Here is a 72,089-nt window from a genome sequence, read left to right as displayed (position 1 = left end):
CCTGGCGGTCCTCCTGCTGTCCCTCCCCGAGGCAGAGCAGCAACCTTGGATTCCTAGGCAGCCCCAGCCTTCGCACAACCCCGCCCTCCTCCAGTGTCTGCCTCGCATGCAGCGTCCCAGCAGACTCGAGTGTGATGAGAGTCCTGCAGGGCTGACCATGCCCCCAGCAAGGGCCTCCTTGAGGGCATTGCTGTGGTCCTATCCTCTCCCTGGAGGAAATCCTCTGACTCCAGCTCTGCCAGGAGAGGGCTGGGTGTTCACTGAAGCCGTTCATGATAGCCAGGACATATAACCTCACTGTCCATCGACAGATGGATGGATAAAGAACCCATGGTACATATAATGAGGGAATATTATTCAGCCATAAAAAGAATGAAAGTATGCGATTTGCAGCAACATGGACCTAGATATTATCACACTGAGTGAAATAAGTCAAACACAGAAAGACAAATATTATATCACTTATATGTGGAGCCTGAAAGAATGACACAAAGGAACTTACATACAAAACAGAAATAGATCCGCAGACATGGATACAAACTTATGGTTAGAAAGGGGAAGAGGGAGAGGGACAAATTAGGAGTTTGGGATTAAGATACACACATTATTATATATAAAATAGGTAGTCAAGAAGCACATACTGTGTAGCATAAGAGACCCTACTCAATACTTTACAATAACCTTTATGGGAAAAAAAATCTGCAAATATATACATATGAACCATTTCACTGTACACCTGAAGCTAACACAACAGAGTAAAACGGCTGTGTGTGCTGAGTCACTGCAGCCGTGTCCAGCTCTTCGCAACCCCGTGGACTGTAGCCGCCAGGCTCCTCTGTGCATGGCCTTCTGCAGGCAAGAATACTGAAGTGAAATTCTCCTCCAGCGGAATCTTCCTGACCCAGGGCCTGAAACTGTGTGTCCTCTGTTTCCTGCACTGGCGGGCGGGTTCTTTGCCACTAGTGCTGCCTGGAACGTGACTCTGTAAAACAACCATACCCCAATATAAAGTAACAACTCAGTGTAAAACGCCAAACAGATGAGGCTTCTAAGGGGGAGGCAGCACACTTGGGGAGAAGTGCCCTGCGGCCGTGTGGGTGTGGACAGACAGCGGAGGGCGCGTGCAGGACGACTGCTCACCCTCAAGCACAGAGACCCAGGCACTCAATACATCGAAGGCCCACAGCTTTGCTTAAGTGCCCATGTGACCACCGAATGACCCCGAGGGGCAGATGGCCCTCCGTATCCCCTCCGTATCCCCTCCATGTGTCTCCAGACAAGTATGGGGTCCACACCTTGGGAGCCTAGAAATCAATTCATAGTTTTCAGAACTTTATCAATTAGTCAGTTTATTTTTGTTTTCAATTTTATTGAAGCCTTATGCTGTTGTTTGAACACTGAAAACAAAACCCATTTCAGCACCTAAAATAATCCTAAGATGGAAATCGTTTTTTTTCTTCATGGTTGGAAAGCTTCAGGTTGGCCATGGTGATTTTTAAACCCTGATACAAATCAAGGGAGGAAACACCCAAGTCTGCTGTTAAAAACAAGACAACAGGCCCCAAAGGGAGTTGCGTAAGCTGAGCCCTAAACAGAGACAATTTAATTACAGTTTTGTCTCTCCCAGAAATGGAAGCTTAAAGCAGGCCTCTCCTGATCAGCGCTGGTTAGGGAATCCGCCTGGTGGAGCCTGACATCCCCTAAAGGAAAGTAACCTGGCAACAATCCACTTGCTTTCTCTTTCTTTTTCCCCCAGAATAACATCTTTGTTTCCATTTCTTCCACCTATGAAAGTGTTTCATTCTGTACAGCTGCTCAGAGCTCCTGCCTTCCTGCTCAGTTGGAGGCTTCCTGATTCAAATCAATTTTTCTCAAACTTTCAACAATTTTAAGATGCTCCAGTTCATCTTTTAACACTGCCAAATGCCAAGAACATGTCCGCATGCAACTGAGGGACAGAAATGAGCAGGAGCAACACTGTCCAAAGTCTGACCGTGTGGGAGAACCTGTCCTCCTTTGCAAAGAGCACCTTGGGCTGGACACTTCCAGCCCTGCAGTGTCTCTGACCCTGTGAATTTGATTGTGGGATTGACAAGTAGCTGGAACATTCTGGAAGGCTGAAGTCGGCACTTCTAAGTGGCATCAGAAAAGAAAGGAGATTCTGGAGTGTGTGGGTGAAGGTGAAGGTCACGGTCAATCACAGGAGGGTGGGGGCTGAGCTCATGTGGAACAAATGAAGCAATGGTAGGAGCTGCACCACCCCTCATGGGAAACTCCTAGCCCACTTCAGCCTTCTTTTGTTTAGAATCTCCTCCTTTTAGAATGGTCGTGCTTTTCTCCTTCTTGTCCTCAGTCTGCACGCCCTCAGGGGTCCCCAGCGTGATTTCAGCCTGTGTAGGAAGCACACTGCAATTTAGGTAACTGGTCTCTCATCCCAGATCTCGTTCTCTTTGCCAAGTGTTATGCAGACTTCACAGATGACATCTCGTGACCCTCTGTCTTCTCCCCAGGACCATCTAGAGACAAGGTTTGACTCCAGGGTTGGGGACACATAGATGCTAGTGGTGGAGCTCGGCTTTGGGAGGAAGATCTCAGTGCCCTGATGGACAGGAAGCCTGTGCCAAAGGCTGGTGTTGACCATAATTGCATTCAACTCTCTCTGAGTCACAGAGAAATGAAACTGCATGGAACAATTAAATATGGGGATGGCAGAACAATGCGCCTGGCTAATGAGCAGGGGATGACTTATGTTCTGTGTCGTGTATTCATTTATCCTGTCCCAGAGTCGTGCAGCCCAGCGCCCACGGGAACGCACTATTTAATTTACCATCCACAGACACCTGGCGGGGTGATAATTTTTGCTGTTTGCTTGGCTTTATTTTTTTGTAAGTCATTAGATTTTGAATGTCTTTTCATACTTAACTTCCTTTCGACTCAAAATAATACATTTCATCAGATTTCCCAAGTGAAAGTCCTTCAAAATATTTTTTGAATTTGTGATAAAGTTGATATAATATGAAATTCACTTTTAACAAACTTGAAGGTAAGCATTATAGCACATTCAAAGTGCTGTGCCGTCAGCACCCTACCTAGTGCCGCGTTTTCATCACCTCAAACGGCAATCGCTGAGATATTTCCACTGCAATTCATTTGCTTATTCTAGACATCTCACATAAGCAAAATTATATGTAACATGTGCCCTTCTGTGTATGGTTTCTTTCATTTAGCATAATATTTTCAAACTCTTCCATGTTGGAGTGTATGTTAGTACTTCATTCCTTTTCATGGCCAAAATTATATGGGTTTACTGAGTTTGTTTATCCATCCATCAGTTAGTTGATGAATTCTTGAGTTTGTTTCCACTTTTTGGCTTTGTGGTAAGCAAAAGCAAGTTTTTTTTTTTTTTAAGACTTTTTTCTTTGTTGTTTTTGCTACAGATTTTAAAAAAAATACATCACTCATTCTTATTCTAGGTTCATACTGGACTCCACTTTCTCTATAGCCTGGTGTCTGGAGTTAAAGAGTGGCCTTCATTTTCCTTTCCGACAGTCAGGACTAGATAAGACTTCCAGAAGGTCACAGGCTTCTGTGATGTCCTGCAAGACTTTAGGCCTCTGGAAAGTAGGATGTAGGTAAGAATGTCAGCCTTTGGGATTCCCGCTGAAAAATGGACACTCGCGACTCTGCTGCAGGTTACTCTCCGCAGTGCGACCCCTCCTCCCACCCCCTACCATTCACACATTCTGGAGCCCGCCCTGCTTCACATCCCTGTGTAATTACAGCCTTGAACACTGAAGACAGTGCCTCAGCAGTAGATGAAGACAGCAACCGGGCATCACCCACACACATCCCTGTTTGCACACTCGAGTATTTGCGGGAAAGAAGGCAGACCCCAGGATCTGACTGTGAACCAGCTCCTGTCTCAGAGGTGGCAGAGGATGGCTCTGATTTTTTACGTATCTTTCAGTTAGTCATGGCTTCTCAGCCTCTGCTCTGCCAGCTTTGTGGCCCAGATTGTTGTCCGAGGGTCCATGCACTGAAGGATGATCAGCTGCGTCCCGGCCTCTGCCCATTAGATGCAAAGAGCACCGGGCTGCCTCTGCCATCGTGATCATCGGAAGCGTCTCCAGACGTTGCTAAATGTTCCCGGGGAGGCAAGATCATTCTGCTTGAGAACCACTGGGTCAGAGCAAATAAACAGACTCATTATTCCCAAGACCTCCAGGCCTTTTTCTTGGAGGGAAGGAAGGGACAGAGAGGGGTGCAGGAAATTACAGGCAAAGGGAAGGGTTATCTGGAGAGAGGAAGCCAAGCCAGGGCAGATTGTTTGGATTCCAAGGGCCGTCTTATCAGGGGACACTTTTTAACGGAGCTCCTGATCACAGACTCGGGGATCATTGCTCCCAAATCGCCCCTCTGTCACTGCTCATTACAACAGCTCCCATTTGAAATCTGTTTCTGTTTTCTGCCCTCTCTGAAGAGACTAGTGAATGAGGTCACAAAGATTAATGGCTACTAAAAGCTACTCTGTTCTGATATTTCTCCAAGGAAAATGAATCGCCATGTTTTGTGAATGCAATCCCCTAAAATACAGATACTAGAAGTGGTTGGTTGTGGCCAATCTGTTGGTTCTTTAAGGAAGTCCTCAGAGTTGGACATGACTGAGAGACTTTCACTTTCACTTTGGATTAACTTTCATGTCCTTGACTCAAAATGTCTTTGGAGGATAAATAAGGGATACCAGCAAACTCTTTTAACCCATAGGATTAGAAAGTGCCATCAAAGTCCTGGATGTGTGAGTCACCTCTGCCTCGTTTTCTGTGTTGAGTCAGCATGGTTCTCCTCTGTAAAGCTGCGTTTTTCACGTGTCCCTTGGAAGTTTCCTCATCACTGGTTGAGTTTGTCATGTTCCTTCTGAGTCTGGGCTTCTGTGGCTTAAACCAGCTCACTCTAAACTCTTCCCATCCCCCAGCTGCCATTTTCCTGACATCCGCAGGATAGCTGTGTCATTCACTTACAGAATGAAGACCTGCTCCTGTTCCGACCTTCTCTTTTTCCCTCTTTGCCCAGAGATTCTTTCCACATTGCTTCTTTCCATGTTTAAACATTGCCTCTACCCCAAGCCGTTCTACCTACTCCCTTCTGCTCTGCTTCCAATTTGGGTGCTTCCTTGTACTTTTGTCTTTTTAGCTCATGAGCCGACGGAAGTCAGAGACCTGCCACTACTGAGCTCTGAGCTCTGTGACTTTTGCTCAGACCACACTGATTCAGCTGACATGGAGGACGGACGCTACCTGACCCCAAGGCATCACGGGAGAATGTGAGATGACTGTTAAAGTGTTTTGTGAAGTGAAAGTACAAAACAGAGTCGATCTATATTTCTATGTACTTACCTTGCTCCCTGAGCTCATCACAGACCACTTCTCCTGTTACTCTGTCTAGGAAATCAGTCCTGAATATTCATTGGAAGGACTGATGCTGAAGCTGAAACTCCAATACTTTGGCCACCTGATGAGAAGAGCTGACTCATTTGAAAAGACCCTGATGCTGGGAAAGATTGAGGGCAGGAGGAGAAGGGGATGACAGAGGATGAGATGGTTGGATGACATCATCGACTCGATGGACATGAGTTTGAGTGAACTCTGGTAGTTGGCTATGGACAGGGAGGCCTGGCTTGCTGCGGTTCATGGGGTCAAAAAGAGTTGGACACAACTGAGAGACTGAACTGAACTGAACTGAGCACCTTTTCATTATCTTTCTTGCTTCTGGTGTCTTTTACATTTCTGCTTATTTCCAATTTCTCTTCTGTGTGACATTCTTTAAGGTGCATGGAAGTAAATGCAAACTCCAGAAACTCTGCACCCTGGAATGTCCCTGCTACTGACTGATGCCCCTGGTATTTATGGCTTGAACACAAAAGTGCCCATGTGACTGAAATGGATGGTCCTTCTTTGGCATGGAAAGCTTCCCTTCAGATACAGCTCACCTGGACACCTGGCAGGATGATCACACCAAGAAAATATAGTAAGCTGTCTGCCTCTGCCCTTATCTTTTTTGCTCTCATTTTCCTATACTCCTTTTCTAGGGGGATGGATGGGCTTCCCAGGTGGCTCAGTGGTAAAGAATCGGCCTGCCAATGCAGAAGACATGGGTTCCATCCCTGGTCCAGGAACATCTTTTGGAGAAGAAAACAGCAGCCCATTCTAGTATTCTTGCCTGGGAAATCCCATGGAGAGAGGAGCCTGGTGGGCTCCAGTCCACGGGGTTCTGCAAAGTTGGACACAACTTAGCAAGTGAACAGACAACAGGGAATGGATATGAGCAGAGAGAGATAGAGACAGGAAGGAAAGGAGAGACTCAATCCTGTGTGACCTGGAGTGGGCAGTGTCTGGCCTTGACATGGCCAAGTGGACTCCTGTGCCCACTCAGAATGGTGGCTCTGGCTTCCTGGAGCACCATGGAGAAACACTGGTTCGCTCAGGAGGCGTTTGCTTACTAATCAGTGATGTCTGAGCACGTGTTGAGCTGGGGGGTGGGGGCATGCGCGCTAGAATTCTAGTCTCCACACTCAAGCCAACCTTAGTTAATTTCCTCTTTGGAGTTGTTCATGATTCAATTACATAAGAAGCTTCCTGGGACATTTATTCTTTTGTCCCTTAATGCTTAAAAAGAATACTTTAAAGTGTTTCCAGTCAGTGAAAAGACCTCAGTTAGGAAACATTGTTGGCACCCTCTGAGTTGCAGCATGCATCTCAGAATCAGATATGTAAAGCTACGACATTTGCTGCCTTTCACATGCTGCCCAGCAGCGGTCCTGGTCGCTTTTCTTTTTCTCCCCGTGCTTGTCAGCAACCACAAATCGGAGTTCTTTGGCAAAGAAAGCTGTTTCCATCTCAGTAAAACTTCACAGCCTATGTGACTCTGATGCTGTGAAGCCACAGAGCGGGAATTTCCAGAATTGCTTTTCCTCGGAGTGTACAGAGGCAGGGCAGGCTCCTGTGTGCAATGAGGCTTTCTTCTCTGTCCTGCCGTCCCTGCCCTGTGGGCTTGCACGGTCTTGTTTACCAGCACAGTTCAGCTGAGGTGAGTCATTGTATCTATGCTGAATAGTTTTGACCATTCATTACCAATCTATTATCTCTCTTCTCAGGCTGTTACTGAGCGATGAGATCACTCAGTTGAGATAAAGGATGCCAACCATCATCTCAGCTGTATTGAGTGGAGTCGATAAGCAAGAGGCAATCAGGTCATTTCTTGCTGGATCATCACATGAGGAATGGGGTTTTCAGGCTTTTTCAAGGGAGCTCGTCTTTTCAATCTCTGGACCAAAGAAGGAAAAAGGGAGTGTTACACTTTCAAATTTGAAATTAGTTTAAAAACTGAGATGAAGGAGAGTTGATATTCAACAAAGTTGGAGAGGGAAGATGAGATCCCTGTCCTTGGGGTCTCTGGGGCCAAAAGAGAGTGGAATACAGAAACTGAGCTGGAATGGAATTTGGTAATCTCTACTCAAAGTTTGGGAATTTTGCATATCTTTGTACCCAGTGATTCCACTACTAGTATGTTCTGAGAAATAACAGGTTTTTTAGTAGGTTTAATAGTGAGTTTAGATGGTTTAATAGTAGGTTGTTTCATTCGTTGGGCTTCCCTGATGGCTCAGTGGTAAAGAATCCACCTGCTAATACAGGAGACCTGGGTTCAACCCCTGGGTTGGGAAGATCCCCTGGAGGAGGGCATGGCAACACACTCCAGTATTCTTACCTGGAGAATCCCCATGGACAAGGGGAGCCTGGCAAGCTACAGTCGATGGGGTCACCCAGAGTCAGACATGGCTGAGTGACTAGGGCAACTGAGACCATTTGATGTGGGAAAAAGTAGTCTCTTCAACAAGTTTTGCTGGGAGCCCTCAGCCCTGCAAAGTTGGGGCACTGGGGTGATCTTAAGCGAGGGAAAGGGTGTCAGAGCTGGTGTGATATAAGGAAGTGAACCATAAAACAGGGCTTGTGCCAATCCTCCCTGCCACACACGAGAGTTAGTGCAGATGTGCAGTTACTGCTGAATCTTAAAAAATAATGGCTGTAGAGTAACGACTTTCCAGTGGGGTTTCCTTGCCTGGAAGGCTCCACCACAACCCTCAGGTTCATGCTGGGGTATTTTAATAATTCATTTCTTTTTTAAAAAATTATTATTTGGCTGCTCCGGGTCTTAGTTGCGGCGTTCGGGATCTTGAATCTTGGTGTGGCATGTGGAGTCTTTTTAGTTGAGCCTGAGAACGCTTAGTTGAAGCATGTGGGATCTAGTTCCCTGACCAGGGATCAAACCCGGGCCTGCAGCATCGGGAGCTCGAAGTCTCAGTCACTGGACCGCAAGTGAAGTGCCCTTGCTGGCATTTCGAAGCCTCCTTAGTTAGGACCCCTGGAGCACTGACCCTCTCAGCTTTCATTAGGGTCTTAGTTATATATTGTTGTAGTTCAGTCGCTCAGTCGTGTCCGACTCTTGTGACCCCCACGGGCTGCAGCACGTCAAGCTTCCCTGTCCTTCACTATCTCCTGGAGTTTGCTCAAATGGATACTGAGTTTTGCTCAATGAATCCTCCTCTGTTGAAATAGAAGCTCCATGAGCTCAAGCTCAACAGACAAGTTGTTCACAGTTTCCCCCCAGTTTCTGGCTCAGCACAGAGGAGCAGTGGATGGGCATATTTGAATGAAGGAGGATGAGATGGAGCTAGCTGGGTAACCATTGCTAGGCAATAGGCTTCTGAGTCACTGATGCTCTTAGACCATTCCTCACAAAGAAGACCTGAGAATTTCAGCGGGTGGTGGGTCAGCGTGGTGCTGTGGGTGGGCAGGCAGGGCACCCGCAGCCCTTTCAGGGGCCACAGGCCCCTTTTCTGATGCTTCTAAGCTTTTGCCCGCCTCTCCTTTCCACTCTGGCCGTTTGTGCGTCCCTGCTTCCTCAGACCTGCTTTCTCAGTCCCTGCTTTCCCGGTGGACATCCCCCACACCAGCTGGGGTGCCTGTGCATGGCCAGGCAGGGTCCTTCACACACACAGAATGACAGGAAGGGATGCGATTCTGCCTTTTCCTTTGTTGCTTTGTATTGAGAAGTGGAGTATTTCCTGGCATCTCAGTAAACAAAGATGTTACAGTCATCATTGATTCCAGCCCTCCAGGGCAACCATGGAGGAGAATGATACCTATGATCTCAGAGCCATCAGGCTGCAGCCACCCGCCACACTGAGCCCCGAGGAACTCAGGATGTATAAAAACTCAGGATACTGGCCGAGGATTGCTGAGATGCACACGGAAGGAATGATTTCACTGAGCCCAGACCCTTGCATCGTCCCCGACCCAGAAAAACGCTAAATTCCATAACTTAATAAGATATCTGGTTTTCCTTAATCAACAGTAATCTTTTGATGTTCAGACTACCTGCCCCTTGTTACAAAACTTCTAGATAACCTGATTCCTCCCCACCGTCGCTTTGGAGCAGTTCTCCTAGGGTCACCTAAGATGTGACATCCCAGGCATGAGGTCTTAAAAGATCCCACTGAATAAAACATAACTCTCAACTTTCAGGTTATGACTATTTTTTAAGTTGACAGTATATAGTCGATATCAGGCAGAATATGGAAAATAACCCAAAGCGAAATCTTCAGTCTGAGCACTGTCCTTCCAAACACGAGGGCCGTGACTTAAATTTCCAGCCTCATGTGACCACATGGCTTCGCATGATGACTGAAGACTGAATCAGCATCTTTCATGAGACAGCCTGGGATTCTGAATTTGTGAACTTTCCCAGGAGATTTTCACGATGAGACCAGTCTAGGAAAAGTTTCCTTAAATGGACAGTGTAAGTAGCAAGCTGTTTTAGAACCTTAGAAGCTGCTGCTTCTGGAGGACTTCTGTGGTGGGTGAGGAACCTACTGAAGCACCCTCTTCTGTCTCAGCTTTCTCCAGATCCTTCCTTCCCGGGACCCCTTGGACTAAAGATTTTGTTTCCAGCCATGCCTCTTGCAGACTCTGCTGCACGCCCAAAGAAGCGGAGAAGCTGGAAGAACTCAGAACATCGCTTTCTTTGATTTTTTCTTTGGTGAACAAGTGGCATCAGGAAGGGGCGTCTGCAGGGTGTCGTTTCCGACACAGACATGGGCAAGCGTGCCGACCTGAGACCACCACCCTGGGAAGCCTGCTGACTGTCCAGCTCACTCTGCCCGATGGAAGCCTACCTACCCACAAGTCCCCTTTTCCAGGCAGAGAGAAACAGAGGTCTGGGGAGTCAGGCTGGGGCACTGTTCGTGCCTCCACATGTAGGATGCTCGGATGACGTGGAACCTTCAGAAAGGAAGGCTTCTGCTCAGTTGTGGATTAAGCATCTTATAGCCATTCATTCAAGGGTCCCTGGAATTTGTAGAGTTGAACTCAGTATCAGTCAAGTTAAAAAGCTGGAGACAGGATGGAAGTGGAGGTGAGGAGGGCACTTATTGTCATTTCCTAATGCCATCGCAGTGGACCGTGGCAGGATGCAGGATGAAATGAAGCTCCGGTCCAGCAGGAGATGGGGTTTCTTTGCACAATGGGGATGCTGCCGAGACGTACCTGCTTTGACTCTCTTGGGGGTCAGAAAGGCTCCCCAGTGCTGAACATCACTTTTTGGTCATCTGTGTTTTTATCGGAAGGTACTTGTTGGGTTGGTCATAGCTCAGTGAAACTGGGGTTGTTCCGTGCGTCAATCAGACACCCGGAGACACCTGGCCCAAGGAGGTAATCCAGAGACCTTGGGTTGAGGGAAGGAATGAGTTACTGTAATAAACAGGTCCCACGCAAAACAGCCATGGGGCCTCAGCCCACCCACCAAACATGGCCACTGCTGCCTCGGTTGTGGAATGGAGACCTCCCCAAAGACAAAGGCATGGAGGACGCCACACCTGATCTCTCCCTGCCCATCCTCTGTCTTTGGAGGTGCAGCCCGCACTCAGGAAGGCACTTTGGGGTGGCAGGCCTGAGACCCACTCCTGGAGGAGGAGTATTTGCAGGTGGAATTTTGGAAACCCATGTCGGCTTTGTTGATTTTCTCTGTGATCCACAAATCTGTTTTAAAAGAAATACTTTGGGTGGTCACGAATTCTTTCTACTCAGAAAGAGGAAAAATCATCAGTTAAGGACATTCTTTTAAAATCTTCCTGAACTCTGAGACATTTGATACAATGCACCAGTTCCTCTTTTCAGAAACTCCCCTGTGACCTTGACCCTGGAAGACCTGTTAGGCACAGATCTGTGAACTTAACCTCTGTGTCCCCGTCTCCAAAGTGTAGCCCCTGAGCTGATGTGATTTATTTCCTAAGCTGCCGAGATGTGCCCTTACCTTCATCCTGATCAGTCCATTTCAGATAAATGCTGCTCTTCTGTCATGAAGCCCACATGCTTACTATCCAGGTCACGACCTTCTCCCCAAATAAATGCCCACCCTGAACTTCCCGAGCTTTATACACTGAGTGATTATTCCATTTTAAGACATTTTTCTTTTCTTTCTTTGCCACTTCAATTAATCAACCACCAAGTTGTATGTACATGGGTGTGTGTTTTTAATTTCTAGGACCTCCCTATGAAGTAATGGACACACACGGTCTTTGGAGTCAGACCCAAGCACACGTCCTGGTGTGTTACCTGTGCATTTTCTGGCAAATTCCTTGACTTTGATAACTGTCTGCGTCCTCATCTCCGTGTGGGACTCGAGCACCTGTTACGGAGTTACTGTGGGGAGGAGGAGGTGAATACCACACCTGAAGGGCGTGCCTGCCGTGGACTCCTGGCCCCCTGCACACTGGGCATCCCTCCTGGCCCCCTGCACACTGGGCATCCCTCCTGGCCCCCTGCACACTGGGCATCCCTCCTGGCCCCCTGCACACTGGGCATCCCTCCTTGGCCCCCTGCACACTGGGCATCCCTCCTGGCCCCCTGCACACTGGGCATCCCTCCTTGGCTTCTCCCACTTCAGCACCTCAGCCCCTAGTGCTCACCAGCCATCCCTGTAAAGATGGCGGTGGGGGCAAGGGTGTCGTACATAGAAAACGCTATCGCTCTATGCCTTGCTCCACAGCCTCAGGGTTTCCAGGACCCTCTGGATCTGCACGCATCAGTGCTTCCAGTCTACCCCACATTTATCCATGACAGCGTGGGTCAGAGTTCCAAGTCTTCAGTCACTTTCTGCCTGCTCCATCCTCTCATACTTTACTATCCAGAGCTGCCTCTGTGAGGTCTTCTTACTTTCCACTCACATGGCCATGCTCCACACTTCCAAAACCCATCCCAACTCTTTACTCTGCTGGAGACTTCCCGGCACTCCTGCCAACCAGAGCTGCTGCTGCTCCTGCCATCCCACCACTTCTCCATGAGCCTCCAGGGCCCCTGCAGGGAAGGAAGAATGAATGAAGGATTGTAATTGTAAACAAAGATGGGCTGCTTTCTGTCAGGATTCTGGCTCTGTGGGAGCATCAGATGCTACTCTAAAAGTCAAACTGCACCTTTCTCTTTACTAATCCTTGAAGCAGGGTTCTGAGAGAAAAATATCAACCCCTTGCACCATACAGAATACTGGGGCCCCTGCAGGCTGGGCTGCGTGCTGGCTCCCAGGGTCTCTGACACCAAGTCAGGGGCTGGAGCTGCCTCAAGCCATCAGCGATGCAGCTGAGCATCCCTCGGGGCGGGTGTGTCCTCCTGTTGCCCCAAGCACACCCGGGAGGCCGTGGTGGAATTGCAGCCGGTGCTGAGAGACCCACTTTCTCGTCCTGAGTTCAGGTTGTGATTGCTGAGCTGCATCTGGGCCTTGTCTGTCTAGGTCTCATGATTTAAAAGCACACAATCTCGCTTATGTGACAAGGGGAGGAGGGGGTTAAGAGCACCGAGTCACGTGCAGGCACGTGAGTGCTCAGTCGTGTCCAGCTCTTTGCGACTCCGTGGACTGCAGCCCACCGGGCTCCTCTGTCCATGGTCTTTCTCAGGCAAGAAAACTGGAGTGGTTTGCCATTTCCTCCTCCAGGGGATCTTCCCCACCCAGGGATCAAACTCTAATCTCCTCTGTCTCTTGCATTGGCAGGTGAAGTCAGGATCTAGTGCCAAATGGCCAGTATCCAGGAGCCCTGGGGAAGTTCCTGGGAAACCCTCAGAGCCCCTCCAAACTCAGACGCTCAGAACACCTCCTGTGGCATTGGGTGGCCTTGCAAACTCTGTATTGATGCTCAGAAAGCTTAAGATCTGGGACTGAGATGAGGGAAAGGTTTTGTTACTGAGGGGTCACAGGTGGGGTCCCTGGGGGACAAAGCCCTCTAGGAGCCAAGGCTCCTTGTCTGACCCCAGAGAATATTCATGGTTTCTGCCTCTCAGGTTAGAGGAGGATTCAAGTGCACCCTCATGGGACACACAGGGCTATTCTTCTTGCTTTTAATCAGCTTCTAGGAAAAAAAGTCAACTCACAGAGTCTGTCCAGGACACAGAAATACACACTCGACACCTGGGCAGGAGTGGACACTGTGTCAAGTCCTCTGTGTCTCTGCTGAGACCCATTCTGCCAGTGCCCATCAGTAGCCCAGTTTTCATTAGGTGAATGAAAGGGCTGCATGGACTACTTTTTGTGGCAGAGTTCTGAGATCAGGGATGATTTGATTTCATGATTCTTCTCATTGATCTGTCCACCCCTCTCTCACCCACCTCCATTTTCATCCTTTCTCTAAAGTCACCTCCACCTGGATTTCCCCTGGAGCATCTGCTGTGGGAAACACTGGAAAGCCTGGTGCTGAAGCTGAAGCTCCATCCTTTGGCCACCTGATGTGAAGAACTGACTCATTGGAAAAGACCCCGATGCTGGGAAAGATTGAAGGGAGGGGGAGAAAGGGACAACAGAGGATGAGATGGTTGGATGGCATCACCTACTCAATCGGCATGAGTTTGGGCAAACTCCAGGAGATGGTGAAGGACAGGGAAGCTGGCATGCTACAGTCCATGGGGTTGCAAAGAGTCGGACACCACCAAGTGACTGAACAACAGTCTGCCTTGGGAGGCCCGGGCATTAGTGTCCCTGGAGCCACATATCCTGTTTCTCTCCTGGTGGACCTTAGCCATGTAGCATCACCCCACCCGTGGTTTGTCTGGGATGGAACAGGGGGCTCAGGAACAGGCCATGTTGCCAATTTACATCTGCAGTCCCACCTTCTTACTCCTTGATATTAACTAACTGCAGAATAATATAGGGAAAAGCCTGGATCAAAGAGGTGACCTCCAAGAAAAGAAATGGCTCTGCATAACATTAGGGGGCGTTTGGATTCCTGAAACTGACTTGCATGTAGAGCTTTGAGAGCCTTTTTCTGTGACAGTTTTGGAATGCTGGTCAGAGACCCAGAGCGCACACAAAATTCTGGGATTCACGCACAGGCACTGACTGTGTCCGACAGTGACTGTTCTGGAAATGGATTCGTTCTGAGCCTCCTCATTTCTTGCCCAAATGTACTTTGGTTCACTTTAGCTAAATAGGAAAAAAATGGCTTCCTCGGCTGGAATTCTGAATAGTGATTCATTTGGTGGAAGTGCTTTTAATTAAAAACAAACAAACAAAAAAACCCTGAGATGTCAGGACATATGAATCCCGGACAGTCGCCGAGCCCAGGGGGCCCTGCTGTCATGACAGCAGGCTTGAGAGCAAATTAAATTTACAGATCACCGGTGCCCCTTTCCAGGGGCGAGCTCTTAAAATCGGTTGGTTTATGCAAGTGATGAAAAAGTGTGGAATGCCATCCTTGGAAATGGTCATGCATATTTAAGAGTCATTAAGATGTCAGAAATGCATGGGGTGAACACCAGGAGGAAATGGTGCTCGCTTCGGGCAAGTCTTCTGCAGACAGCCTGACTGCCAGGATGCAGAAGGAACCAGGATGCAGAGAGGATAGCTGATGGGCAGACCGTTCCCTGTCAAGGTTAACTCGGTGTGGGGACGTCAGAGTAGCGTTGCGGTGACATTGACGCCGATGAGGATGAAGGGAGCTCATTTGTTTCCATGCTTGCAGCCCACCTGTCCTCCAGCAGAGGTGGGGAGACATCAAAGGGGGTGTCTGACACCAGATGGCAGGGCGGGGTGACACCAGGGCCCTGGAGAAGGGCTGAGAGGCCTCCATCCGTTCCTCCAAGCTCAGGCATGACAGCTCCGTGGCCCCGTGGGGGCTCCTCCCAGATCCTGTAGTCGCCTACACAATCACTCCAAGGCTGCCAAAGTGGACTCTGACCACTTCCTGTGTGTTCAGATATAACGCCCCTTTGAGATATCTTCATTGGCTGAGCGCCATGGGAGGTGGGGCCAGAGATGTTCCCACCCTGGTGCGTTCCTGGGTGGAGAGATTTCCCGAGAGGATGTCCGAGCAGGGAGATTTCGGGCCAGGAACGTGAAGGCCAAAGGCAGAAGCACTCCTGGCCCCTGGCCCTGAGCCCTGGTGGGCTAGGCGACAGGAGGGTGGCTGCACAGGGCCATCAGGGGACAGCTTCCGGCTGGGACAGCAGACGTCAGCTCCTCCTCTCCTTCACGCTCTCACTCTCCATCTCACGGAGCTTCCACCCGACTCTCAACATGGGTTTACAGAGAACATGATCCTGAGGGTCTCCTGTTGCCAGGGAGGTGGTTCTGGAGTAAAGACAAGACCGCTTTTGGGCTGGGTGGTGGACCGTGGAGAAAGGGGAGACTGGGCCAGATGCAGCCGTGGCTCTGCTGGCTGGCCTGATGGGGCTGGGAGGGGTCACTGCTGCTCTCCTCGATGGCAACCCTCCTAGCATCTATGGGGTTCCACGGTGGGCCCAGGTGGCCATGCTCAACTCTGGCTTTTTTGGTAGTGATGCCCCACCGCATACTCGGGAGGTGCTGGGTGGCAGGTGCACTGGGACCCCAGCTGCTGCCTGTCCTGGACACTTGAACTGCCCAAAGGGCTGGGAGCCGCCAGGTCTCCACTAGGCAGAGCTGAGCTTGAGCACTGCCAGAAGGGTGTCCCAGGGGCTCATGGTCATTGGAGTCATAGGCACAGTGGGGTGGACCGAGCTGGAGGGGTGGGCCTTAGTACAGGTGATGCCAGTGACCCCGGGGCCCGCCCCACCAGCAGCTCTGTGCCTGTACCAACTAGCACACGGCCCACCCTGCTCCCTCAGCCTGGGTTTCGATCCCCAGTCTCTGTGGACTGGGATGGGGGAGCACGTTGGGCAGTTCTCACCCCTGGATTCCCACCATCTTCCTGCTCTGAGCCCTTTCTGGCTAACCCTGCAGGGCAGCTTCAAGACAGGGTCACACGTCAGCCCTAGTGACCCAGTGAACTCACAGAAGGATTGCATCCTACCATCTTGGAGAACCCCACCTGGATGCAGGACAGAGAGGAGAAGCCAGGCTTAGGGGCTTAGGAATCTCTGGAAGGGCTGGAGCTGCTGGGTCAAAGCATCCAAGAGAAAGGCAGCTTAGACAACACAACTGCATAGTCTCACCGTCCAGAGGCTGGAAGTGCACAACCAAGGTGTTGGCAGGGCTGGATCCTCCTGAGGCCATGAAGAGAGTCTACTCCAGGCTTCTCCCGAGACGCTGGGGGCTTACTGACAGTCTTTGATGTTTCTTGGCTTGTAGAAGCATCGTCCTGCTCTCTGCCTTCGTGTTCACACGGTGTTCTCCCTGAATGGAAGTCTCCATGTCCCAAAGCCCTCTTTTTATAAGGACCTCAGTCATACTGGATTAAGGCCCTACCCTACTCTACTGCGACCCCTTCTGAATTTAACTCACCATGTCTACGAGGACTCTATTCCCCGTGAGGTCACATTCTGACCATGTCTACAAGGACTCTATTCCCCATGAGGTCACATTCTGACCACATCTACAAGGACTCTAAATTTGAGTAGCGCTTCATAGCTTTCAGACTGCTTTCAAATGCATTTGCAGCTTCCTTCCATGCCTCCAGTAACCCTGAAAATACACAGGTAATCACTGCCGTGGCCACATCTTTATAAGTTTTTGCAATCTTAAATCAAGATCCAAGGGTGCAGGGATACGGAAACTTCATCTATCACGTCTATGAGGCCACACTCTGACCACATCTACAAGGACTCTATTCCCCGTGAGGTCACACTCTGACCGTGTCTACAAGGACTCTTTCCCCAGAGAGTTCACACTCTGACCACATCTATGAGGACTCTATTCCCCGAGAGGTCACACTCCGACCACATCTGTGAGGACACACTCTGACCATGTCTACAAGGACTCTATTCCCTGTGAGGTCACACTCTGACCACATCTACAAGGACTCTATTCCCCGTGAGGTCACACTCTGACCATGTCTACAAGGACTCTTTCCCCAGAGAGTTCACACTCTGACCACATCTATGAGGACTCTATTCCCCATGAGGTCACACTCTGACCATGTCTACAAGGACTCTATTCCCCATGAGGGCACACTTTGACCACGTCTGTAAGAACTCTATTTCCTGTGGGGTCACACTCTGAGACTCTGGTGTGATGACATCAGTGAATTTGTAGGGACATGACTCAACCCATGGGGCTTCCTTGGTGGCTCATTGATGAAGAATCCACCTGCAGTGCATGAGACCCAGGAGATATAGGTTCAGTCCCTGGGTGGGAAAGATCCCCTGGAGGAGGAAATGGCAACCCACTCCAGGATTCTTGCCTGGAGATTTCCACGGACAGTGGAGCCTGGCGGGCTACAGTCCATGGGGCTGCAAAGAGTTGGACACGGCTGAGAGACTGGGCAGTGCACACGACTCAACCCATAACACGCCAAGGCTAGCTGGTAGGTCTGGTGTTTCTACTCTCAAGTGTACTGGTTGGACTGGCCTTGGCAGAGAGAGAAATGACATCAGGTTTAATTCCCATTAAGAGTAAAAGTGTGGTCCCAGGCTTCCTGGAGCTTCCTGAAAGTGAAATAGCTTCAGGTTTTAAGGAGCTGGTGGAGAACTCTGGGACTTCAAACTATTCTCCAAATAGAGTAGCAAGTTACTCTGAAAGGAGCTAAGTATGTCAGCAACTTCCTCAGTCAGGTCAAAGGGATGGCCAGTGCTGAGAACTGGAGTCCCCTGGTGGAATTCCTTGAAAAATCACTTTTAACTGATTTTTCTGTGTCTTTTAACTGTTCAGCCTGGGCATAGCCCAGCCTCACATGACAGATGCCCTGGGTGTGGGGAGGTGTCAGACAGAGTAGGAAGGAACAAGGGCTCATAACACTTCTATCAAAAGGAAAGGTTGAGAACTGACTGGGGAAATGAGATTTTCAGTAACTGTAGGGAATATTTTAAGTGGTAGCAATTTGATAAGTGTTTTCCTCATAGAACGTGGGAAATGCCAAAATCCTGGACTGGCAGACTTCACTTTAAATGAGCTTTAGTTGTATTTTCAACAAGGCATACAGATGCTAGGACAGAAAGTCAGAGAGCTGAGGGGCCCTGCGGAGGGCAGGGGGTCATTACCTAAAGAAGTTTGCTGGCATTGAGATGGAGCTCAAGACCCTCCCTGAAGCATCCTGCACCTTTGCTGTCCAGCAGGCCTTGGTTCCTTGTCTGCTTTCTCTCCTCTGTCCTACACCAGGTGGTCAGAGAGCCTCCAGTCATCTTAGTTAGCATTGCACACATCTGTAGCATACCTGGTTTTCGTTCCTTAAATCTCTACAGAAGATATCATATATGTGCTTCTAAATCAGATTCTCTACACATGCGTGAGCTCCCGCAGTGCAGTAGGCGACTTCCTGGAATGTGAGGATGTGGGCATGAATGTGACGGACTTAGATTTATTGGGACAAGTATAGCAGCATGATTTGTAGGCAGGTCAGTAGGACACAGGAGAGAGGAGAATGATGCCCATGGGTGAGCAGGGAGCTTGGCGGAATCAGGAAGAGTGGATGGGACTTCCCTGGTGATCCAGTGACTGAGACTCTGTGCTCCTGATGCAGAGGGCCCAGGCTCCATCCCTGATCAGGGAGCCAGATCCCACCTGCTGCAACTAAAGGTCTCTCCTTCCACAACAAGGATCAAAGATCCCAGACCTGGTGCAGCCAAATGAATACATGAATATTAGAACAAAAGAATGGTGAATGATGCTTAATTTGGGGTTTGATGGGGAGTAAAGGGAGGCAGAAAAAACATCTATTTCTGCTTTATTGACTATACCAAAGCCTTTGACTGTGTGGTTCAAAATAAACTGTGGAAAATTCTGAAAGAGATGGGAATACCAGACCACCTGACCTGCCTCTTGAGAAACCTATATGCAGGTCAGGAAGCAACAGTTAGAACTGGACATGGAACAACAGACTGATTCCAAATAGGAAAAGGAGTATGTCAAGGCTGTATATTGTCACCCTGCTTATTTAACTTATATGCAGAGTACATCATGAGAAATGCTGGGCTGGAAGAAGCACAAGCTGGAATCAAGATTGCCTGGAGAAATATCAATAACCTCAGATATGCAGATGACACCACCCTTATGGCAGAAAGTGAAGAGAAACTAAAGAGCCTCTTGATGAAAGTGGAAGAGGAGAGTGAAAAAGTTGGCTTAAAGCTCAACATTCAGAAAATGAAGATCATGGCATCTGGCCCATCACTTCATGGGAAATTGATGGAGAAACAGTGGAAACAGTGTCAGACTTTATTTTTGGGGGATCCAAAATCACTGTGGATGGTGATTGCGGCCATGAAATTAAAAGATGCTGACTCCTTAGAAGGAAAGTTATGACCAACCTAGGTAGCATATTAAAAAGCAGAGATATTACTTTGCCAAAAAATGTCTGTCTAGACAAGGCTATGGTTTTTCCAGTGGTCATGTATGGATGTGAGAGTTGGACTGTGAAGAAAGCTGAGGGCCAAAGAATTGATGCTTTTGAACTGTGGTGTTGGAGAAGACTCTTGCGAGTCTCTGGGACTGCAAGGAGATCAAACCAGTCCATCCTAAAGAAGATCAGTCCTGGGTGTTCATTGGAAGGACTGAGGCTGAAGCTGAAACTCCAATACTTTGGCCACCTCATGTGAAGAGTTGACTCATTGGAAAAGACCCTGATGCTGGGAGGGATTGGGGGCAAGAGGAAAAGGGGACGACAGAGGATGAGATGGCTGGATGGCATCACCAACACAATGGACATGGATTTGGGTGGACTCCGGGAGTTGGTGATGGACAGGGAGGCCTGGCGTGCTGCAGACCATGGGGTCGCAAAGAGTCGGACACAACTGAGTGACTGAACTGAACTGAACTGAAAGGGAGGCAGAGCATCCTATGGGCTCACTAGGGTTGCCTGGACGAGAGACGAGGGCATGAGTGCTTTGGACATTTATCCAGTGCATGCAGGTTAACTCAACCCCCAACAATGTTCCTAACTCAGCAAGATGAATACACCCATTCCGGTTCCAATGTACCCATCTGGGGCCAGAAATATAAGGAGTTACCCTTTGAGTTCTAATCATGTATCCTTGATGGGCTTCCCTGGTGGCTCAGTGGTAAAGAATCTGCCTACCATGCTGGAGGCCCAGGTTCGATCCCTGGGTCAGGAAGAGGCCCTGGAAAAGGGAATGGCAGTGCACTCCAGCATTCCTGCCTGGAGAATCCCATGGACAGAGGAGCCTGGTGGGCTACAGTCCATGGGGTCGCACAGAGTCAGATATGACTAAGCGACTAACACTTCCACACTCTTTCATCCTTGATAAAGGGGCATGTCAATGAATCCCTTCTTCAAAATGTTGCTCCATCTGATTGACCTTGAATATTGTTATTAATTTCCATTCAAGTCACATGTGGAACCTTTCATCTAGGCATCATGAGACCCTAGGCAGCCACACAGTGTCCCAGCCTCTGAGATGGGGTTGGTCCTTCCTGTGGCTCCAGCCTTCTTCTAAAAGCTCCCTTGGCTGGGCGGCTTGGGGAAGATGTGAACATACTCCCTTTGGGCACCCGGCTGGGTTTTTGTGGCATTTACTTGATGGGAGCTTGAGTTCATCTTTTAGCAAGACAGTCGGTGGGGGAGCGGCACCCAGGGCTTTGAGCGGCTGCCTCTCCCCTGCATCAACGCCCCCCTGATGAGGATGACTTTTTAGGCATCTTGAAGAGAAGATTAACAGCCAAGGTAATAAAAGCAACTGCATTCAATCATTTTCCTAATTAATGCATTCATCACAGCTCCCTGCTGCCTTTCGGACTGAATGTAATGGGCAAGAAGGAAGTGAGTGGGCATCTTCACCTAAAGGTTAATTAACCTGGATATTGTCTGGGGCTGACACTGGCCGGCGCTGGCGGGGGCATCCTGAGGATGGTGCCGAGCCCTCGTGGAGAGCAAGGTCATGTGAAGCGAGAACAGCGATGGTGGGCTGCTGCCTCTGAAAGCATGTTAAAGTGGGCATTGATTTAACTCAGTGCTGAGCACATTATCCTGCGAAGCTTCTAGTAAATGAGAAATGAGAGAAAAGAGTTGCTGAGCAGAACTGTAAATTGAAAAAGCGCTTCCGTGCTAGAACCTGAATAAAATTAGACTTAGTGTCAGTTTATGTATCGATCCAGACTTCTTTCTGAAATCTGCAGCTGCTCTGGGGCAAAGGGCTCTTCCAGCAAAGCTGTTGACAGATCTCGATGGTGTGGAGCCTCCCAGGGTGGTGCTGCTGACGGTCCAGGCTCAGATTTCAGGGGGCGCAGCACCCCAGCCCCACAGAAGCACCCTACGCTGCACTGCATAGGGTGTCCGCAGCAGTGCTGAGGTTCTCCTGGTTCACCTGAGAAGCCCAAGTAGAGAAGGAGCCTCGTGTCTCTGGGAGGAGCCTCACACTGGATGAAAACTGAGTTTATTTTGGTGCATGATAGGATTAGAGCAGAAATAGAAACATCTCCCCCACCAGCCAACAAAATTAAAAAACAGGATGGGGCGCACACACAGCCAAAGTCTTTAAAATAAGCATGTGCTTAAGTGCAGCAATCACCCTTATAAAAAAACATTATCCTAGAGACATAATCACAGATATGCATGAATATTTGGCCATAAAGATACTCATTATATGAGTTTTAGTAAAAAATTGGAGACAGCTATAATTTTAGGATTTTTACAGCAAAAACTGCCAAATGCATAGGTTTTCCACCCCAAGCAATTCTCCAGTTCTCTGTGGACAGCGACCTACAATTTACTGTGATTCTGGCGCTAAGCAGGCAGAGCTTGCAGACCTCGCAAGCGGAGGGCTCAGACCTGCATGGCTCCCCACTGCACACACCAGTCGCAGGTCCTGATTTGCCACCTGTGTTCTGGCTGTAAATCGGGGTTCTCCAACCCCCTTTTCAGGTTTGGTAACTTGCTATAAAGGCTCACAGAACTCAGAGAAAGTCTTTACTCACATTTATCAGTTTACTATAAAGGGCAGAACCGAAGATACAAATGAACAGCCAGATGAGGGGGTACACGAGGCGAGTCCCTGAGGATAGGAGCTTCGGTCTCTGCAGAGTTGGGGTGCACCTCCATGCATGTGAATTCACCAACCCAGAAGCTCTCTGAACCTCATCAGGTAGTGATTTTTGGGGGAGGTTTCATCACAAAGGCAGACTGATTATCAACTCAATCTCCAGCCCCTTTCTCCTTCCTAGAGGATGAGGGGAGGGGCAGTCAGGCTTCCAACCAAAGTTGCATCTTTCTGGTGACGAGCCTGCATCCTGAAGCTATCTGGGGTTCACTCAGGGTCATCACATTGGAACAAAAGATGCTCCTACCACTCATGAAGTGGCAAGGAGCTCTGTGACAGGAGCTGAAGGGAAAGTCCAAATACATATACCCCGATATGTCACAATATCAGTAGTCGAAGAATTGATACTTTGAAATTCTGATGCTGGAGAAGACTCTTGAGAGTGACTTGGACAGTAGGAGATCAAACCAGTCAGTCCTAAAGGAAATCCACCCTGAATATTCAATGGAAGGACTGATGCTGAAGCTCCAATCCTTAGGCCACCTGATGCTAAGAGCTGACTCATTGGAAAAGGCCTTGATGCTGGGGAAGATTGAAGGCAGGAGGAGAAGAGGGCGACAGAGGATGAGATGGCTGGATGGCATCACTGACTCGATGGACATGAGTTTGAGTAAGCTCTGGGAGATGGTGAAAAACAGGGAAGCCTGGCATGCTTCAGTCCATGGGGTCGCAAAGAGTTGGACATGACTGAGTGATTGAACAACAAGTGCTTATTACCTGTATAATCCTGGGCCAGTGGCCAATCTGTGCTTCATTTTACCCACTTGTGACTTGATAGTGTTGCTTTGAGCTTTAAATGAAATGATGCATGTGAAGTGCTGAGACCAATGCTTGCCCTGCATCATCATTGCTGTTGATATGACTGGTTAGACAGAGCATAACAGAGTGACTGAAGACTGGGTTATTAAGGTGATGCTGACTCTTTGCTGAATTAAAAAAATACAGTTTAAGTGAAAAGAATAACTTGATAAGCAAAACATGATACTGTTTTCAGACAAAGCTGTGCTATATATATTACACATATAAAGAGAACAACTGCTAACATTTTATTGTTTCATCTTCATATTTATTTAATAGTTTTATATATATATATAAATATATATATATATATATATATGTTTATATGGGGTTTCCCTGGTGGCTCAGATAGTAAAGAATCCACCTGTAATGCAGGAGATGCAGGTTTGATCCCTGGGTTGGGAAGATCCCCTGGAGAAGGAAATGACAACCCACTCCAGTATTCTTGCTGGAGAATTTCATGGACAAAGGAGCCTCAGTTCATAGGGTTGCAAAGAATGGACACAACTGAAGTGACTTAGTACCAGGGAATATATATATATTCATATATATATATTATGAAGACTAAATTGCTAGCCATGGTTCATATAGGAAATGGAAGTGATTTTAAATTTAGTCTGTGTGTTTACTATGAAAGAAAGTGAAAGTCTCTCAGTCGTGTCCAGCTCTTTGTGACTGCAGGCCAGAATACTGGAGTGGGTAGCCTTTCCCTTATCCAGGGGATCTTCCCAACCCGGGGATCGAACCCAGGTCTCCCACATTGCAGGCGAGTTCTTTACCAGCTGAGCCATTGGTTTCCAAATTTTCTATGGTAAAGCACATATTAATTTTCAATGAGACAATGTTGTTAAAAATAATATCTATTTAATTTAACTCAACATCAGATTCTGAAATTAAGAGTTCAGGATTGAGACTAAAATCCAATTACAGTGAGAGAATACCACGCACGTATTTATTTGTAAACACAGAGCCCAAGTTTTTTGCTGTTTGTGTCTAATGATGGAATCAGGTTGAAAGCAGGAGAGTAAGTGTGTGGGACAATGCAGGGACCAACCACTCAGAGAGCTAGGGCAGGAGTTGGTCTGTACGCCCCTAATCTGCTCAGTACTGAACGCATGTGTCCACGTTGCATGGTGGGTACCACTGGCTCCTAGGACTGAGTGATGGTCTGACAGTCCCAGGGGCCAGTGTGGCATTTCTGGGGGTTAGAGGTATGGCACAGTCTGCATGAGGAGTATGATGCCCCCTGATCCATGTAATGGGTAGTTTTTGTCCTTTGATGGTAATTTCTTAGTGGTTGAGAGAAGTCAAACAATATAGAAAGACATGAATAAAAGAAATAGACACTTAGCATCACTGTTGAAGCTCTAAAGCACTAATTCATAAAGCACAAAGGGAGTGACATATTAACTTTTTTTCTTAAAACAAAGTTCAGTTTGCAGTGTTTAAGGTGCTCAAAGATATTTCTTATTTAAAAACAAAGCAATGTCTGAACGGGATCTAAAGTTTAGAAACACTAGCGTTTTTCCTCTAAGCTGACCGCAGAGGACAGCCTTAATTTAGTGGGGTGGGTTACCCCTTTCTCTGCCATCTCACCCTTATGCTTAATCCATGCTCTGGTCAAATTACACAGCGTATTACTTTGCACATGTCCTGTGGGCTCCCATCTCTGAGATCTGACTCATTTTTCTTTTATGCCCTTCCATCTGCATGACTAAACACTTCTTGTTAATCAAGGTACCAAAAGAGACATTTTGGAAACGACATCTGACTTTTGCAAGTGAGTCTCACATCATCTTGCATGCCAAGTCCTCGGAAGCATCAAGACCTCTCTCATACCACTTGATTGCAACCAAGACAAGGAGATCCTCTTGTATACTCAGATCTAAGGTACTCAAGAGTAGAATCTGCCCCTAATTTACGTTTGCATTATTGGAGAGAGGGCTCTCCTCACCCAAGGATTTCCCCAATGAGCAGCGCTGAGAAATGATTAGGTTAACACTGAGGTCAGCAGGCTTGCTGGTTAAGTTAAGTCTCCCATGATCAGATACTGAATTACACAGAAACATAAAAGTACAACAAACAGTTTAAACATACATATTTGGAGAAGGTACTTTTGTTATGATGTAGGATGTATGTTTGGGCTGTGAGCAAAGAAGTTCCACTGATATCTTTTAATCATGCCTCTCTATGTTTAAAGGCTTCCCTGGCAGCTCAGACAGTAAATAATTTGCCTGCAATGCAGGAGACCTGGGTTCTATCCTTGGGACAGGAAGATCCCTTGGAGAAGGAAATGGTTACCCACTCCAGTATTCTTGGGCTCCCCAGGTGGCTCAGTGGTAAAGAATCCACCTGCCAAGCAGAAGATGCAAGAGACATGGGTTCAATCCCTGGATTGGGAAGATATCTGGCAAAGGGAATGGCTACCTACTCCAGTATTCTTGCCTAGAGAATCCCACGGACAGAGGAGCCTGGGGGTCTATAGTCCAGAGGGTCACATAGAGTCAGACACGATGGAGGATCTGACACTTTCACTTTTTACTTTGTCTGTGCTTGAAATAAGAGAACAATTGCAAAATGATTGGTAGCAGTGTTTTCTCTCTGAGAACAAGCTCCTTGTCATTCGGGTTAGGATTCCGAGGCTGGTCTCCACCTCTAACCCTGATGCTGACAGTACTCCCTGCTGATTGCGGCCAAGACCTGGGATTATCCCTTGGCTAGTACCTGATTTAACAAAGACAATATGAAAGTGCTGTTCTCGCTGTTGTCTGTTACCTGATACTCCCTTTAATGGTAAGAAGTGGGGGACTTGATGGCACTTAATTAGCATTTAAAAGAAGAAAATCTTGACACTGCGATTTAATGAACTTAGTGAAGCTATTGCTCTGAGCATTGTTACAAAAATGACATGAAGTGGAGTAGAAGTTTGCAGGGAATCTGAATATATTAAATCCATTAAACCCTTATTTAGCCGTGTCCATAGAGTCATAAGGACAAAACTGCTGATGACACAGATGACGAGGTCAAGCCCACAGCTGTGGGGCTGATGCTCGAGATGCCGCAGCTTCTTTATTTTGCTGTGTCTCATTTCTCTCATCTGCAAAAAGGAATATTAGCATCAACCTTAGCAGGTTGTTGTGATAATTCAGTGAAACAATAAATGGCCAGTACATAGCCCTGTGCCTGGCACATAGTATATACTGAAGGAATAAAGTGAAGGAATAATAAAAAGAAAATAATATAATGGTTGGGAGAGTCATTGGTGTTATCGTGTGAAGCTAAGGGGTGACACATTATCTGACAAGCAATGAATAGTCATTGTGGTTGCCAGCAAGGGGTGACTTGTTCAAAGCATGGTTTAATGATGATGAATTTTGTACTAATAGAAAAAGCTGAACTGGAGGGGGAAGAGGATAGAGACTGGATATAATTGCAAAAGTCCGTGTGTGAGGAGTGGCTATGGCAGTGCAAAATCCAAACAAAATGCAGGTAGGAGAGAAAAATAAGAGATGCGAAAGTTGTCTGGTGGAAAAATGAGAGGGAGTTATTAAGGTAACTCTTCTAATTAGATTCAAAAAGAGCAGAAGATAGAAATATCTGGAGGTAGAAGTAGTTGGGGAAGTGCTAAGTTCAACTTTCAGATCCTATTGAGTTACGCAGCATTGCTGCAGGTGAAAGTCTGGGGTGAGGACTAATGATTAGGAATGATTCCAAGGGAAGGTATTCAGATTTAAGTTTTGACTCAGTGGTTGAAGCCACATGAATGAATGAATGAACTCTTGGAGGAAAGAGGAAAGAGCAGAGGCTAAGAATTTCATGACAACAGGGAAGCAGAGAGGAACCCAGAGAGAACTGCCAGACAAGAGGCAGTACCCAGGAATGTCCTGGTTATGAAGAGAAGGTCAGAAGTGAAGACTCAGCACAGGCCACTGGGTAGGTCAGAAGAAGGACTGGGAGATGCAGTGACATTCTCAGTGCAGTTCTGGTTCTGGGGACACGAAGATGCAAATTCAGATGGTGCCACGCTGAGCAGAGAGACCGGGGAGGCCAGGAGCTGTCCAGGTGCTGATCTGGTCTCCGTCTGCGGAGGTTCATGGGCACTGGTGCGCCTGTTGTGGTGTGGTGATTAGTTCTTTCCTGTGGTTGAGCTCTGTGACTTTGAAGGGGATCCCAAGTGATCTTTTTAAAAAAATCATCTGTGGAATGATCCCTGGTGCTCTGCTAATATTCTGAAGTAGGAAAATAGGTTAGACTCCATTACCCTTTTGGAAAACTGAGCTTGGAACTAGCTTCCCCACCTGTGTGTGATACACTCGCATGAAATTTTGTCTTTGTTTAGAAAAGAAGACATTATGAATGTAAGGGTTTTTGTTTGTTTTAGAACAATAAGCCCACAGGAGCAAATGATACCTTCCTAGAATTTAGCTTCAGTCAAGAGATTGGTGACTGTGCTATATTGGGACCTGGTTTCTCTTTTTCCCCTGAATGGTGACTATTCTCTGTTCCCAGAGACAGAGGTCTCCCCTCCCAGACCCAGGAAACTCCCCCAGGCCTTCGCAGCAGTTGGGGTTCTGATGTTTTCTCCTGGCTTCTCATAATCTGTAGTTATTCTGAGGTGAAGTGCTTCTTTCTCTGAAAACTGGCTAATACTCTGGATTCGTAAGTGCATTTGCATGGGGGATGGGCTATAATTTATTCTCTCGACACTTTATAGTAATACTCTCATATTACTCTTATGTATGAAAAAGCTAAAGTGACATACATACTAGAATGAGTAGCAATACTTGTGATTATCTTCCTCCCAACAGAATTGGGATCGAGTACCATTCAGTAGTTGAGGGCTGTGATGCACTTGCACTCCCCAGGTCTAGTGGATTTGGGCGTGATTAGGAGGTACTGAGCCCAGGGCGTACAAGCGTGGGGTGGTTCAAAACAGTGCGGTCTTATTTAGAGTGCTTAATGTATGCAGCACAGTCACCAGCCTCCCACCTGATCTGGGTTGCTGAGATCAGTGGAGGAGGTTGCTGAAAAAAATGAAACTGAAAACAAATATCTCATATGGTATGGTAGGGTCTTATTCACACAGTAGGTGATCAGAAAAAACTTTCTACTTGAAAAAAAATCCAGATAAAAGGGAGAAGGATGAACTGGAGATAGCATCCGTGTCAGGCTAGAATGGTCATATAACAGAAACCATTCATGCAAAGACAGAGAAGGAGACCAAGGAATGAACAAGTGGAATAGGACATATACACTATGTCATGTTCTGGGCTCTGTTGACTTTTTCACTTCAATCTCCTTCTGGTTTCCCAGAAGCATCCTGGGTTTCAAACACCCTAAAATTTGGGGTTTCCTTCCCAGATGAATCAGTGGGTAAAGAATCTGCCTGCAATGCAGGAGACACAGGAGATGCCAATATGATCTCTGGATCAAGCAGATACACTGGAGGAGGAAATGAAAACTCACTCCAGTATTCTTGCTTGAAAAATCAGAAGGACAAAGAAGCCTGCTGGGCTGCAATCCAAGGGGTCTCAAAGATTCAGACACATTCAGACTGAACACACACTGAGCAGCCACACACACACACACACACATACACCCCATGGGTAGCATTTGCTCCTACTAGTCAGATGGAAATTTCCTATCTACTTTACTGCATTGCCTTCACCAGGGAAAAACAGGTCACCAAGCTGTGCCTGCGTTTATTACATTGTGTACTTTCTGCATCTTTCTAATGCGATTATTGTGCAAAGACCCAGACAAATTACTATGTCCTCCAAAATTCCTTGTGTTGTACTTGCAAACCATATGCTGAGACGCGACACCTTCTATCACACGTGACATTAAGTGTCACATTTTGCCTTGTCTCTGAAGATGTGATGGTTGAGTAGCTGCTTCATAGTGGGAGAGACAGGAGCCAGGCCACCACGTTTTGTTCCCAGGCTCACGGCAGGGTGCCTGTGGATGCATGAAGAGCCTTGCAGATGGCTGGGATCTCAGAACCAGCCAGGGGATGCCCAGGTGGTATGTCATGTCCATTGGCTGCATCTCAGACTTTCGGTACTAAGAACAGAGTGATGCTGAGAGCAGGCAGGCAGAGCCATCTGTGTGAATGCCGCTTCCAGCTGCCGGCAAGACAGGGGCAGCTGAGTATAATCGGGAGGGTCTTACTCCGTGGAGGTCTCTTCTTGCCAAAAGAGGATGATGGATATTTTGGTGGTGTGTTGTTGTGCTCAGTTCAGTTCAGTCTCTCAGTCGTGTCCGACTCTTTGCGACCCCATGATCTGCAGCACTCCAGGCCTCCCTGTCCATCACCAACTCCCGGAGTTCACTCAAACTCATGTCCATCGAGTCGGTGATGCCATCCAGCCATCTCATCCTCTGTCGTCCCCTTTTCCTCCTGCCCCCAATCCCTCCCAGCATCAGAGTCTTTTCCAATGAGTCAACTCTTTGCATGAAGTGGCCAAAGTATTGGAGTTTCAGCTTTAGCATCAGTCCTTCCAATGAACACCTAGGACTGATCTCCTTCAGAATGGACTGGTTGGATCTCCTTGCAGTCCAAGGGACACTCAAGAGTCTTCTCCAACACCATAGTTCAAAAGCATCAATTCTTTGTTGCTCAGCTTTCTTCACAGTCCAACTCTCACATCCATACATGACTACTGGAAAAACCATAGCCTTGACTAGACGAACCTTTGTTGGCAAAGTAATGTCTCTGCTTTTGAATATGCTATCTAGGTTGGTCATAACTTTCCTTCCAAGGAGTAAGTGTCTTTTAATTTCATGGCCACAATCACCATCTGCAGTGATTTTGGAGCCCAAAAAGATAAAGTCTGACACTGTTTCCACTGTTTCCCCATCTATTTCCCATGAAGTGGTGGGACCAGATGCCATGATCTTCGTTTTCTGAATGTTGAGCTTTAAGCCAACTTTTTCACTCCTCTTTCACTTACATCAAGAGGCTTTTGAGTTCCTCTTCACTTTCTGCCATAAGGGTGGTGTCATCTGCATATCTGAGGTTATTGATATTTCTCCCGGTAATCTTGATTCCAGCTTGTGCTTCTTCCACCCCAGCGTTTCTCATGATGTACTCTGCATATAAGTTAAATAAGCAGGGTGACAATATACAGCCTTGACATACTACTTTTCCTATTTGGAACCAGTCTGTTGTTCCATGTCCAGTTCTAACTCTTGCTTCCTGACCCACATATAGGTTTCTCAAGAGGCAGGTCAGGTGGTCTGGTATTCCCATCTCTTTCAGAATTTTCCACAGTTTATTTTGAACCACACAGTCAAAGGCTTTGGCATAGTCAATAAAGCAGAAATAGATGTTTTTCTGGAACTCTCTTGCTTTTTCTATGATCCAGTGGATGTTGGCAATTTGATCTCTGGTTCCTCTGCCTTTTCTAAAACCAGCTTGAACATCAGGAAGTTCACAGTTCACATATTGCTGAAGCCTGGCTTGGAGAATTTTGAGCATTACTTTACTAGCATGTGAGATGAGTGCAATTGTGCGGTAGTTTGAGCATTCTTTGGCATTGCCTTTCTTTGGGATTGGAATGAAAACTGACCTTTTCCATTCCTGTTGTTGTGCTAAGTCCTTTCAATCGTGTCCGACTCTTTGCGATCCTATGGACTGTAGCCTGCCAGGTTCTTCTGTCCATGAGATTATCCAGGCAAGAATACTGGAGTGGATTGCCATGCCCTTCTCCAGGGGATCTTCCCAACCCAGGCATCAAATCTGTGTCTCCTGCATTGGCAGGTGGGTTTTTTACCACTCGAACCACCTGGAAAGCAGGTGGTAGGACTGTAAACAGCCGATATCTTCTTGGTGGGAGACGAGTTTGTCTTGTGAACTTAGGTGACTTCCCTCCCGGTGGCCCCTTCCCTTGCCTCATGGGCTCCACACTCATATGCTTCTTTCTGGTCACGACTGGGGAGCAAGTGGAACTGAGTGATGCCAGCTGGGCAGCTTTTTGGGCACACGCATTTATACCCAGCTCTCTCCCCACCCCAGGCAGATGGGGAAGCATGGTTGTCAAAAGCCTGGATTTTGGAAGGGTGAGTCTCGATTCTGTCCCTCAGCCTCTCAAGGTTTGTTTCCTCACCTGCCATTTGAGAATAATTCTAACGCTATCTTGGTAGTGGTTTAGAGATAAATAAGATGATCTATTTAGAGATGCTTATCTACCATTTATCATTAACATAACGTTGTGTCCTTTAACTCGCCTCCGTCTGCCACTCACTGTTCCCCTGTCATTTTCAATGGATTATTTTTTAACCTATATAAATAAAGCTCTGCTACCTGGCTATTTAACCTCACTAAACTCATCATCCTTGACAGTAGCTACCTCAAGATGCAAGACGTGCCCTCCCTCAAATAATTAATTCCAAAATGTCAATTCAGTGTTATGATTGCAATACAAATACTACTTCTACCAGTTTGCAATTTTAATTTCCTCAGTGATTTTTTTCTCTTTAATTAGAGAAGCTCAAAAAGAATACATTTTCACTACAAAAAAAAAAAAAGAAATGGTAATTATGTGACACGATGGAAGTGTTAGCTAACACTGTGATGGTAATTATTTTGTAATATGTAAGTGTATCAAATCAGCACATTGTACATTTAAAATTTAGGCAATGTTATATGCTGCTTATATCTCAATGAAGCTGGAAAAGATACATTTTCTGACTGTTTCTTGCAAGCTTTCTTTGAACTAAAAAAATGATTCCCAACAGACTGGAGAAAGAATTTGGAAAATAGTGGAGTCTTAGAACAGAAAGAAATCCAGGAGGTCACCTGGCTCTCTGTCCAGGACAAGAAGAAATCCACAAGGCCATGAGTCTTAGTCTTGTCTGGATTTTAGAATCACCTGGGAACCTCTTAAGAATCTCAGTGCCCAGGCTGTATTCCAGACTCATTAAATCAGAGCAATAGGATTTAAAAGATTCAGATGGTCCCAGTGGGCAGCTGTCAATTCAGAGAGCGAGTGATTTAGAGATGTCTCTGTGGATGGGCACTCTATCTGTGATGCAGGATCTCAGTGGTGAGGAACTCAATCATCTTACGAGCTGGTTGGTTACTTGGTTAGTGTCTTACAAAAGCCAGGGCTGCTGCAACGCAACATAATAAACTGGATGCTTCGTACACAATAGACGTTCATTTATCACATTTCTGAAGCCAGAGAGTCAGAAATCAGGTGCCAGCATTCCCAGGTTCTGGTAAGAACCCTCTTCTGGGTTGCAGACATCTTGCTTTCCACTGTGTCCTTGAATGGAGGAAAACAAAACAAAACTCACCTACTCTTTGGCTTCCTCTTATAAGGGCACTAATCCCTTTCATGAGGGCTCCACCCTCACAACATAATCACATCCAAGGGCTGTCTCCAGAGACCTTCACACTGAGGATTAGAATTCAGTGCATGAATTTTGGGAGGACACACTCAGCCCATAACTGTGGGATGCACGGAGTGGCTACCCCCGGCTCTGGTCAGTTGGTGCCATGTGGAAAAGCAGACTGAGCACTGCCAGGTATTTTGTTTATGAAAAAAAAGCTGGAAATGAACACGCTCTTGGTTTTAAATATGAGCAATTAATTTAAAGAGTCAAAGCACAGAGGGGGGAAAACGCACCGTACTTTCAGGTCATTGAGTTTGTAATGTCAGCTGTGTGGGGCTGGTCATCCCTCTGAGGAACCCCAGGACAGGGAGGGCCTTGGCCCTGGTTGGAGAGAGGACAGTTGGAGAGAGTGGTGCCTACAGGGGTGATGGAGTGAAGCAGATGGAAGTGGAGCCAGGAGGCAGAAAGAACTGCTGCTCAGTGAGAGTGGAGGCAAAGGGCTGATGACACATAGACTCTGCCCTCCTGGTGTGTGTACACCTTCCCTTCTTACCAACAATGCCTGATTGGAAAGAGTAAAACACTCATTACCCAGAATCCTCCTGTGACCTCCCCGTCTTGGTGTAATCCCCCAGAGCCACCATGCACAAAGGAGACTGGAATTTTCCATGATCAGAGGAAAGGCAGATGCTTTCCATTTAGGCTGACCTTGGGAAGGCCCTGCAGGTTGTGACTTGGGGTAGGAATGGGAGGCGGGAGAGGACCCTAAGACAGGACTTGACCAGCTTATGTTAGAAGTTCTTCAAACAGGGCTCGCTTCCTTTGGCTCGTCCAAGGGGTCGGTGGCCTTGTTTCTGAGAATGCCAATAGTTCAGAACATTAATGCTTCCCGTGAGAAAAAAAAAAAAAAGGAGCAAGGTCAGGGCTGCGCTGAGTGTTGGCTTCATCACAGGTGTGCAGATGGCAGGGCTGGGGGAAGGCCACAGCGCTAAGGAGAGGGAGGCTCGGGGCGAGCGTGTGAATCCTGAGGCCACTGTCCAGGGACCAGGGTGGGCTGAACACCCCGTGGGGTCAACCGCACTAGAGCAGGGAGGAGGTGGTCCACGGCGGGTCACTGGGGAGAGGCCACACTTGGGGAAGTGTGGTAATGGCCCTTCCTGGGACACCTTAAACAGTCAACACTTGAAGTCAAGGGTTAATCCTCATTGTCTTTTTCTCAAAAAAGAATTTGATTCTTTTATTCAAACGAGATTAAGTCGGAAACGGCAACAGGAATAATTTAAAATAAAGTGGATGAAGGGAAAGGACATGAAAAGTGACATTGGCTGGGGAGACCGAAGGTCAGGAGACACACTCCCTTCTGTACTGCATTCCAATCCTAATCCGAATAGAATAAAGACTTCTGAAATACACATACACATATGACAGATGTTTTTCCACTTAAAAAAAAAAAGCAACGAATTCTTTGCTTGGACAGTTTGGTTGCCAGCCCTTGCTTGGTAAGGTTGAAAAGTTACTTTACTCAGATTGCCCGTTCTGACCCCAGAGTCTTCATCCCATACTTGGGCCGAGTAGCCTCTGAAAGTCTGAGAAGCACTGGCTGCTGTGCACCGTAGACATGCCCTGGGGACAGCGGGCTTGCAGGGACTCTGGGCCAGCCCCAAAGGAGCCCTGGAGCCTCAGGACAGATGTTCAGGTGTGAAGAGGGTTTAGGGCAGCTGGAACGGTTGGCCCACGTGGCTTCCCCAAGCATCAGCTCCCATGGGGAGGTGCTCTGTCTGTTGCGGCAATCTGGCTCCAGAGCTGCTCACCAATCCTGCGGAGCAAGGCCCACATGGGTCCTTGCAGGTATACTTGAGATGAGGGGAGGCTTTCTGGTCTGTGGCTAGCATTGAAATAGACTTTGCACAGAAGAGTCAGTAAATGTGCCTGGTGTCTGTCTTGCTTTAATCAGTTCAGTGCAGTTCAGTTGCTCAGTCGTGACCCCATGGACTGCAGCACGCCAGGCCTCCCTGTCCATTGCCAACTCCCGAAGTTTACTCAAACTCATGTCCATTGAGTTGGTGATGCCATGCAACCATCTCGTCCTCTGTCGTCCCTGTCTCCTCCTGCCTTCAGTCTTTCCCAGCATCAGGGTCTTTTCAAATGAGTCAGCTCTTTGCATCTTTAATAGTGAATAGCAAAAGTACTAGGCTTCCCTGATGGCTCAGTGGTGAAGAACCCACATGCCAGTGCAGGAGATGCGGGTTCCATCCCTGGGTGGGGAAGATCCCCTGGAGGAGGGAATGGCAACCCACTCTAGGATTCTTGCTTGGGAAATCCCATAGACAGAAGAGCCTGGCGGGCTACAGTCCATGGGGTGGCAAAAGAGTCAGACATGACTTAGCGACTAAACAATAACGTCAAAGCAAAATAATGACCACATGGAACTCAGACTCCCAGTGATAGCCCCCTCATCTGATCTTTTTTTTTTTTTGGCTCCTTTTATTCGGTCTGGAGAACAGTGTGGTTGCTGCCTCCGGAGCCACTGCTGAGAGCTCAGGGTAGCAGAGCGCGTAGCAGACCGCGCGGCAGTCTGAGGGGCACCACTGAAGACACATTTACAACCAGCAGAGACCGAGAGTGACGTGTGGGCGGTGATTAATCGTGAGCCAGCAGAGAGAGGTGGAGGGGCACCTGCTTGATAGAACAAGCCCTTCATTATCTGACTGGTCTCCTTGGAAACCCTTAAAGAAGAGAAATGAAAACACATGTTCCCAACACTCTGGTGATCATCCCATAAAAAATATTGGCTAATGCTTTGTTTTAGTTCCTGCCTCCCTACAAATGATGTGCAAACAATGAATAGCGTATTGATTTACCTGCAATGGATCCCATTAGCTGTCTTGAGATTTGTACACATTAGATAGAGTCTGACACATTCACAGTAAAGAAAGGGGCTTCCAAGGCATGTGGGATTAACAGCTGGTCCCGGATGCGAGGTACCTAGAGGGCACGCCAAGGTGTCCTCGTATGTAGGGCAGATCCGTTCCCCAGTTCTGGTGGCTTTTGAGAGACTGACACAGTGGTAGGGACAGCAGCCAGAGAAGGCGATGGCGCCCCACTCCAGTACTCTTGCCTGGAAAATCCCATGGACGGAGGAGCCTGGTAGGCTGCAGTCCATGGGGTCGCGAAGAGTTGGACATGACTGAGCAACTTCACTTTCACTTTTCACTTTCATGCATTGGAGAAGGAAATGGCAACCCACTCCAGTGTCCTTGCTTGGAGAATCCCAGGGACGGGGGAGACTGGTGGGCTGCCATCTACGGGGTCGCACAGAGTCGGACACGACTGAAGTGACCTAGCAGCAGTAGCAGCAGGGCAGCAGCAGTTGGTGTCAGGAAGGGGCGGCATTGTTCCCTTTGTGGTCGCCTCTCCTTGGCTCCTGTGGGCGCATTGCACGACCTAACATCTCCTTCACTGCCCTTCATCTCCTATTAGGCAGACAAGTCCATGTGAGATAAAGTGGCCAACGACGAGGGGATGTGACAACTCATTAACTCTTTCATCAGGGTGAGCTAGAGCTGGGCAGCCACATGGTCAGGAACTGGGCTCAAGTGACTCAGACCCCCCTACCCCCCCCAGGCACAGTACTAGGAGTCTCTGGCTCAGATGTCTGGCCTCACCACCTCTTTGTTCTTCCATCTGTGAAGCGGCAAATGTGATAACTGTTCTGAGTTATTGAGGGACAAAGTGGAACACTAAACTGTCTGCAAAATACCAGGTGTGTGGCTATTTCCCAATAAATGGAAGAGGCTGCTTCTGTGGTCTGCAGGCTACAGGAGAGGGTGGTTTCATGTGATGGAGCCCAGGGCAGGGAAGGTGGCCATCCATGGACATTTTGAACATCCAGGATGTGCCACATGCTGTGCTAAACTCTGGGGAGATGTCTAAGAAGAAGGCAAGGGTGTTGATGTGAGGGAGCCATGTGTAACCAGGCAGCAAGCAGGACAGAGGACCACACGTGGAGTGGCAGGAAACAAGGACGTTTATGCGCACACAGTTCTGGGAGGCAGAAGGCCCAAGATCAAGGTGTTGGTGAGGGGTTCTTTCTGAGGGCCGTGTGGGAGACTGTCCCTGGATTCTGATGAGGGCTCGGCATGCCGTGGCTTGTGGATGCATCGCCCCTTCTCTGCTTGCCATGACTTCAGGGCGCCTCACCCAGGCTTTGTCTTTGTGGTCACATGGCCCTCCCTTCTGTGTTTTCCTTTTCTGTCTCCTAGAAGGACACTTGTCATAGCGTCCCCTTTAATCCAGGATGTGGTGTGCCTGCTCAGTCTCTGTCATGTCCAACTCTCTGAGACCCAGTGGACTATGGCCCGCCAGGCTCCTCTGTCCATGGAATTTTCCAAGCAAGAATACTGGAGTGGGATGCCATGTCCTCTGCCAGGGGATCTTCCCCACCCAGGGATTGAACCAGTGTCTCCTGCACTGCAGGCAGATTCTTTACCATCTGATTCACCAGGGAAGCTCAATCCAGGAGGATCTCATGCCAATGTCTTCATCTAGGTTATGTCCACAAAGGTCCTTATGAGGGTTACGTCTGGGATTGCCTGTGGGCATACCTTCTGGGGTGTACCTTCACTCACTGCATGTGGGTGCTCTGAGAACACCAGGAGGTGCTGGCTTCCCAGGAAGGTGGCCTCTTGGCTGAGCTGGAAGCCTCTGGGAGGCTGGTGGAGGTGGGAGAGGCGGTGAGCAGATGTTGTGAGCAAGCCACACAGAGAATGCAGAGGCCATGAGGAGAGAAAGGTGTGGAGATGAAGACTTTCCCCTCCAAATGGCTTCTCTCTTCAGCTCAGAGCTTAGGCTGAGCAATGTCAGGCATCCTGGGAGATCTTATCTTCTATGTCTCCGTATTAGATTTGGCTCACACTCTTCTGAATTTGGGGTATCAGCCTGGGCTGGTGGCTTTTGGAGGTAGGGAAGCAAGTTTGTATCTAGGTTATTTCTGGGATAAATCCACTGATCTTTCTGAATTGCAATATGGGTTTCCCAGGTGGCGCTAGAGATGAGGAACTCACCTGCCAGTGCAGGAGAGGTAAGAGGTGCAGGAGAGGTAAGAGGTGCAGCTTCGATCCCCAGGTCTGGAAGATCCCCTGGAGGAGGAAATGGCAACCCACTCCAGTATTCTCGACTGGAGAATCCCCATGGGCAGAGGAAGCTGGTGTGCTGCAGTCCACGTGATCACTGAGTCAGATATGACTGAAGTGTCTTAGCACAGCACACCTGCAAAAACAGGGATCCTTGTGCAGACATGCAGTCTTGTTGGAGGATTACATGACATAATGAAGGAAAGGTTGCTGCCTGTAACAGTAGCTCATTTTAAGGTTATTTCCTTCCCTCCTCTTGCCTACTCTCATAGGTCAACTCTTAGGCAGCTTCTTATAGTAAATATAATTTAAATGGAAGAAATTAAAATGTCAATATTTCCTGGAGAATGTTTGCTCGTGGATGCAACCTGCTCTGTGCAACCAAGTTCTTAATTTGTGGTGGGCTCTAGGAAGGAGGCAGGCTGCTGCACCCACAGGGACTAACAGAGACAGGTCTGTACCTCCGGGCTAAGAATATCCTCACAATTCATCATAAACCCAGGCTTCCTTTCCTTCTGTGGAGGGGATGGTTCTGCTTCTCATCTATTTTCAGGTCTCATTTTCTTCTCTGATGATATGATCAACCATGTCTCTTGTATTTGTTTTGAGGAAGAGTCCAGGAATGCTCCTTGTCACCCACAAGGCATCTGATTTGTGCTGAAAATGGGAAAAGGTGACCCCAAAGCTCCTGGGAGGACAGGGGCCTTCTTTGCGGGAGTCCTTATAGTCAGGTGGCCTTAAACGACCAAGCCTGCAGAGTTCTCACCTCGGGCAGGACGGTGGTCCTGCTGCATCTGCTTTGCCATCCCAGGGGCAGCAGCTGAGTCTGTAGTCACACAGCAGGGCACTGTGACCCAGAACCGACCTGATGAGGGTCTTGGAGACGCTGCAGCCTGGTTCACACACACTGCCTGGTTACGTGGTCCAGGCGGTGCTTCACTTACTAACTGGTGAGTATTAAACACTGGACAGAGTCTAAAATATTTGAACTTGAAGACAAATGTTAATCTTTCTGGAGCTGCATTACAATGAAATATTTTATTCCAGAATTTCTCAGCTGGCCTTAGAATTGTTTAAAAGAAAAACATTGAGGATAATACTTTAAAATTGCCTCAAGATGGCATCATCCTGGTGCTCCTGATGATGACTCATGTCACCAAATTTTGTCCTGTTGTGGGTTCCGAGCATCATCCAATATGACTTGATCTATCTAAGTTCCACTGACCCTTAAAAATTCTGATGTTGCTTGGCATTCTTCAAGGCCTTTGAAGACTAATACTGTGATTATCAATAATCCTGCCATTTTCTGCATATAAAAACACTTTTTACATTATAGAAAACACATTATATGACTCTCTGACTAACAGAAAAATTCAAGATCAATACCCTGATAAAATAACTATGGGGTAGAAATATCTATTAAAATCAGCATTGTGTGTCTTATTGATCAGGAAAGGAAATGAAACTTAAGAAATCTGAAACCAACCTACAAAGGAAATGTATATACTGAAACGTTTAAGATACACTTTAAGAAATTCCTATAGGGAACTTCATTGTCTCAAATCTATATCTCACAAAAGAAAAAAGGTGAAAAATTAATGAGTCAAGTGTTGAACTTTTATTAGAGAAATTAATTAGTGGAATAAATTGATGGAAAGAAATAATAAAACAAAAGAAAAAATTAACTAAATGTACAATAAATAATCTTAGAGAAGGTCAACAACAATCATAAAAATCTGAAGCCTTACAAAGAATGTAAAATCAATTAAGACAAAGACATAAAACTTAAGAGTAAGATAGGGACATAATACAGAGCAGAGTTTAAAAATTATAAGCCAAATCAACAGAAAAATTTATGGCATTGATCAAAAAACCCCTTCAAAAACAAAAATCTAAAAACTAAAATTGATACAAGAAGATAAAACCTAAATAAGCCCTGAATTAATTCTCAGGACTCCTCACAAAAAAACGTATCAGGAACAGTTGACTAGACTGGCAATTTTACTAAGCCTTCATGAGCTAGATAAATCTTATCATGTACAAACTGTCCCTGAACACGGAAAGATCAGGAAAATGTATGAATAGCTTTTATAAATCTAGGATAACCTTGCTTTTGTTTCTAAATGAAACCTGGAGAACATAGACAAGGAAAAGCGTCACCAAGGATCGTAGATGTAAACATTGAGACAAAACATTAGGGAACCAAACTCAGTAATGAAGAAATATAAAATGATAAATAAAGTAAACATACATAAAGCAAATTTTAAAAATGCATGCATTCACGTGTATACATAGACACACACACATAGTCCTTTAAAGTGCATCACAGAAGAAGCATGGTAAACACTAGAGAATTATGGCTATGCTCACAAATGATCGCGTCTTTTAAACACCCTGAGTTTCTATCCGTTAGGCATTATTCGACAGAGGATGAGATGGCTGGATGGCATCACTGACTCAATGGACGTGAGTTTGGGGGAACTCCGGGAGTTGGTGATGGACAGGGAGGCCTGGCGTGCTGCGATTCATGGGGTCGCAAAGAGTCGGACACGACTGAGTGACTGAACTGAACTGAACTGAACTGAAACATACTGATACTCTCATGTGATAGAGTCTATATGGAGCAGTTAATCCAGATGGGCTGAGCCTTCTCTCAGTGTTCCACAACACCCTTTATAAAAGTCTAAGATTAAAAAAAAATACCTATGCCCTCATTAGTAGATAATTAGCTAATCATGTCTTTTTAAATAAAATAAACATTGTTACAACAAAAAAGAGATGAGAAAATTGTATACACACAATATAAACATGGGTTTCTCTAAAACAAAGTTTAGTGTTAAAACATGTTTTGGGAAAACAATATGAAGTTTCCTCAAAAAATTAAAAGTAGAACCAAGACATGATCCAGCAATTCCACTTCTGCCTATTTATTCAAAGGAAATCACTAACCTCAAGAGTTATCTATACCCCCTTATTCTTTGTAGTATTATTTATAGTAACCAAGTTAGAGAATAAACTGAGTGTCCGTCAGTGGATGCATGGGTAAAGGAGAAGTGAAACACACACACACACACACACACACACACACGCACACAGGCACACACACACACACGCACACAGGCACACACACACGCACACACACACGCGCGCACACACACACACACACGCACACAGGCACACACACAGGCACACACACACTGGAATATTATTTAGCCATAAAAAGGAGAAAATCTTGCCATTTGTGATAACAGGGATGAACATGAAGGGCTTTATGCTAAATGAAATGTCAGAGAAAGCAAATACTATATAATCTCACTTATATATGGAATATTAAAAAATACTCTAAAAAATCCTCAAAAAACAAATTCATACAAAGAACAGATTTTTGGTTGCCAGAAGTGGGAAGCAAGGGTTGGCCAAATTTTTAATTAAAGAAAAAGAAGAAATTTGTTTTTCTGTTCTATTGGAATGAAGAAACACATCACAGAAGAACACATTCAGAACAATTTGTTATTCAAGTAAATTTCATGACACAGAACACCACTCTATTATCTATGTACATGAAAATATAAAATAAAAAATTTAAATGTCACGAATGATAAATATAGTTTCAGAATAGTAGCGACTTTTACAAATTGATCAGAATGCAGTTATAGGAACTGGTATAAAACACATTGATTCTTCAAAAAAATCTTCAATAATGGGGGTAACTAGTTAATATTTCTTGGCAGAATAATGTTAAATGGGTGCTTGCTATCTTTTTTCCTACTTTTTGTATATTTGAAATGTTCTAATATTTTTTAAAAAGTGTCCATATATTTGGGTTAACTCTTCATTTCCCTTTTGTTATAGGACAGTAGGTAGGCTGCTCGGAAATTCTTGGTCATGTTGGCGGTTGTCCTTGGCATCTAGAAATGGCTGCACACAGCTCGGCAGGGATTCCCTGTGGGAGGAGAATTCCTCCCAGCGGTGGGTGGAGGACATGAACCTCCCCTCCCTGGCGGACCGACTTACTGACACTGCCACCCCTTACATGGAGAGATGGATCCAGGTTGGATGTAGAGTGTATCTGTGTGTGTATCTGTGCGTGTATCTGTGCGTGTATCTGTGCGTGTGACATGCCCTCAGCCTGCATCCCCCACCTGAAATGTCAACTTCAGGAAAAGTCTAGACTCAGGTCAGAGGCTTCAGCTCTGCTCCACGATCATTACTCCCGCTCCTGGCACTGAGGCATTGTCCCCGAAACAGAGCCTTGTGCCCCGTGGGTGGGAATGCAAATCGGTGCAGCCACTCTGGAGAAGGGTATGAGGTCCCTCAGAAAGCTGAAAACAGAGCTACCGTATGATCCGCATCCTATGTCTGGGTACTCATCCGAAAGAACTGGAATCGGGATCTCAAAGAGACAGTGGCACTCCCACAGCACTATTCATAGAAGCCGAGGTGTGGAAACATCCCCAAAGTCCACCCACAGATAAACGGAGAAAGAAAATGTGGTCCGTACACGCCGTGGAAGGCGACAACATGGATGAATCTCGAGGACAAGATGCTAGATGACATTAACCAGTTACAGAAAGACACATGCCGCACAACTGCACTTAAATGAGGCGTCTAAAATAGTGAAATTCATCGACTCAAAGGGCAGAATGAAGGAATTCCTAACCAAGGGGCATACAGTTCAGTCAAAGAAGGGTGAGTCAGTTCTAGAGACCCATGCACAACACTGTACCCGTAGTCAACAATGCAGTGCTGCATGCTTATTTAAGGGGGTGGGTCTCTTGTCAAGTATTCTTACCACAATAGTGTAAATTAAAAAAAAAAAAAAAGAGGCTTGAGGGAAATGTGAAGGAGTTGGCGTGGGTCTTGGAGGTTCAGGCTGCAGAGTTTTTCTGAGAGCCTCTCTCTTATATTAAATCTCTCTGTTGTCATTTTTTTCCTGTTTAATGGCCTGGGGACCTTAATGCATCCCTCTGGTCTTTGATCTGTGTAATTTTAAAACTGATGTACAAATATGCAAACACACCCACATTCGGGCTGTTTGAGAGACTTTCTGCAAAGATTTCCATGTTTCTAAACCATGAGCAAAACTATGTAATTGACAGGTTGTCACACTTATGGTTGACAAGAGAGAAACTATTTTTAAAATATCATTAAAAATATGTCTTTAAGTTTTGATGATGAGTTTCGGGGGCCGTGAGGGAAATAATCTTGGCGGTTGGAATGAGTCACTTATTTTTTTGCAAAGATGGACCAACAACCTCATATAGAATGGAATCTTAGCGACAACAGGAACAGATGAAACCAATCCATTTGGATAGAATGGAATCTTAGCAAGCGACAACAGGAACAAATGAAACCAATCCATTTGGACTCTTGGGTAATTAGAAAGTCTTTTATTGATGACTCAGTGCTATGTGTGGGAAGACACTGATTTTTTGATGAAGCAATTAAGTCAGGCTGTGAAAGTCACTCAGTTGTGTGTGACTCTTTGCTATCCCATGGACTATACAGTCCATGGAATTCTCCAGGCCAGAATACTGGAGGGGGTAGCCTTTCCATTCTCCAGGGATCTTCCCAACTGAGGGATTGAACCCAGGTCTCCAGCATTGCAGGCGGATTCTTTATCAGCTGAGCCACCAGGGAAGCTCAAGAATACCAGAGTGCATAGACTATCCCTTCTCCTGTGGCTCTTCCTGACCTAGGAATCGAATCAGGGTCTCCTGCGTTGCAGGCGGATTCTTTACCACCTGAGCTACTTCTGTGTCAGGCTGGTGATTTTAAAATTCTGCCATCTTGGTTGTTTAGAACATCATTCTGTCTTGTACTCTAGTGAGTCTTAGCCTGCTGAACATTAGACTCAGTAAAACTTTAAGATGAGTTGTTAAAAACCAACTGCAAAATCAGAAGTTGTGTTTTTCTTCTTATGGGAATGATGATAACTAAATGTGGATTAACTTCACACCCAGTGGCTTAGGTTGGGGTCCTTAAAGGCAGAGCTCAAGACAAGGATTTGGGTGCTCACGATTTATTGAGGGGAAATCTGGATGAAGAGAGAGAAGCAGGGTCAGAAGGAGTGAGAGCCCAGCAAGGGTGAGGTCACAAAGTCCGGCTTTGGTCTAGCCTCAGTGAGGGGGCATTCTGGAGCATAAACCAACTGCTGAGATGTACACCCTGAGTCAAGGGGGCCAGATTCTGCTCCCTCAAATCAAACATGCATCAGCAAAGGGGGTGGCAGCAGGGAGGGAGGCTTGTGCTCCTCCCCAGATGGAGCAGCTCCGGTCAGCAGGGGGTGGTCAGCTCCAGGGAATGGGGGCGGGGGTGACTCACAGTAGCTGGGGGATGGGGGTGACAGCCTGGTGGAGGGGATCCTGTGGTGCCACTTTGCCTATGACAGTCCACCCCATGCAGTGCCCAAATCATGGTCTCCATGAGCTTCACTCTACCTACGGTTCTGTGGTTACAAGGGAAATGTACGAAAGTCACGCTGTGGTGGAGAAAAGGCACCCACCTCGACACAGATGGCTGCAGCGGAAAACGTCCCCCTCTTCTACCGCCAGCTCTGAATTCTCCCACTCAGCTAGAATTTCAGCTGATTTGGGGACGGTCTGGTGTGTTGACCCAGTCCCCATCCTTGATGGTTCTGAGACCCTGGCGATTAAACTCTTATCAGGCTGTGTCTTCTCTATTTCAGTTCAGTTCAGTTGCTCAGTCATGTCTGACTCTTTGTGATCCCATGGACCGCAGCATGCCAGGCCTCCCTGTCCATCACCAGCTCCCAGAGTTTACTCAAACTCATGCCCATTGAGTCGGTGATGCCATCCAACCATCTCATCCTCTGTCGTTCCCTTCTCCTCCCGCCTTCAATCTTTCTCAGCATCAGGGTCTTTTCAAATGACTCAGCCCTTTGCATCAAGTGGCCAACGTACTGGAGTTTCAGCTTCAGCATCAGTCCTTCCAAGGAACACCCAGGACTGATCTCCTTTAAGACGGACTGGTTGGATCTCCTTGCCGTCCAAGGGACTCTCAAGAGTCTTCTCCAACACCACAGTTCAAAAGCATCAATTTACCTATTCCTAACTGCATATGAGACACCTAGAAACACCTCGTGGGTTAGCTAAGTGCACTAGTGCTGAAGACCTCACGGTGGTCAGGGGAAGTTACCCTGGGGTCAAAGCAGCTGTTTTCTACGCCTGCCGAGTCCACAGCGTGAGCAGCCCAGTGGACAGCCTCAGCCTCGTCCACACTGACAAAGGACCCTGCCTGGGTTCCGTTGGCGGCATCACCTCTCCTGGTGAAGACGCGGAGCTGAGACTGGCCTCGGAGCCAAACACTGTTGAGATGGGAAGCACAAACCCACCCTGTGTGGGTCACGGGGGCTGATGGTGGTGGGGACACACCTTCTCCCCGCTGTTTTCCAGGCACAGAAGTTGCACATTTGAAGACAAGAAACCAGCTGTCTTGGGTCAGGTTCCCAAGAAGCAGAGTCAGAGACAGAGATTCGGGTGCCCATGGCCACAGAGGCGGTAATCCTTAGGGAGGGAGAAAAACTGTGGGAGAGTGAGAGACTCAGAGCAGGGAAGGAGGATCTGAGAAGAGTGTGGTTTCAGGGGAAGATCCAGATTCGGGGGTGGAGGTCGACTCTGGACCTAAGTCACATAATCATGTTGCTCACCCATTGAGACAGAGGAGTGTCGTGCACCCTGTGTCGGTAACCCATTGTTGCTAACCCACTGTGGGCCATGAGGCTGGAGGTGTCCCACCAGCCACAAACCTAGGGCAGCTGGTAGGCTGGCACCAGCCTGCTGGGGAGACCTCGGCGAGACACCACTGCTCGCACTATACCAGAGGTGTGCGCTTTCACACTGCAGCCCCACCACTGCTGATCTGGTGGCCTTAGGCAAACGAGCTAACAGCTGTGCCAAATTTATGAAATGTCACATAACAAAGTCTCAATAACGTTGGCTTTTATTGTTGCCATTTGTCTTTGCTGGCAGTGTTTGCTATTCCCTGTTCATTTAATGGAGTTTTCCAAAATGCTGAGTATGAACCCAACTTTTGGTTCATGAGAGATTAAAATATTAAAAATCTGAGATTAAGAACTGGATGAATTTTCATCATGTATTGCTGAATATTTAAAGGCACAATAAATAGCTATAAATTCTAAAATTGTCCATGTTCATTTGTTCTTATAAGATGATACACTTAATACTCAGGCTGAGTAAAATAATTAATAGCCTGTTGAATGGAATTTCTCATTATCCAAACACAGAAGGTAGATGGCTCAGTGGTAAAGAATCTGCTTGCCAATGCAGGAGACATGGGTTCGATCCCTGATCAGGAAGATCCCCTGGAGGAGGAAATGGCAACCCACTCCAGGATTCTTGCCTGGAGAATCCCATTGACAGAGGAGCCTGACAGGCTCCTCTGTCCTTGGGATTTCCCAGGCAAGAGTCCTGGAGTGGGTTGCCATTTCCTCCTCCAGGGGATCTTCCCAACCCAGGGATTGAATTCACATCTCCTGCACAGGCAGGAAGGTTCTTTATTGCTGAGCCACTTGACAAGCGCGTATTTGCCATGAAAGTGAAAGTGAAGTCGTTCAGTCATGTCTGACTCTTTTCGACCCCGTGGACTGTATCTCACCAGGCTCCTCTGTCCATGGGATTCTCCAGGCAAGAATACTGGAGTGGGTTGCCATTTCTTTCTCCAGGCGATCTTCCTGACCCAGGGATGGAACCCATGTCTCCCGCATTCCAGGCAGACCCTTTAACCTCTGAGCCACCAGGGAAGCCCCATATTTGCTATAGTGCTTTACAAATAAAATCCAGAGGCTCAGCCTCTGTGTCTCTTAGATCAAATCTGATTGGCAGATAATATGATTGGCAGCTGAGCTGGTCAATTCTGCTTCAACAGGAGGAGGGTCCATGTGGTGAAGCCTGCTGCCCTGCTCAGGGCTATAAATGGGATATAAGGTGGTATGGGAAATTGAGCAGAGTTCTGCTTTGAGAGCATGCCATGTGCTAGTCCCTGTGCCATCTGCTTTCTTCTTGGTAATCTTCCTGGGTAGATTGTTGTTTAGTCACTCAGTCATGTCTATTTGCGATCCCATGGACTACAGCACATCAGGTTTCCCTGTCCTTCACTATCTCCTTGAGTTTGCTCAAGCTCATGTCCATTGGGTCAGTGATGTCATTCAATCATCTCATCCTCTGTCATCCCCTTCTTCTCCTGCCTTCAATCTTTCCCAGGATCGGGGTCTTTTCCAATGAGTCGGCTCTTCTTATCAGGTGGCCAAAGTATTGGAGTTTCAGCTTCAGCATCAGTCATTTCAATGAACATTCAAGGTTGATTTCCTTTAGGATTAACTGGTTTGATCTCCTTGCAGTCCAAGGGCCTCTCAAGAGTATTCTTCAGCACCGCAGTTTGAAGGCATCAATTCTTCGGCACTCAGCCTTATGATCTAATTCTCACATCTGTACATGACTACTGGAAAAACCATAGCTTTGACTAGATGGACCTTTGCTGGCTGGGTAGGCAGATGAGCTCATTTATGATTCTGCATACTGAGAGGGATTAGGTTAACTTCCTAGCTCTTCAGGTGGAAAGGCAGAGTTGGGAAGTTTGACCTGATTCCCTTCAGGTTCCATGGATGAGAGCCCCTGTCTGACACACCCCTTCTAGGATTTACCAATGCTGGTGTCACTGTGATAGGAGACTGTCATTCCACCAGCCTGGATGAGCAGGCTTTTCTCCCAGGTGAGGGGAGGCTTGCCTTTCAGTGGTTATCAGGGGCTTCTGTCGCTGCCAGAAAACACTGAGGCACTGTCCCATGTCTGGTCTGCGCCCAGGTTTCATTCTTGAGATTCTCAAAGCAAAACTCCCTCCATGTAGGAAATGGTTCTTCCAGAGTTAGCTGGGGCAAACTAGGGTCCAGTAATTCAACAGCTAGAAGTGACACAGCTGTTCTATAAGTCTTGAATTAGTTACTCCATGAGCGGCCCCAAGGTCACCCACTTTCCCTATCTTGATGCGTATATTTATTCTTATTTTGGTATTCTGTCTTTATTCAGTCAGACTTCCCTGGTGGCTCAGTGGTAAAGAATCTACCTGCAATGCAGGTCTGAGACTCCGGTTTGGTCCCTGGGTCAGGAAAATCCCCTGAAGAAGGAAATGGCTGCCCACTCTAGTATTATTACCTGGAGAATTCCATGGACAGAGGAGCCTGGTGGGCTACAGTCCACGGGGTCTCAAAGAGTTGGGCACCACTGAGTTGACTAACAACACTTTCTTTAATTCAGTAGAATAAAGACAGAGGTAGATTTGTGTGCTTAGCCATCTTCAAGTGGACGCCTGAGCTTCAGTTTACATTATTGATAAAAGCCAGAGAAGAACCTTAGCTCTTCAACACATTCTGAGTCTTCTGCTTATGTGGAATAATAATAATTTTAATCACAATTTTTCATTTGTCAGTTTTGGCTTTAGGTATTGGTGGTTTCTATCTTTTTCATGGTATTTTTTTTTCCAACAGTAGAACATCATAGACACAGCCTCTGGAAAAAAATGCGACATGAATTTTTGATAGTCGTTCTTCCCATCTTTTTTTTTAAATCAATACATTTCTGACTAATAAAGGTTTCAAGAAAAAAGCAGATTCTGTCATAGAAAAAACAAGAAAACACTCTCTTTACTTTGCAAGACACCTGTACACATCAAATACCATATTCCCTCGAGTGGCTCCCTTGCATGTAAGAATGTAGTCAACTCCTTAGACGGTGGGAGGTAAGTATTTGAGACAAAGCCTCTGGCCTTTGGTCAACAGCATATTTTATGAGTCATTAGTGTGATACAACTGCTAAAAAATAAAGTGTGATCTTAAACAGCAATAGACAAAGTACAATATCCCTAGAACATTCTCTCAGTTTGGGGTACTGCAATTAAGTCTTTTAAGAATCATCTTAATAAATTATTAAAGGCAAACAGTCAGCCAGTGCTACCCGGTCAATACAGCTTGCCAAGCTCCCCTGGAGCTCCCCATCCCAGTCACAGGCTCGCCTTCCTTTCAGAGGTTAATTATATCCTTGACTTTTATGGTAACCAGGTCCTTGCAGGTATTACTTATCACCTGTGTCCATGTCTAGACACGGAAGATTCTTAAAAACATTTTATATTTACTTTCGTCTCAGTTTTCCCCACAATCCTGTTCATTTTCTTACCAGTTGTCTCCTTGAAAACAGAAATTCAGAGTCTGGAATTTGAGAACTGCATTCTCACCTTGCTGGTCATCAACAGTCTTCTCTGTCCATTTTCCCTGCTAACTGGCAACTGAACCTGGAGATTGACTGAGACGCAGATTCTATCCTTGTAGCAGGAGGAGTACTGCCCTCCCCCAAGCCCCAACCCCTGGCATGATGTCCACGCCCAAATCCTTGGCGTCTGTGAATATCTTACCTTACATGTCAGGAGAGACTTTGCACATTTGCTCCATCCCAGGATTTTGAGACAGAGTACCCTGAATTACTCAGGCAAACCCAGGGTAATCACAAGAGTGCTTACAAGAGGGAAGCAGGAAGGTCGTCAGAGAAGACGTGATGATGAAGGCAGAGGTCGGAATTAGGCGGCCACAAGCCAAGGAACATGGGAGGCCTCTATAAACTGGAAAACAGAAATAGACAGACTTTCTTCCAGAGGCTCCAGAAAGGAACGCTGCTCTGCTGTCACTTGGGTTTCAGCCCCACGAGACTTCTGACCTCAAGAGCTGTAAGGAGCCTGTCTGTGTTGGTTAAGTCACTAAGTCTGTAGCAGTGTTTTGTACAACCATAGAAGACCAACGGGATCCACCTGGCAAGAGTGAAGGTGGTGGGTGATGTGTTCTGTCAACAGCAGACAGGTAAGGTCTGGGCCCTGTCTTTCTGTGATGTCAGTTGAGACGATGCTCAACGCTTCAGTCCGTAATCCGCTGGGGTTGCAAAATGGTGTTATTCTATTTCTATGACTTTTTGTCCATGTATTAGCTGGCATACTTCTTTAAATAGATGTTTCTATATGATATTGCTCACATAAGAAAGGTATTGCTCTTTTACTTACCACTTTTTAATATAATGGGCTTCCCTTGTGGCTCAGCTGGTAAAGAATCCACCTGCAACGTGGTAGACCTGGGTTCGAACCCTGGGTTGGGAAGATCCCCTGGAGAAGGGAAAGGCTACCCACTCCAGTATTCTGGAGAATTCTATGGACTGTATAGTATAGTCTGTGGGGTCACAAAGAGTTGGACACCACTGAGTGACTTTCACTTTGTAATATAATGAATCAATTTCCTTCCAGTCTCTGAAAGTCATCAAGTCGGGTTTTTAATATAAAGGATTCATAAAGAGTTCAGTCCATTATAGACACATCCCTCGATGAAGATCAGATTGTTCTGATACTGGCCAATGGAAGACTCTCAAGGTGGCTTCTGAGTCCCTTTGATGTCGCCCTGTCAGTCTTTGATTCTAGAAGGTTTTTAATTTGTAAAATAACAAGGTATTCCAGGCTCATCTTGTGCATTTTCTGCCCCAGATCTGGAATATCTAATTTCTCCAACAAATCTTGCTTTCTTCTAGTGGGAAATGAAATGTCAAGTCCACAATCAAGGGTCCAAGTGGTAATAAAGCTATTTTACCTAGGACTCTAGTGTATTTTACAGATGATTTGACTGACTATATTTGTAAAATGACTTTTCTTTCTTTTAAAAATAGTTTTTAGCAATTCCTTTAAGAGAAATAAAATAAACTTTTCATTTACCTAAAGAATAATATTTAATTAATTAATATTTCTGAGCTAATATAGTCAAAATTTTAATAGTATGACTTTAATATTTAATATACACCACTGGATATTCTTGGGCTTCCCTTGTGGCTCAGCTGGTAATGAATCTGCCTACAATACGGGAGACCTGAGTTGGATCCCTGGGTTGGGAAAATTCCCTGGAGAAGGGAACAGTTACCCACTCCAGTATTCTGGCCTGGAGAATCCCATGGACTGAATAATCCATGTGGTCTCAAAGAGTCGGACACGACAGAGTGTCTTTCACTTTCGCTGGATATTCTAAAGCTAGGAAAATACTTCTTGAACCTAGCTTTACAAGTCTTACAATTAACATTTCTATATCATTAATATACTCTGCTTACTGACAGACTTCCCTGATGGCTCAGATAGCAGAGAATCTGCCTGTAATATAGAACACCTGGATTTGATCCCTGGGTCGGGAAGATCCCGTGGAGGAGGGCGTGGCAACCCACTCCAGTATTGTTGCCTGGATAATTCCATGGACAGGAGGAGCCAGATGGGTTACAGTCTGTGGGGTCACAAAGAATTGGACACAATTGAGCGACTTTCACTCACTGATGACTATTTGTTTCTATAAATCCTGCTCAGCCCTCCCAGCTTCCTGTTCTCCACACCAGTTAAATGCCACCCTTCGGCTGGCATTCAGATACCCTGGGTCCCCTTTGATTTTCTTTTAAACCAGTTTATTTCCTACCCTGAATCTGAAACACCTTCAGAATGCCTCAGAATCCTCTTCCAGCTGTCCCCTGACTTTGGCTTTGGTGCCTGACAGATGGGAGATTAAAACCACATCTGGGTAAACAAGGACGGTTTACCACCCCTATGAGCCCCACTTTCCACTGAGGACCGCATCCCTCCTGCTGCAGGGAGGGCCGGCAGAGGGTCGGGTGAAGAAGCCTGCGTCGGGCACAGCGATGGGCGTGGATGCGGATGCAGACGGAGCCCGGAGTCCTGCTGGTCTCACGATCCGGGCTATTTTCACCCGCTTAGCAGCTTCCTCACATTTCCTGCGTGAATCCAAGGTTTACCCACATCTCCAGTTCTGCCACACTCCGCTGCTTCCCAAAGGGTGCTGCTAACTTCAGTCCAGAAAGCTGTGTCCTGTTGCTCAGCGGGGAATGTTCTAGTCCCGCCCCCCAGGACACAGCTGCCTTCAGATGGCAATGATGAAGCTGTCTGCAGGGCAGCCATGGAGACGCAGAAGTAGGGAATAGATGTGTGGACAGTGTGGGAGGGAGAGGGCGGGGCGAAACTAGAGAGCAGCGTGGAGACATGTTCATGACCATGTGCAGAAATAGAGAGCCGGTGGGAATCTGCTGCGTGACACAGGGAGCTCAGCCCTGAGCTCCGTGACAACAAAGAGGGGTGAGGGAGGAGCGAGATTCAAGAGCGAGGGTCATGCGTATACCTGTGGCTGACTGACGTTGACGAACGGCAGAAACCAGCGCGGTATTGGAAAACAATTCTCTTCCAGTATTGATGCTTTTGAACTGCGGTGTTGAAGAACTCTTGAGAGTCCCTTGGACTGCAAGGAGATCCAACCAGTCTATCCTAAAGGAAATCCTGAATATTCATTGGAAGGACTGATGTTGAAGCTGAAACTACAATACTTTGGCCACCTGAGACGAAGAGCTGACTCATTGGAAAAGGCGCGGATGCTGGGAAAGATTGAAGGCAGGAGGAGAAGCGGGCAACAGAGGGTGAGATGGTTGGATGGCATCACAGACTCGATGGACATGAGTTTGAGCAAGCTTCAGGAGATGGTGATGGACAGGGAAGCCTGGTGCCGCAGTCCGTGGGATCTCAAAGAGCCCAACACAACTGAGCGACTGAACTGAACTGAAAAAAATTTTAAAAACTGCTTGCATTAGTGACCTCTTCTCTAGAGTCTCCTTCCCTGCTCCTCTTCTAATTCTCTCTGAAGACAAGGAAGGATTTGCACTAGCTGAGTGAGTGCCTGCTGTGGGGTTGGCATTGTGCCAGGGCTGTGCTCACCCGTGTGTGCAGGCCAGTGCGGCGGGAGCGTGGTACAGACACACATGCCCTGGTTCCCAGCACTCTGGACTGGTGGAGAGTCTACAGTGAAGCACAGACAGTGACCTGGGAGTGCTGATTTTGCTCGTCAGGGAGGCCCCTCAGAGCTGACCCCGGCACTCTGTACCTGAAGAGGATGCAGACACAGGCTGCACAGGCAGGCAGAGCCTGCCAAGCAGAGGAACAGCGAGTGCAAAGGCCCTGCGGCAGGGAGGAGTTGAAGTTCATTGGATGGGGCGGGGGACAGTGAAGCTGGATGTGGGGATGAGCAGAACAGACAGGCTCTATTTCCTGAGGGGTCTGGAGACCCAGGGGAGGCCTGTGGTTGAGAATTTGGTTCTAAAATGAGGTGGGAGGTCAGTGGAGGGCAGGACACACAGCCCGACGCTTGCCCTAGAAGATCCCTGGGCTGCTCTGTGATGCAGGGCTGAGGGAGCAAGGGTACCCCCAGGTGGGGGCTGGTGGTAGCTGGGGTGGTGGCTGCAGGGTCTGGGATGGGTGGCTCTGGTGGAGACAATAGGTGAGGAGATTCGGGTTACACAGGGGTATGGGTGTGAGAGAGTGCTGGCCACCCAGGATGCACCGTGGGGCTCTGGCCGCAGCAGGTGAGGAATGATGCTGGTTCCCAGGAAACCGCTCTCTCCCCTGTGTGTCAGTTACGCTTTACAGAGCCGTCCCGAAGCGGAGCGAGGCAGGCGGGTGATGCGGTGTGCTTCACCTGGTAGCAGTGCCGCCTTGGGGAGGGGGCAGGCTAAGGGCGTCGTGTCCCCACAGCGCAGGTCCCTGGGGGGTGCTATACAGGACTGGGGCTGGAGGCGGGCAGGCTAAGGGCATCGTGTCCCCACAGCACAGGTCCCTGTGGCGGGGGGATGCTATACAGGACTGTGGCTGAAGGGAGGCAGGCGAAGGGCGTCATGTCCCCACAGCGCAGGTCCCTGGAGGGGGTGCTATACAGGACTGGGGCTGGAGGGGGGCAGGCTAAGGGCATCGTGTCCCCACAGCGCAGGTCCCTCGCGGGGGTGCTATACAGGACTGGGGCTGTAGCCAGGTGGTTCAGCTCCACCCCAGAGAAGGGACAAGGACGTGGACTGTAGCGTTAACCCTGTCCCCTCCAGCCCTCTGCCTGCAGGTCGGATGGGCGCGTGTAGTCGTTTACGCATAATCATGTGATTATCGTTGTTGTTGTTGAGTCAGCAAGTTGTGTCCGACTCTGCGACCCCGTGCACTGCAGCACGCCAGGCTTCCCTGTCCTCCACCGTCTCTGGGAGTCTGCCCAAGCCGTGTGATTAGCGTGTCCTTTGGCCCGCTAGCGCCCCTGCCACCCTTGTCTAGCTCATGTCTTCTGGCCTGATTGTTCCTTTTTCCCTGCTGTGGACCTGCACACCGTGGCCCTGTATTACCCAGACTAGTTCAACACAAGGCCTCATAAGTAAGCCGAGGAGTTTGCGGAGCTGAGGTGGAGACCCGTGCAGGGTCGCTAGTCTCAGCGCTGCGGGCAGGCCACTGCCCAGCAGACCGGAATCTTCCAAAGGCTGCACCGCTCCATCACTGGGAAGGCAGGTCCAGTGTTCCCTCTGTCTCAGCTGGTGTTTGCAGGTGGGTTTTATAATCAGCTCCTGAAAGGTTGTTGCTGAACCACAAAAGACGCCGAAATTCTTGGCCTCCAGAGAAGAGGAATTTAATTCGGGGCCAGTGATGAGGCTTGATCACTCAGAGCTTTTGTGTAGTAAAGTTTTATTAAAGTGTAAAAGAGATAGGGAAAGCTTCTGACATAGACATCAGAAGGGAGCAGAAAGAGTGCCCCCTGCTAGTCTTTAGCTGGAGGTTATATAGCTACTAGCGGTCTGCTAATTAGAGAAAGGAAATGTCTCAAAACTCAGAGAATGGCACCAGGGCCCGCACCCACACGTGCATTTTGAGATAACATTGGCACTGGGTGCGTCATCCTGGGCCATAAAAGGATTGACGTGAATCTTGAAGAAAGGCAGATTTCCAAGCAAATACAGTCTCATTAGCATGGATCAGGAGGGCAGGTCTGAGTACAACACACTGGTTTGTCAAGTCGGTTCTGAGTCTCAGGCAGAACCGACCTGAAGACAGAGTCTAGGGTAAACACATAAACTCATTAACATAGCTTAAGACAAACAGTTCCATAAGAAAAACACATTGGTTAGCTCCAGGTTTGAGAAAAGTTAAGTTCAGGTGGAGCCAGGTGTCGTCATGGCAACCCAGAATTTTAAGAGAAGCCTCTGTATAAATCTGTGTAGAGAAGGGAAAAAACCTAACACTTGTTTGTTTCTTCCTGCTGCTTAAGAGAGAGACAAAAAACTGCCTGACACTTGCAGCCTATTTCCTCTGTTTGCAGACCCCTGGGCTTCCTACTGTTGCCCTTTCATTCTGTTACAGACAGAGGGGAGATTTGAAACTCAAAGAATAATGAAAAACTCAAAAAGCCTTGGGGCCTGGGAACAAATAATTCTGTTTTCCCACTGCACACAGACCCCCCTGCCTGTCAGGACAGGGAGGAATGTGAGCCGTTTGTGACCCAAAACACAGCCACTCCAGACTGTTTCACTTCTGGCTTCGTGGGGTTGAGTGTGGAAGTCTGAGGCCCCACTGGGCCACCAGACCTTCTAACTGTGAGCGATTCACTTAAAGCGTGTTTGCACAGACTTTGAGGGTTTTAACTATGTATATAATTTACATCTTATTTCAGGACTGTTACAGCCAATTAAACTGTCCTCAGTACCAGATTCTCACAGAAAGACATTAACAGTGACGTTTTCACTTGTGTTCCAGGAGCCGCTGTGAGAATAATTACGGTGCTGAAGTGTTTGCTAATAATACGTTAGGTGGGAAAGCGACTACTCTTTCAAGGAATCTCTGCACTTGAAAGCTATTTGTTCACTTTAAAGACTACATCGTCTCTCATTGCTTTAAGTTTTTAGTTCTAGGAAGAATAATCTAGATGGAACACAGCAATGTGGTTGATTTAAGAGATTCCGACTATGGCAAGCTTCTCTAGTCCAGGAGTTACAATAGAAGGATCTTTTCTCGAAGGTCCCAGCTTGTTCAGGGAGTGAGAGGCAGTAACTCTCATTCCCCCAGAACAGAAAACACAATCCGTAGATGCACGCCAGTTTTCAGCTTTCCAGCCTTTTGGAATTGAAAGGTGCGTTTGAGGATGCACTTGACCAAATCAATGCTCATAGCATCACCCTAGAAGAGTTTTTCTAAATGGCACCAAGTCACACTGGAGAAAGGTGCAGGCTTCTGGCCTTGGTGGAGCACAGTATCTCCTGTTTATGCTCTGCTTATTGCCGGACTCACCACCAGAACAAATCAGACCTGCTGATGAATTCCTTCAACGCCCTCTCTGGGTGCTTGACAATGATCTGCTGATGAGTGAACAGAGGATGCTGTTTTTCTGGCATGTTTATTGCTTGTGGGATATTGATTTATCCCCCACCTCATCACACACATTGTGCGTGAAATGAGCTGGATAAAGCCAAGTCATTAAAATTATTCATCATTTAAATAGAACTTTCTATTCATTTGTTGATTCATTGACATTTGCAAGATTTTATTAGCGGATTGCCACTAGAGGGAAGTCATTCCGCTCTGTGCTGTGGGTCAGTGGGGCAAAGACTAAGTGAGAATCCTTAGTTGCGTAGACTGCAGACTTGCATCTTCAAGAAACTTACACTCGAATAGGTCTAATGCTTCAGAAAACCTTTTTGACTTAGCTTTTTAAACATAATACAGTTACTTTGTTTTATTTTATTTTAGATAAACTCCTGTGTGTGTGTATGTGTCTGTCGTGTCTGACTCTGCAACCCCATGAACTGTAGCCCACCAGGCTCCTCTGTCCATGGAATTACCCAGGCAAGAATACCGGAGTGGGTTGCCAGGGATCAAACCTATGTCTCTTGAGTCTCCTGCATTGGCAGGCAGGTTCTTTACCACTAGTGCCTCCTGGGAAGCTCTAGATAAACAACAAGGAGTGGAATTATCAGATCACAAGGTAAGTGTGTTTAGTTTTATGAAAAACACCAACAGATTTTCATCCAAGGTGTTTGTTACATTCTACATTCCCATGAACAATGTGCAAGAGTCCCCGTTAGAACAATCCCTTCAAACTTTTGTATGGTCAGTCTTAATTTTAGTGATTCTAGGGGGTGTTAAGTAGTATATCCTTGTGGTTTTCATTTGCATTTCACTGAGAACTAATGATAATGAAAGCATTTTTAATGTGCCTATTAATTATCGTGTATTTTTCTTTTGTGAAATGATCTGTTAAAATTTTTGCTCTTTTGATTGGACTTTCTTTTTTTATTATTGAATCTTATCTCTTGAACATAAAATAGGGACATGTGTACTGGGGTTTCTGCAAAGTAGCAAATGCTCTCCATTCCAGACTCCTGGTCTGAGTTAGAATCGAAGCACTGAGCTCTTACTAGTCAAATATTTTTCAGTGCTCAGGTTAATACATCCACAATGCTGCTCATTGCTCCAGAAACTATTTTTTTCCTTTTTTTTTTTTTTAATTTGACCACACCATATAACATGCTCGATCTTAGTTCTCTGACCAGGGATCAAACCCATGCCCCTTGCACTGGAAGTGCAGAGTCTTAACCACTGGACTACCAGGGAAGTCTCTTTGTAGCTTTCTGCAGGCTGATTTTGAATATAGTTTAATTTGATATTGATAGTTTCAGTTAGATTTTTTTAAACTAGACTACTTAATGATATGAGAAACGTGTTTGTTTCATCTTAAGTAATAAAACTTACCAAGCAGAAGGAAAAATAGAAATTAATGTTTGAAAATTTTTTTGAAAAGAGGAGGAAAACAACTGGAACAAAGATTAGAAGATAAATGTTATCTCCGTTGTTGTTGTTGCTTGGTTGCCCAGTTCGGTCTGACTCTGTGGCCCCATGGACTGCAGCCCGCCAGGCTCCTCTGTCCAGGGGATTTGCTGTTTTCTCTTCCAGGGAGTCTTTCCAATCCAAGAATCAAACCGTCTCCTGCATTGACAGGCCGCTTTTTTTTTTTAACCACTGAGCCATCAGAGAAGCCCCATTTATCACAGTACCCACCTCTAAGTTATATGTGTATATAGTTTCTGTCTCTTCCATTTCATTGCTTGCTGGTGCAAAAACTTTCCACTAATGCACGTGTACTATTGTGCAATAAGAACTGAGTTTATTTCTAAGATCAGAAAGAAAAAAATATATTCATGGCCAATTTCATTTCTGAAAAGGAGCTTCCTGCTACTAACGATTGGTTTGCTCTTCCATTTTTTAAAATTAAAATTCTGATCCTTCAAATATAGTCACATATACATGCAACGATGTTAATCATTTACTAACTCGAAGATAGTGGTTTTGTTTTTTGATCACTCACCGTGAAATAACATCAAAGTATGAACAGCAAGTGCTTTGAACAAGGAAGGAGCTGGGAGTTTAAGAAATGAAGCGTGTCTTCCTCGGCCTTTGCTGCAAGTAAGCAAGTCTTGTGGGTATCAGTGACGGAAAGGTTGGGCATCACCATAAGAACCTGTTAATCCAGGCAACCTCAACTCTGTCAGCACTGTAGTGAGTTTCCTTACAGATCTCTTCATGATGTGGCCAAACATCTTCCTCGCATCTCACCAGGCCCATCGGCAGTCACAGGACTCCTTTTATATGACCGCCATCAGCATCTCTGCTCTAGCCCCAGGTGGGTAATGGGCTCAAGCGACCCAGGAGCCCGTATGACTCACAGCAGCAGCTTCCAATGGCTGTGTGTTCAGTGGTCTGTGAAATGTGCATTTTTCTTAAGGTGCATTTTTCCCTAAAGAAAGACGCGCTGTTAGCTCGACTGAAGACCTTCTGAAAAGGAAGCATGTAGGCTCGGACGCCTCTAGGAAGCTTTATGGCTGTGATCTCTAAGACAATTTCCCATCGCTGGCTGACCCTGAACTAAATGAGAAGCGAAAGCACTTTTCATTCATCTGTCGCCGTGGTTCCCTGGCTTCATTACGCTGGTCTATTGACTCCTCAGAGGCCATTGCTAACACCACCATTTCTATTTACTCAGTGTCTTAAAAACTCACTTTACAGTACAGGCTTTCTTTGCATAAATTCCAGCACCTTGAATGCTAGATGGTGATAACCTCCATACTTAAAGGAGACAGTGTTTATGCATGATACTGAATGCGCACTGTTTCCGTGGGCATGATGTTACATTATTGTTTATGCTTTGAGAAACCTCCTCCCTCCAGGGATCATACACATACTATCCTGGAAGTGTCTAGGCAACAGAGGAAATCCTTTTCTTCTCACAACTTTCACCTATCTTGCTGAGTACTATGCCTGCAGGAATATTTGATTTTGCATACTGTGTAGTGGATGGAGGCCAAGGCTTTCTTGAAGTTTATAGCCATAGGGTCTGCCTGCTGTTGTGGACACAGCAAAAAAAAAAATTAAAAGAAAAATTTAAAAAGCGAGACTAGGCATTTTGTGAGTGTGATGCCTCTGAGGGCTCAGATTCCATCTGTCTCCACTTCATCCCATCACCTGCTCCTGACACGGGGTGTTCCATTGACTGAGACCTTCTGCTAAGGCTGTCCTTTGTTGCAGGTTTCTATGAAGGCATGGCGGAGACCGACCATCCTTTCCTACACACACCAGCCCCAGAGGTGTGGAGAGGCCCCCAGGCATGAACTGATGGCATCTTGGGGCTATGGAGTGACGGTGGTCTAGCCTCGCCCGTGTGTCTCTGCATCCAGGTGTGAAGGGGTGGCACACGGCAGCCGCTTGGGACAAATAGGACAGATGTTTGTTTCCCCTCAGCCGGGAGGATGAAGACAAGGCACTCCACCTGAGGCCGTCCTTTGAAACAAACCAGAGCTCATTTCTGGGTCCGTGGCCTCGTGGGGGGCCCTTGCCCCCTTGGAATGCCACCAGGATCAGGTCTTGCCTGCCCCAGGGCTCCTCTCTGTGAATCCGCACACTGACCTGAGGTTCTGGGTAAGAGTGAGTCACAGTTCATACACCGCTCGTATTCCATTCTCACTGCAAAGAAGAGCTTCTGTGTCTTCACTCTGAGGGAAGGTAACCAGCTGGGTGGCGGCTTGGGGCCCCTGTGAGCACGGTCATCTCTGGTTCACTTAGTGGAAGGAAGTTTAAAAGACACATGTATTATAGCACATTCCTGCTGCTGCTGCTGCTAAATCGCTTCAGTCATGTCCGACTCTGTGTGACGCCAGAGACGGCAGCCCACCAGGCTCCCCCATCCCTGGGATTCTCCAGGCAAGAACACTGGAGTGGGTTGCCATTTCCTTCTCCAATGCAGGAAAGTGAAAAGTGAAAGTGAAGTCGCTCAGTCGTGTCCGACTCTTAGCGACCTCATGGACTGCAGCCTACCAGGCTCCTCTGTCTGTGGGATTTTCCAGGCAAGAGTACTGGAGTAGGGTGCCATTGCCTTCTCCAGCACATTCCTGAGGGCACACTAATTATGTAGTTATCTTGAAAGTTAATTGTACTGGATTTTAAGTGAACCTGGAATAATACTTCTTAGTCCTTGAGTTTCCCTTGAGAGCTGTGTGTTGTGGAGGCTGGTTGGGGTTGGAGGTTGAGCAGTCTTGGAGGGAACAGTGTTCTCACTGGACTAAGAACATTCCTTTTGACTGGTGGCAAGCTTCACTGGTGGCTCAGTTGGTAAAGAATCTGCCTGCAATGCAGGAGACCTGGGTTCAATCCCTGGGTTGGGAAGATCCCCTGGAGAAAGGAAAGGCTACCCCCTCCAGTATTCTGGCCTGGAGAATTCCATGGACTGTATAGTCCATGGGATCGCAAAGAGTCGGACACAACTGAGCGACTTTCACTTCACTTCACTTCACTTCAAACCTGTATAAAGAGGGCAAGCCATGGGAGATGTGCCCTATTTTGAGGGGCTCCTGGTTTTTTGAGAGCATGTTTAGAGATAGAAATAAACCAAGCAAATAGCGGGTATCTATGTGGTGGGGAAAGAAGCTACATCAACAGGTTTTACAAGCACTGAGAGGAGGGACAGGCAGTAAGGGCTACTGAGGGCTCCTGACTGCTAGGAGTGGGCAGGTGCCTTTGTCTGTTCTGTCCCTTAGTCCTCTCAGTGGCAGCAGGCGGCGTATGGAGGAAGGCCTGCATCTGAGGCTCAGGAGAGTCTGCTAGGAGCCCAGGTTCACTCAGGCAATGACTGGCGGGTTCCTACAGCCCTGGGCCTGTAGTCATTCATTAGCCTGTTTTAGAGGCCACATCCCAGGGGCTGCAGCCAAGGATGGCTGCCTGGGGTGTCAGCACTGCGGGCACCTGGGAGTTGGGCAGGATTCAGCCTCACTCTGTGAGAGGAACCAGGGGGATTCTTCTACCTTTAAATCAGCCAGTTCCAGTCCAGTTACCGGGAGTGGGACAGCCTCTTCAAAACACTCACGGGCAGATGCCTGGGGTCCTTCCCTCTCTGCTGGCCTGACCTGGGGACTCCGAGAGCTGGGTCTTTCTGTTGACTAGGTAAGTGGACATCCTGAACGTTTACGGACCGCTGTGGGTATGCAATGTGCAGCTTCAGGCTCAAAGACCCTTGCCTTCTGCCCTTTCACCTTGATGGTGGTCTCATCGTCACAATTTCTGCTGATAAGGAGAGTAAGATGACCACGGTGTGTTCTGCATGCATGGATTCAATCAACACTGGGTTGAAAATATGTGGTAAAAACATTCCAGAAAGTTCCAAAAAGCAAAATTTTAACTTGCTTCAGGCTGGCAACTATTTACATAGCATCTCCATTGTCCTCAGTATTATAAGCGATCTAGATATGATTTAATGCAGGAGAATGTGTGTAGTAGGTTTATGCAAACACTATATCATTTTCCATTTAGAGAGAGAAACCAAGCAGATGGGAGGTGTCTGTGGTGGGGATAGACGCTACATCATCAGGTTTTATAAGTGAGGAGGGAGAAGGGACAGGCATCAGGAGCTCCTGAGGGCCCCTAGAATCACTAGGAATTGGCATCTCTCATTTCCATCTATCATTTTGGATTTGGGATCCTCTGGGGTCCTGGGACCAATCCCCTGGGGATATTGAGGGATGACTGACCTCATATTCAAATGGTTTACAGTTGACTAAATGCTTTCTTGACTGCTCTCTTTGCTTATAAAACTCTTCTTTAGATTCCAATCTAAAATCATCTTTCATAATGATTGGTAATTTGGGCCTAAAAATTATCTATAGGTTAACAGCTAGACAGAGTTTTAGGGCTGGGAGCAGAACTCTAAAATGTGAAGGCTTTTTGATTGCCTGTGATCGATAAATGGATTTACAGGGCTGAGTTTTGGGAAATGATATTTGTAAATTACCCTCTTTGCATTGGAAAACTAGATTTTCTTTTCCATTTGCACCAAAATGTACAGGAAGAACAAGCCTTGAAAGGAGAATGAATCAGCAGATGAAGCACAGAAAACAGGAAAAAAGCTTTTACTGCAAGGGCTATTTGGGGAATTTGGTTGTTTTCTTTTGTAAAGATAATTTGCCATTTCTCTTCTCTTTTTTGTGCACAGCATTTTGTTAGATGGCATTTTGGTAAATCACTACCTTCCAATGTGATTAGAAAATGATTGCTCTGAATTATAACCAGCCAAACACACTTACTGTGCAAGAGACAGGTGAATGATGGAGAACCAGCTATTATTGAGCAGTAATTACGGCCAGCATCAATTTGCAGATTTGCCTTGGCTCTGGGAGAGCCTCCACCAGGGCGGTGAACATCCTGTGTGCTTGTCTGTGCTCCCCAAGTCCACCTAGCCCGCCCCCATCTCTGTAAAGACTCCAGAGCTGAGGAAGCAGAGATCAGGGCTAGAGACAGGCCCAAGACTTTCCCTTCTCCTTGAGGGGAACCAGATTCTTGACTGTGCTACCTGGAGCCCTTTCTCAGCCCATCAGGCCATGTACAGACCGTCAGTTCTGTGGGTCCTTGCCTTGGTGCCCTCCCAGGTCAGGGCACTAGGAAACACAGCCACCCTGGGAGGACCGTGCCATCAGTTGCTTCTGCTACATTTTCCTGAATGGAAGTCGGGCTGCCATGAGTTGACAGGAGATGCCCACGTGTGAATGAGAAAATCCATCTCCATTAGTACTGTAACTGAGTCCTTTGCTGGGCACACAGCCCATGTACGTATAGGCGGCAGCCCTGGGTGAGCCTGGTGACTGCTGGGGTGCAGTGCCCAGGGCTCCCTTCTGCAACAAGCCACATCCCATCTCAGGTGCTGGCGTGCCGCTCAGAGACAGTCCCCCTGACGCCTCACCCCGGGGCATAGCCCTTCTTGTGGTGACCTGCATTCAGAGTTAAGGGATGTCCCAAGTTCAGGCAAGCTGGAAGGCCATTCCCAGTTGTAGCAGTCCCTACATGTGGTGTAGGGCTCTACAGAGACTGAATTATCCATCCTGGTTTCTCCCTCAACCCAGTTCTTCCTGTAGGTCATGATTACAGGAACATTTGCTATTAAGTGGCTTGTGCACTGAGCTTTGTCCAAAGCTACATCCAAGAAACCCAACCTGAAATCATGGACAGGTCTCATAGCATCCCTCCAATTCTTAGCCAGGAGTCTGCACCTCAAAACATGCAGCCCCTATTTGTTTTCCAAATGTGATATTTGCAAAATGCTAGTTCAATCAGGCATCCCTTCCTTGGAGACTTTCATTGGTTTATCTTTTGCTCTTAGGGACAAACAGCCACTTCCTTCATGTGGCTAAGTTGTTGTTTTTCTTCAGCTGCTACATCATGTTCAACTCTCTGAGGCCCCATGGACTACAGAACACTAGGCTTCCCTGTCCTTCACTATCTCCTGGAAGTTGCTCAAACTCATGTCCATTGAGTCGGTGATGCCATTCAACCATCTCATCCTCTGTCACCCCTTTCTCTTCCCGCCCTCAATCTTTCCCAGCATCAGGGTCTTTTCCAATGAGCCAACAGTTTGGATCAGATGCCAAAGTATTGGGGCTTCAGCTTCAGCACCAGTCCTTCCAGTGAATATTCAGGACTGATTTCCTTTAGGATTGACTGGTTGGATCTCCTCGAAGTCCAACGGACTCTCAAAAGTCTTCTCCAACACCATAATTTGAATGTGGCTAAGTAGTTTGATCAAATTTGCCATCCAAACTGGGACAGTTTGGGGAACACAAGAGAGGAAATAAATATAATTTAAGTAACTTTTAAATGTTTATTTACTGAATGACAGTTATTTTATACTACATTGATGGGCCTCTAAAATAATTCTATTAAACGGCTATGAAAAATTGTATAACCATTAAGGTACCATATACATTAAAGGAAAATTTAATTTTTCTACTGATCATATGAACATTAAAATAACAGCAGAATAATTATTTTGCTACATATTCACATATTTTATCAGTTATTTAGTATATTTATTGTTCATATTTGGTCACTGATATTTTTCTGTATAATGTAGTTTTAGTATATCTTTTTGTAGTATTTTAAAAAAGTTAGCTATAATACCACAAAGTTGCATTTTATGGTTAATAAATTTGAAGCTGTTGGTGTCCTTAATTGACTCTTCTCTATAATCATAGCATTTTTAATTGAGAAAATATTCTTCCTACAGATGCTGATATATGTGGTATGTTTCAGGTCAGAGACCTTCATAGTTTCTGACTTTCTTCCTCCATTCAAAGTACTGTTCTTTAATAAATATTTTTGAAAGACAAAATTTATTAAATTGTCCTCATTTATGAATATTTTAAATGTTTAATCAAATTTTGATGTTAAAAATTATAGGTTTCAATTTCATCCCATTCTGGTGCTAGATATCCATTTATGCAATTAAAAGTTCCATCAGAAATCCTTCACAAGAGCTGAGACATAAAACTTCAAAATTATATTTTGAGCACCATATAAATTCTCATCTTTTATTTAGTAGCTTAATTCCTCTTTAGGGTTAAATTTCATTGTCCTTTTTTAAAAAATAGCTTAGATAATTTAAATTTGCTGAAAGCTTCAAAAGTTAAGATTTTCTTACTCTACAGTATTAAATACTCAGATCTAGAAATTTTCAGGGCTTATCTGGTGACTCAGTGGTAAAGAATCTGTCTGCCAATGCAGGAAATATGGGTTTGATCTCTGGGTTGAGGAGATCCCCGGCAGAAGGAAATGACAACCGACTCCAGTATTCTTGCCCGGAAAATCCCGTGGACATAGGAGCCTGCAGGCTACCGTCCATCGCCGACTCAATGGGCGTGAATTTGACCAAAGTCCAAGAGATCGTGGAGGACAGGGGAGTCTGGAGGGCTGCAGTCCATGGGGTCACAAAGAGTTGGATAAGACTGAGCAACTGAAAAACAATAAATATTAAATTAATCTGGTTTTGTTATCTTGTTGTTTTTACTTTCTTGTGTAACTTAAGGTAAATGTACAAACTGTAAGCTTTTATTCTGCTAAGAGTGGACAATGGTGTAGACGCCTGTGTAGCCAACATCCCAATCAGACACAGACTAGTTTCTATCTCAGAAAGTCCCCTCAAGCTGCTCTGCAGTCAATCGCTCTCCCCAGCCCCAGAGAGACCATTGCTCTGCTTTCTATCCCCATGAATTACATTGCCTGCTGTTGAACTCCATATAAATGGAATCGTAAGTCATGAGTGTGTGTTCTTTTATGTCTGGCTTCCTTGGCTGAGCAAAATGTTTTATGCAATCTCCGGTTGTGGAAGTTGGATGGTCTCCAGCTTAGGGCAATAATGAATATAACTGCTATGAATATTATTCTACAAGCCATTTTCTTGTCATTGTCTTTCATATCTCTTAGATACATGCCTTCAAGTGGAGTTGTGGGGTTGCATAGTAAAAGTATGTTTAACCTGAAAAGAAGCTGTCTGTTTGTCAAAGTGACTCTACTTTGCCATGCCAGGTGCTCTAAATTCCTAAGACTTGGTACTGTCAGTCACTTTAATTATCACCCTTCAAGAGTGGAACCTCACTGTGATTTTAACGTCCTATCTCTGATGACTCACGATAGTGAGTTCCTTTTCATAAGTTTGAAGTTCAGTTCAGTTCAGTCGCTCAGTCGTGTCCGACTCTTTGTGACCCCATGGACTGCAGCACGCCAGGCTTCCCTGCCCATCACCAAGTCCCAGAGCTTGCTCAAACTCATGTCCACTGAATCAGTGATGCTATCCACCCATCTGATCCTCTGTTGTCCCCTTCTCCTCCTGCCTTCAATCTTGCCCAGCATCAGGGTCTTTTCCAATGAGTCAGTTCTTTGCATCAGGTGGCCAAATTATTGGAGCTTCAGCATCAGTCTTTCTAATGAATGTTCAGGGCTGATTTCCCTCAGGATTGACTGGTTGGATCTCCTTGCAGTCCAAGGGACTCTCAAGAGTCTTCTCCAACACCGCAGTTCCAAAGCATCGGTTCTTCGGTGCTCAGCTTTCTTTATGGTCCAACTACATCAGTACATAACTACTGGAAACACTATGGCTTTGACTGGACAGACCTTTGTCGGTACATCATTGTTTCCCTTTTTAAGACCGGTATGTATTTTCTTTGGTGAGTTCTCGGTTCAAATCTTTTGCCTCCTTTTAAGATTAGGTTGTTTGTTTTTATTATTGATTTGTTGGAGTTAAAAAATATATATACTCTGAATACATGTCTGTTGTCAGATATATATGTATCGTGAATATTTTCCCCTGGCTAGGTCTTGCCTTTCCCTTTCCTTAAGTGTGCCTTCTGAAGAGCATAGCTTTTTTTCCTTTTCTTTTTCCTTTATTTTGTTTCTGGCTGCGCTGGGTCTTCATTACCCTGTGTGCTTTTCTCTGGTTGCAGTGAGTAGTGGCCACTCTGCGCTGTGGTGCACAGGTTTCTCATTCTGGGGCACAGGCTCCAGGCTGTGTGGGTTCTAGGGTCCCCAGGTTCTGGAGCATAGGCTCAGGAGTTGATGCACATGGGCTTAGTTGCCTATGACATGTGGGCTCCTGGGTCAGGGATTGAACTCAAGTCTCCTTCTTCTCGGCAGGCAAATTCTTTACCACTGAGACACTGGAGAGGCCCCTGAAGAACATAAATTAATAGTATTGATGAAGTCTAATTGATCATTTTTTTTCCTTTTCTTGTTAGTGCTTTTGTGTCTATAGTTTTTATGAAGATAAAAGCTTACACTTTGTTCTAGAACCTCTGTGGTTTTAGCTTTCTGTTCAAGCCCAATAGCCACACTGAATTAAATTTTTAGACAGCATGACATAGAGGTCAAAGTTGATTTTAATTCCCCTAGATAGCTAACATTCATTCACATTTAATATCATCATTAACCAAAAAGTATATGGTTTAGTTGTTCTTTGCATATATTAAAATTTTGTACATCTAATAATCGAACTCCTATTTTGACTAGGGGAATATCTGAACCAATAGAATACAGTTTGAATGTAACTGCATTGGAAGAAAAGCTATGAAGAAGCTAGATAGCATATTAAAAAGCAGAGATATTACATTGCCGGCAAAGGTCCATGTAGTCAAGGCTATGGTTTTTCCAGTAGTCATACATGGATGTGAAAACTGGACAATAAAGAAAGCTAAGCACATCCGGTCCCATCACTTCATGGGAAATAGATGGGCAAACAGTGGATACAGTGTCAGACTTTATTTTTTTGGGCTCCAAAATCACTACAGATGGTGATTGCAGCCATGAAATTAAAAGACGCTTACTTTTTGGAAGGAAAGTTATGACCAACCTAGATAGCATATTCAAAAGCAGAGACATTACTTTGCCAACAAAGGTTCGTCTAGTCAAGGCTATGGTTTTTCCTGTGGTCATGTATGGATGTGAGAGTTGGACTGTGAAGAAGGCTGAGCGCCAAAGAATCGATGCTTTTGAACTGTGGTGTTGGAGAAGACTCTTGAGAGTCCCTTGGATTGCAAGGAGATCCAACCAGTCCATTCTGAAGGAGATCAGCCTTGGGATTTCTTTGGAAGGAATGATGCTAAAGCTGAAACTCCAATACTTTGGCCACCTCATGCGAAGAGTTGACTCATTGGAAAAGACTCTGATGCTGGGAGGGATTAGGGGCAGGAGGAGAAGGGGATGACAGAGGATGAGATGGCTGGACGGCATCACTGGCTCGATGGACGTGAGTCTGGGTGAACTCCGGGAGTTGGTGATGGACAGGGAGGCCTGGAGTGCTGCGATTCATGGGGTTGCAAAGAGTCAGACACGACTGAGCGACTGAACTGAACTGAACTGAAGTGCAGGATAATTGGTGCTTTTGAACTGTGGTATTGGAGAAGACTCTTGAGAGCCCCTTGGACTGCAAGGAGATCCAACCAGTCCATCCTAAAGGAAATCAGTTCTGAATATTCGTTGGAAGGACTGATGCTAAAGATGCTGAAGTTGAAGCTCCAATATTTTGGCCACCGGCTGTGAATAACTGACTCATTAGGAAAGACCCCAATGCTGGGAAAGACTGAAGGCAAGAGGAGAAGGGGACGACAGAGGATGAGATGGTTGAATGGCATCACCAACTCAACAGTGATGAGTTTGAGCAAGCTCCGGGAGTTGGTGATGGACAGGGAAGCCTGGCGTGCTGAGTCCATGGGGTCATAAAGACTGAGTGACTGAACTGACTGATGCCTTGTAGGGGCTTCCCCCATGGCTCAGTAGTAAAGAATCTGCAGGAGACCAGGTTCAATCCCTGGGTTGGGAAGATCCCCTGGAGAAGGAAATGGCAACCCACTCCAGTATTCTTGCCTGGAGAATCCCAGGGACAGAGCCTAGCAGGCCACAGTCCACGGGGCTGTAAGAGTCGGACGTGACCGAGCACACGTGCACATGTGTTGTGGATGCACTGTGATCAGTGCAAAGGGAAAGTCGCACAGTCACATCCAGCTCTCTGCAACCCCGGGGACTACACAGTCTATGGAATTCTCCAGGCCAGAATACTGGAGTGGGTAGCCATTCCCTTCTCCAGGGGATCTTCCCCACCGAGGGATCAAACCCAGGTCTCCTGCATTGTAGGAAGATTCTTTACCAGCTGAGACACCAGGGAAGCCCAATCAGTTCAAAGTGAAATTCTAATTCATGGATTTTTTTTATTTCAGTAAGAATTTTGTTTTTGCCATGATGTTTTGCTTCACCAAAATGTGCCTTCACATCATTACCCAAAAATAATTCTACATTCAGTGTTAAATTTTTAGCTGAATATAGCAGAACATTAATAATAATGTTTCACCTTCATCAAAATAAACTTCCAAAAGCTTTTTATTGATTTCATGAATTGAGTAAAATGTTTAACAATTACTGTAATAATCTTGTTTTCTATTTGAAGCATCTGACGACACTGGTAGAAAACTGCGTCATTTAGCGGTTTGCAAAGCTTTTCTGTTATGGAGCCAACCTATTAATAGATGTTTCTTCAATTTTTGCCCATGCGTAAGAGAACTTGGAATTGAAAACCGGCAAAATTAATTTAGAAAACAGCTATTTGATTTAAAATCAAGCTACTCAGAGTGTGTAGCTTACTTACTTTCTGCCAGCTGCTTGTGTTAAATCAGCGCCTTGAGGCATTATCTTGATAAAATCGCTGCTACTCCCCCAGCAGGTGGGTGTCTTTGATTGCTGGGTGGGCTGTGAGGTCACCATGTCCTTCACGGCCATGCAGGTGATAAACATGGGCAGAGAGGTCATGCCTGGTACACGTTTACCATCAGTGTTCTCCAAAAACAGAAGTAATTTTCCACCAGACATGCACCTTTGTTTTTTAGCTCATTACAGCTGGATGCATTTAATGAAAAAAAAAATCACATAAGATAAACCAGTAATTGTAGATTTTTATAACAGAAGCTGCAGACCATTCAGATGCTCTAGGTCATGTGACTCTGCCTAATCTGTGGTTTCCCGCGTCCACCACTCACCTTGCTGATGGGAGGCAAGGAGGCTTCGCACAGGCCTCAGCAGGCAAGTGACAAAACTGCCTAGTAAATCAACTGGTGGCAGGAGCAGCAGGTTTAGAACGGTTCCCTTTATGACTTGCGAGAAGGACTTAGCTACTCCTGGTTGCTTCATCCAAGCATCTTCCTCACCAAGTGCCCCGCACTCTGCCCTTGAAAGGAAGGTCATGCAAAACTCACGAGCTCTTCTTAGACTGTAGCTGGAGCTGTGAAGAAGAGCACTATGGAACCCTTTTTACTTTATTTTGGTGCAACTAACAATACAGATATTTTGCTAAAAACTAGAATTTGGGGGAAATACTAAATCAAGTGGGAAGACAGAGCAAGGGTCACAATCAAGCTTTCCCCTGCTAATTGGGACAAAGGGACACCCTACATTGCAACGCGGCAGGTTCTGGCCCCGATGACTTCGTTCATCTCATGGTAGAAACACATGTCACCCAAGAGCCGGGACATTCACTGGAGCGTTTGGTTCGTGCCTGTCTGTATTACTGGCTTGATGGACTCGGTTCACCATTTGGTTCGTGCCTGTCTGTATTACTGGCTTGATGGACTCGGCTCACCACTGGGTCCCTGTGACACAGGCAGGATGCAGAAGCGTATCTGCTGAAAGAATCAGTCAAGAGAAGGAAAGACACAGGAGGAGAGGGTTCTCAGGGAGACAGCACTCCCTCTGGAGAGCTGTGTGCAATGCACTTTGAGGACGCAAGCCAGGTGAACTGGCAAAGGTGTCCCAGGGACCGAGAGATGCTCTCACTAAGGGTCTGATGTCCTTTGTTTTTTAAGTTAATTTTTATTGGGGTATAGTTGCTTTGCAATGTTGTGCTTCTGCTGTGCTGCAAAGTGAATCAGCTCTCCATGTTCACGCATCCCGTCCCTTCGGACTTCCTTCCCATTCAGGTCCCCACGGAGCACTGAGGAGGGCTCCCTGAGCTCCACAGTGGGTTCTCACTAGTCATCTGTTTTTCATACAGAGTCCATAGTGCATATTTAACTACTTTTGCATTACTGCGCTTCGGCTTGTTATCTTGTGGCCGTAGTACGTGAACAGTACTGAATGTAGAGTGTCAGGTTCTAGGGAAACTTACTCCAGGTGTAGTCTAAATCTACGGCTTCTTTCCCCCTTACATCCCAACACACACACACACACACACACACACACACGCGCGGTCGCATGATGACCCTCCAGACACAACTTCCAATAGACTTAATTACTGCAAACTCTTTCCAAACTACATATATAAATATGCATATATAAACAAATGGATATGTTTTCAAGTAATGTTGATGTGGGCCACAGTAACAGACTCACTCTCAAATTCCACAAAATCGGATGTGGGCTTCAGGGACCACATCTGTTTGGGAAGGTGGAGAGTTTTGTCAGCCTCCCAATTGCCTGGAACCCAAGTCTCAAACATTCACGTGCCTTTCTAAGAAGGATCACGGTTCATATGGCAACACACTTCCCATGAAAACTGGGTGGAGCCTGGTCTGTATCCTATAAATATATTCACAGCTACTTTCCAGGATGCTATGGAAGAATCCCATGGGACAGAGTTGAACAAGCAAAGAAGACTTTATTCAGGACTATTGCAATTGGGGGGAGAGGCTGGACTCAGCTAGGGGCACAGCAAGGCCAGTGGGGATTAGAGCCCAGGAAGAGTGAGGGAAAATCACTGGGAGGAACTGGCCAGCGATCAAGGGTTGGCGAAGAGGAACTTGATTGGATATCGAGGGTGGGAGGATTCTCATTAAACTAGTTTAGCAGGACCTTGCTAAACCTGGACTCAGGACCAAAGACTAGTTTCAAGGTCTAGTTAAAAGGAAGTCTATTTAAAAGGAGGACTCAGAAGAACTGGGCAGACTTTGGTTAAGGAGGGCATTCTCATCAGGGCACAGGGCTTGCAAGTACTATATTTCTTTGCTTTATCATCCCCAGGAAATCTCCCTTTCCTTAATAGAGGCTACTTTGAAGTTTTACTGTATTTTTACCCTTTGGTTATTTAAAGTCCTGTGTTTCACTCTTTGGAGTCTAGAAATAATCAGGTCATCCAGCCTTGCAAGGGCCCCAGATTCTGGAGTCTTATTATTTTCTCTTATCTGTGTTTGCAAAAGAGCTGAGCCTTTCTGGCTCAATTGTCCTTCTTTTAAAATTCTTCTGAACCCAAGTAAGTAAACTAGCACACATTACCCCTTTTCTGTTTTGTGAAATGGAACTCCCTTGTTTCAGCTTCTGGAATCAGTTTCCTTGCCACACAGTATTCTCCCGTTGAGTTCATATCACATACCTTAGGTTTTTATTTCTGCAGCTCTCTACCTCTGCACCAGAATTTACAGTATTATGATAACACCATGGTCCGCTGTGGTTACAGATAAATCCTCAGGTTACACTGATTTTACACATCAAGGCTTTATGTCTTACCCACAGTACACATACTACACAAATCAGTGAGATGATGCGTAGAAGGTCATGAAGGCTGTCTGCTGAATTAAATCCCACTGACACA

The sequence above is a fragment of the Bos indicus x Bos taurus genome, chromosome 20, assembly GCF_003369695.1.
Source record: "Bos indicus x Bos taurus breed Angus x Brahman F1 hybrid chromosome 20, Bos_hybrid_MaternalHap_v2.0, whole genome shotgun sequence".
In the NCBI taxonomy this organism is placed as follows: Eukaryota; Metazoa; Chordata; class Mammalia; order Artiodactyla; family Bovidae; genus Bos; species Bos indicus x Bos taurus.
This window is presented reverse-complemented; position numbering follows the sequence as displayed.